General features: G+C 42.4%; 1 protein-coding gene across 1 annotated transcript; it reads left to right on the top strand.

Annotated features, from left to right (window-relative positions):
- The first annotated feature begins 30,397 nt into the window (after positions 1–30,397).
- Positions 30,398–65,566, top strand: vstm2b (V-set and transmembrane domain containing 2B). Its single transcript, XM_022205487.2, has 5 exons — positions 30,398–31,065; positions 31,490–31,677; positions 33,317–33,346; positions 33,963–34,401; positions 64,563–65,566. The coding sequence occupies exons 1-5, from the start codon at positions 30,993–30,995 to the stop codon at positions 64,649–64,651; spliced, it is 819 nt and encodes a 272-aa protein (XP_022061179.1). The 5' UTR covers positions 30,398–30,992; the 3' UTR covers positions 64,652–65,566.
- Positions 65,567–72,089: the final 6,523 nt, after the last annotated feature.

Here is a 72,089-nt window from a genome sequence, read left to right as displayed (position 1 = left end):
CTCCATTTGCAAGTGACCAGTAGAACAGGCTACTATGAAAACTTTTTCCATCTGTCTTAGGGAAAGGGAAATTTGACACAACCTTAAAAGGCCCTCGCTTCGCAAATTCAACCTGTTCAGCATCTGATAACTTTGCTGGCCAAAGAGCAGGATCAACTGGTTGTGCACTTGGAGTAGCACCTGTATGTGCAAAGATGCTGCTTGATGGCCCTGGTAATGTGCTGGGTGCTGCTGCATCTGCAGAGATGTTGCTGCTGCTTGATGGTCCTGGTGATGTGCTGGGTGCTGCTGCATCTGCAGAGATGTTGCTGCTGCTTGATGGCCCTGGTGATGTGCTGATAAATTTCAGCATTGACCCTGTTATGGTAAGAAATCAAGACAAATCCATACAAGCAGATTAAGACATGTTTTGGTCTTAATGATAATCTACATGATGAAATTAATGTAAATACTAGCCTCTAAAAGATTCAAAAACAATTAATGTGAATTATACAAAAACAACCACAACTACTACTACTACTACTACTAATAATAATAATAATCATGATATAAAAATCTGTGAATGGTTCGTTCATTCGTTTTTCTGTTTCAAAATAAAATGAGAAAAAACAAATAATCGTTTTTTTTTGTTTGTTTGTTTTAAAATGAAATTCGAAAAACGAAAAGCAGAGAAAGAAGAAAACGCTTCGTTTTTACAAATTTTAAGGTTCAAACGAACAAAAAAGCCTTTTCCCATTTAGAAGCTACCGGCAGAACTGGAAGTCAAAAGTGAGAATTCGTGGTGACTTGACTTCACTTCCCTGTCTCAAACTCCGCACCACGTAAGACATGTTTGTCTTATTTAGATCGAATAGACGCATCACTCTGAGAACGCATGATCTCAGTGAGAACAAAATTGCTTCAATGGTCCAAGTAAGTATTTTTAAGTATTAAAATGTAAAGAACTCTGGCAATTCCGACCGCTGTTCCAGTATAACTGACAATCACGTTAATTGGGGATAGTTTCCATCTACAGATGTTTCGTTGCAGGTTTGTCCCGACCAGACCTGGTTGTGTGCCAAATAAAGACACTAGACAAAGAAAACTTCCCCGAAAAATGTCGGCATCATTACTTAATAAAATCTATATCCATGTAAATATCACCTAAGACGGTAAAAAGAAATGTCTGTAATTTTTTTTCTGGATTCCATCGTTTCCCCTCACTGTTCATAAAAATACGCGTTTTTATTTCGCCAGGACATTTCCTTTTACTGTCTGTAGGTGATATTTACATGGATATTGACTTTATTCAGTAGTGTTGCCGATGTTTTTCAGTGAGCTCTTCTTTATCTAGTATCTTAATTTCACACACAGCCAGGTCAGGTCTGTTCAAATCCGCTACAAATCATCTGGAGACTGAAACTATCACCAGTTAACCTGGAACAGCAGCACCAATAGATGACAAAAAATTTTCGTCCATATGTCGGGCCTGTCTGTAAAACACACAAAAGTGAAACATAACATTCTACGGTTAATAAAGTATGGCACTGAAATTAACATATGTCGTTAATATAGAACAAATGACAGCTCTCTCAAAATCAGCAGCTGACACATGACTACGTCTTAAATCGTTCTCCATGCAGAACCTTCTGATAATATAATATAATCATATACCATATACCATCAACAACTGGTCTTTTCTTTTATCACTCTTTTTCAACAGAGGTGATGCATAGGGCGTTAACAAGGCATTCAGTTAATGTTAATTAGGGCCGCTGGAAGAAAAAAAAATTCTCCAGTCTAGACAGAGACTGATGTTTTATTTCAACAACATACCCACCTTGAAGAGAAGCACAAGTTTTCCTCGTGTTTTGCCTTCTTTTTTTCTCTTGGTTGCTCCGGATTCATAATTTCTTTTCGACATGTTGAAATCTCGCCCTCTGCTCTGCAGCAAGAACCTGCCTGCATGCGCACCCATCATCTGATAGGTCGCTTGCAAACACGTGACTTTAGCAGTGGCATTCACTTCTGGTTAATGAAGTGGTGGTCAGGCCAACCAAAATGACTGCCGCAGAGCAAGGAAAACGCGACTCTTTTTCGGAGTATTTTTGTGCTTTAGTTTCTAATTCTCAAACTCGATACATCGAAAAACTCAAATTTTGTGATGGCATAGAGCCGTATGCGTTATCCACGAAGGATTTGACCTACGAGTTGGAAAAATATCCACCAGTTCAGTTCCCTGATATCTCAAACTATCTGGTGCTACAAACAAGCTTTTGCACTGCTAAACAAATGAAGGCTTGGAAAAGCATGGATTCATACAATTTCTTTGTCTGTGGATGGGTTAGAGAAGTCTGAGTTAAGATCCTGAAAGACAAATCCTTCATCATAAAAAGCCGTGTAAGTAACGATTTATGTAAACTTGTACTTGCTAGGTGTGTTAGCTCGGTGGATGCTAAAACGTGTTTCTGCTGTTCTTTTCAGGTGAAACATTCGCAATGTTTATCAAAAACACCAACTCATACCTGGTTGTTGATAAAAGAAGATGGAGAAATAATAACCGCACACTGTGACTGCATGGCAGGGTAAATAATCCTTCAATGTGACAGTTTTGTGACAGTAAACAAGCTAAAAACAGCGAACGTTAGCTTGTTAAGTGGGTAGTTAGTGTTACCAATCTTTAAAGAATGGGTCTTAAAACCAACACAGAAAGGCTCTAAGCATGTATATCATAATAATTCACTAACCTTTAACGAAGTGATCGCCACAGACTCTGGCATTCTTTGACTCCGCTCCCTTCGAACTTAAGGAAATGTTAGCGAGCCATTTTTCTCTGCGTCTTTTCATAAAATCCTTAGTGCGAGGCCCTTTTTTAATCTCTTTACGAGGAACCCTGAAGTATCCTTTATCAATTTCGCGATTTGATCGATTAGAACAACCTAAAACAACACACGCAAAAGGCATTTTTGTCCGATGAGTGAACGTTAGCCACGCTCGCTGCAGTCAACAATCAGCTCAGCTGACCACCACTTCATGATATGCATAGGTAATGAGGCGGATGTGACGTCATTTGCAAGCCACCTATTGGTAATGTAATCATTGCGCGGTCAGATTACAGGTGGTGTCTTTTTCTCCTCCGCCTCACGATATAGCCCATATGCGCAATGGATGCGCATGGATGCGCGACCATGCGCAAATGCGTCCCCTTGCGCAAAACGGGGCCCCCCTTGGAAGATGAGGTCCTACGCACAGCGCATGTTCTGCGTGTAGGGAGGGGCGGCCCTGAGAATGATTCAAGAAATACCTAAAAGGTGTCCAAAAACCCTACTTCATGAAACCTAATGGGGGAAAGTCAAGTTTTTGCAGAAATGTTTTTGTTTGTTTGCTTGCTTATTTGTTTGTCTGTCTGTTTGTTGGTGGTAAGTTTCTTTTATTGATTTAGTTGGGCTGAAAATCCTCAACACATTCCTGGTTTGCACTTTTCATTCTGGGCAGTAGTCTTTCAAATTCAAATCATATTGCAAGAACCTGAAAGAAACAAGCAGAAATGAAGGAGCTGACTAGTTTTGTTAGTCATCTTGGACAACAATGTGAATAATCACAGGGTGTTTGCTGACAGAGATTAATTTTCCCCCTCGCATTTGCCACTCTTTTCTTGGTGCTGGCAGACAACAGCTCAGAGACCATATATTAGGTGATATCTCATGCCTATCTACCTTTAGACAGAATCTGCAGCGTATTCACGACCAGTCCAAACCCTCTACTCTGCCAAGAGTATCTTATGTTCAGTTCTCTCTGATAAGGTTTAGCACCCTCAAAAAGTAAAAATAGAAATAGTAAAAGCTGCTAAATAAATAACTTTTCTCTCAAAAAGAAGCAGTTCTTACAATTTCAGTTTTAAAAATTTATCAAAATACAAGTAATCATCTCTTTATTCTCCCTGCGACAGACTCGCGACCTGTCCAGGGTGTCCCCTGCCTTTGCCCGAGTCAGCTGAGATAGGCTCCAGCACCCCCCACGACCCTAGTGAGGATAAAGCGATGTATAGATAATGGATGGGTGGATGGATCTCTTTATTCTAGAACACATCTATTTATACACTCCCAGTAACAGAGAGACTCCCAGTAACAGAGAGCACACAGCAAAGCGCATCTAAAATAGAAAATAGCAACTGTCCAACTAACACTGCCCATTAATTCTTCTGAAAAAAAAACAGTTTTACATATATGTAATGCATACACACACACACACGATTGTTCAGAAGTTTAGGGTCACCCAGACAATTTCTTTTTTACTTTTATTTATGTGTTAACATAATTGCACAAATGTTTTCTCATCATCAGTTAGCCTTTCAACACCATTAGCTAACACAATGTACCATTAGAACACAGGAGTGATGGTTGCTGGAAATGGGCCCCTGTACCCCTATGTAGATATTCCACTAAAAATCAGCTGTTTCCAACTAGAATAGTTATTTGTCACATTAACAATGTTTAGACTATGTTTATGAGATATTTAATGTTATCTTCATTTCAAAAATAAGGACATTTCTACATGACCCCAAACTTTTGAAGGATGTTTTCCTGCTGCAGTTTGAACTTTTGACCATCTCATCAGTAGCCAAAGTCTCAGTTTCTTCACATTTCATACAGTGCGGTCATGTGAGCACTGATTTCAGATCAGTGTAAGCTGATTAAAGTGACAAATTGAGATTAGGTAAAAAAATGATGCAAGACTAATCGTTGAGCAGGAGTGGCATGGAGGCAACGAGCAGGAAAGTCAGTAGTAGCAGCTGGTGAACAGGTGATGAAACAAACTCAGAGGAGGGACGATAAGAGGGTGGAGCAGCTGTCACTATGACAGTCAGGTTCTGTACAGCATGATTTTTGGCTTCTGTGAGGACTAAAAAATCTGTGTGGGCTTTCCTGAAACTATTTTTCACAAGCTCTCTTTATTTTTACCCTAAAACATGATGAACAGATTCTCTGTTCTGTTACTCTCCGTCCCGAATCTGCCCAGCAGTACCTCTGTTCAGCTGCAGATATTACCAAGTGCACCAAGTGGACAGGGCCTCCACCCCTTCACAAATAAAGATTCTTTACCAAAGAAGACTGTAAACTTTTTCAACAGACACACAAGAACCCAGCAAAAACCACTGTCACAACACACTGGATCAATCATGAATCTTAATCGGGCAAATCACTATTTTAATTGCTTTCATAATTAAATTGTCATGAACTGGACACAAACCAAAGACCTGCTAAGTGAAATTTAGTTTGATTCAGTACCATTATTGAACTGAACACTGTTTCTTTAGTGCCACATGCTTCCTTGTGGTTTTTTTTTTTCATCAAGGTCATGACTGTTGTCTATTGGTCAGGTTTAAAGATCCAAACAAACTGAAATATTTGCTGTTTGCAAGACTCATCTACTGATGTGAACCATGCACAGCAAAAATGTGATCTCAGAAGACTTACCATGAAGAAATGTTGATTTACATTATAAAGGGAACTCAGTGTTATAGTTAAAGGCTTAATGGAATTATTGAAGGTGTTAATATCTTGATAAAATGGAAATGATGAGCAGGCTGCTCTCCAAATACCTGACTGTAGTTTAAAATTTGACAAAGAGCACCTCGAAACTCTAAAACACTGCCAGTAGAATGTTTTGAGGACTTAACCCCGGTTCTCTGATTAATATGATTGAGATGTCTCACTATGGGATGCACGCCCCTGCTGCAGACCTCAGAAGCATTAATCCCATTATGCCAATCCTGGTTGGCTGGTGAAACGTGTCCGTCTGCCACAGGTAGTCCCACCTACCTTAAATAGCGCATGGCACCATGAGCACGGCACCACATCATTCAAGATAAGCACCTCTTCTCACTCGCCCAAGCAAGAAGGGTTGTCTGGTGAGACATCTCACTCATATTACTCAGAGAACCGGGGTTATGTAAATAACCTAAAGTTCTCTTTCATAATATTCCATTCGATGTCTCACTATGGGATATGGTTGCTCCCGTATTGCCAGACAAGCTTATCCATCGTCCACCAACCCACAGGGGAAAAATTCTCTGTTCCAACGAGGACAGCAAAACTGCTCGTGCCACGCACGGAGCAGAGACGTCCAGTATATAGAAACGGACAAAAGTGAGAGGCGAGGACCAACTCGCTGCAGCACAGATGTCCTGAACAGAGACTCCCCTGAACAAGGCCCAGGATGCAGCCAAGCCCCGAGTCGAGTGTGCTCGCTAACCCACAGGTGGTTGCAAACTCTGATTCGTGTAAGCCAAAGCAATTGCCTCCACCACCTAGTGGGACAGACACTGCTTTGTAACAGGTTTCCCCTTATGAGGGTTAGCCCAGGAGACGAACAGCTGATCGCTCCTCCTAACACCCCTCGTCCTATCCATGTAAGTGCCCACCACACGGACTGGACATAACGCATGCGACCGCTGCTCACCTGGTGAGGCAGCAAAAGCCACAAGGTCAATAGGAGAATATGAGCGCACCACCTTGGGCACAAAGGCCGGGTTGGGCTTCAAAATCATTCTCACATCGCCCGGGAAGAGCTGAGTGCATGAAGGATGGACCGAAAGTGCATGAATGTCACTAACTCGTTTAGTCGAAGCCAGAGCCGGCAACAACACTGTCTTGAGTGACATGTGTTTCAAGGCTGCTCCCTCCAGTGGCTCAAAGGGAGGACCCTTAAGTCCCTCCAGAACCACAGCCAAATCCCATGGTGGTACCAGCGGTCTGGACACAGGGAGAAGTCTACGCGCTCCCTTCATAAACCGGCAAACCAACAGGTGCTGGCTCGCTGTTTGCTTCCCAAACCCCACGTGACAGGCGGCGATAGCTGCCAAGTAGACCTTCACCGTGAAGAAAGCTTTGTGTTTGTCAATCAGGTCTTGCAAGAATGACAATATCACTCCTACCGGACACTGAAAGGGAATGTGGCCATTTCTGTGACACCACCGCTCAAACACTCTCCACTTACAGTCATACAGAGACCTAATGGAGGAGGCCCGAGCACTTTCAGTAGTGGAAATCACCTGCTGTGAAAGACCCACAGCTGACAGATTTAACCACTCAGGGGCCAGGCCCACAGTGCCAGGCGTTCTGGTGTGTGGGTGGAACCCCCCCCGTGCAGTCTGCGTGAATGGGCACAATTTATTACTGGACCGTGGACCAGTAAACAGTAATTTTTTACTGGACCGAAAGTTTTTACTGGACCGAATATTTTATGCATACCATACCATAATCCATGAAATAACCTACCATACTCTCATAGCAACAGCCAAATCTAACTCAGCATCCACCCTCTCTCATTATACATCTGGTAAATTACCATCGACATGCACTGTCACCGTCACTACACCCTTCCACACCATTCTACCATACCACCATCCACTTTTACCATTGAATTACTCACCATACACGTCCAATTTGACCAGAAAAACAGCTCTCAGCTTCGTTTTGGTGCTACTTTCACACGCTCCTGCAGAAACTTGAATTTGTATTCAGGGATGGGAATTTTCCGAAGATCCGCGGATTTCATTTCAAGTTTGAACACTTTATTGTCGCTGATACTCCCACGAGATGGTAACGACGTTAACGATAGCTTGCTAACGACATTAACAAGCTGTCGTTCGATTGTAAACGGCCTAGCAATTGGAAGTCGCTGCGCCGCCGCACGCTGCGCCGCCGCCGCCACACACATTGCATTATCACTTGGTGATTCTCGGCGACTTTAGGGTGATTTACAGGAAAAAAATTACACCGGACATGAGACCGGTAATGTAGTAAGTTTTACCGGACTTTTGGTACACAAATTGGATTTGACCGATGGTCCGACGTCATTGGCGCACACTGCTTGTGACAACAGGTCCCTGCGCAGCGGGAGCTGCCAGGGCTGTGTGCACAACAGCTGATATATCTCCGCCAGCCACTGCATTGCAGGCCAATGTGGAGCTATCAAAATCAGTACGTGGCCGTGAGTCATCACCCTGGAGAGAGCATCCATGCTGCAAAGAGAGTAGAACAGCGTGCACTGCGCGTTGTCTCTCAACGCGAATAGATCCACCGCGGCCCGACTGAACCGGGCCCATATCTGCTCCACAACTTCCGGATGCAGAGCCCATTCCCCGTATACTGGCATGCCCCTGGACAGCAGGTCTGCACCCGCATTCAGGACTCCCAGGACGTGCGTCGTTCTCAAGGAGAGGAGATGACCGCAGCTCCACGGGATCAGTCTGCGTGCCAGCACATGTAACTGACGGGGGTGTAATCCCCCTTGACGGTTGATGTACGCCACCGTCGTCGTATTGTCCATCTTTACCAGGACGTGCGTAGTGACCACCTTCCTGGACAGGACGGGACCCATGGGCACCCCTTGGGTCAGAAAAGACGGGACTCTCCAGTGGCGCAGCGCCCTGACACACTCCGGTGTGATCAGCACTCTCCGTGCGCCATGACGCATGGGATCCAGCCCTCATGAGGCCACCCAAAGTTGGAACTCTCTCATGTGGAGCTGGCCCAGACGAACTACGAGAATGGCAGACGCCATCAGCTCGAGTAGCCGAAGACATAATCTGAACTGAACAGATTTGCCTGGCTGAAAAAGCGCAAGACATGCCCTGAAAGCTTTCACTCGCTCCGCCGAGAGGCGTGCTGTGAAGGCCACAGACTCTGGGAATAATCCCAGAAAAACTATGTCCTGCGTCGGGGACAGCATGCTCTTTTCCACATTTATCTTCAGATACTTTCTGTGAGGAGGATAAATTGGGATGTGGAAATACGCGTCTTTCAGATCGACAGAAGTGAACCAGTCGTTCTGTCTCACAAGGCGCAACAGGGATGCATGGGTCAGCATCCTGAACTTGTATTTCCGAAGATATTTGTTCAGAGCACATAAATCCAGGATAGGGCGAATAATACCTCCGATTTTTAGTGAAATCCGATTTTTTTTGCGAGTTCGTTCACATTTCCAATTCAATGCAACTTGTATGTGATCTCCTGTGTGAACCTCACACAACCCAAAAGTGTCCCGCATGCGCAGAAGAGGACACAACAACGACACACAGAGAGAGTGTTTCAGTTCACTCTCTCTGTGTTCAGAGATATGTTCAGTGTTCAGTGTTTACGGAAGTAAACATGGACGCTAACAGTAGAGCTTGTCTGGCCATTTTAAAGTTGTTATCCAGCCGGAGCCAGCATATTTATAACTTAATCGTTTTAAGGAGAAGGTCAAGAAGGAAGAGAGCCAGGATTTTGGCCCTGGCGTTTTGTGGGGCAGTGGCAGCAACGTCTGTCCAAAGAACTGTGTGGGTGTGGAGTCGCAGCCAGGAGTGGTGGGATAGTGATGTGAGAGGCTTCACAGATGCGGACTTCATTCAGAATTTCCGAATGACAAGGGCGACCTTTACGTACATATGTGAGCGCCTCTTTTTAATACTCTCATGGCAAGACACGTCTTCGGCAGCCCGAAGACATGTTTTGCCTGAACACAGAATAGCGACATTTGCCGTGTACCAATGACGTATAGGTTGGATAAATGCGACCTGGCCATTCAGACTGAAGTCGCATGGCAAAAGATCCAATATGTATCGGAATTAGGACCACATATCCAAGTGGCCTGGGTCGCATTTGAAAAAATTGGATCTGTGTCGTTCAGACTGTCATGAAAAGATCAGATACAGGTCGCATAGGGGCAAAAAAATTGGATTTGGGTCACTTGAGCCTGCAGTGTGAAAGTAGTGTAAGACATGCCACTGAATGACTACAAGTCCATAGCGCCAACCTCTCACATTATGGAGATCATGGAGAGACAGGTACTGGCACATCTCAGACCACTGATATGTCCATCATAGGACATGCTGCAGTTTGCATATCAGCCCCCTGTCGGTGTGGATGATGCCATCATCTGTCTACTGCAGAATGCATACTCCATACTAGACAGACTCAACACCACTGTAGAGGCTAAGCCAATGCATGAAGCCCCTGAGGTGCTTCACCAGGACTTAAGAAGTTGACACACTGACAAACTTTGCCGCATCTGATAAAGAGAGCCCGAGACAAATGCTTGCATTCCAGTAATCTGTGCTTTTATTACACCAAACAATTGTAGTTCAACAGTCTTTATTTTAAGCAAACAATTTATTATTACTGGCTTCTTTAGTGGCTTCTTCAGTGGTCAAGACTGTTTTATCTTCCGGGCTAAATACCTGCCCAGATAAAGACTAGTTTCTATTTCTAATGTAGTGTACTCATTGGCTCCTCCAACCACATGCCACGCCACATTCTTTGACTTCTCCAGCCCCTTCAATACCATCCAGCCCAGATAGCTTAAAGGCATTATGGAGGATGTTTTTTTTGTTGAATTTGTCTGATTCACATAAAATGAATATACTGACCTTTAGTGGACTTGTATGTATGGTCTCTAAAAGAATAAAAAATTTAAAAAAAAATAACTGTGGACATGGCAGGACCTGAAAAACATCAGCCAATCAATGCACTCGGACCGAGGCGTTTGGTTTGCTCCCTTTCCTGTCAATCAAAAATCTTCCGGCTCAGGCCTAGTTAAGTAGATTACATACGCCTTGGACTTGCGTGTTTTCTGTATGTGTTGCTTTGGTATAGCTTCGTAGTTAGCTGGCGACTTGTTTTGCTCATCTTTTTTTACATAATGGCAGATAAAGATCCAGGGGGACCCAGCCGCAAAAGACAACTTCACGAGTGCTACACAAGTTTCTGGAGGGGGGCGTTTCTTCATAAATGTTAAGAGGGGGGAGGTTAGAGGGGGGTGAGGGAGAGGTTGTATGTGCGCATGCTACGTTCAAAGTCGTAGGAAATTAAATCTCCTCTAATGTCTTTAAGGCCAAGCTGGAGGACATGCAGGTGGACACTCCCCTACTCGCATGGATTATGGACTCTCTAAAGGGCAGACTGCAGCTTGTGAAGTTGCAAAACTGTGTGTCTGAACATCTGACCTCCAATTCTGGGACCCCCCAGGAAACTGTGCTGTCCCCCTTCCTCTTCACCACCTACACTTTGAACTTCCAGTACAGCACTGAGTTCTGTTACCTGCAGAAATTCTCAGATGACACGGCCATAGTAGGCTGTGTGGAGAATGATAGGGAGGATAACTACAGGAACCTGGTGGGCCAGTTTGTGTGATGGTACAGCAAGAACCACCTGCAGCTGAATGTGATGAAAGCCAAGGCGATGGTGGTGGACTTCAGAAGGAACAAGTCTCCACTCTTTCCTGTATGCATCAACAGGACTGATGTGGAGATTGTTCAGACTTACAAGTACCTGGGAGTGAGTCCGGACAACAAGCTGGAGTGGTCCACAAACACGGTTCAGTTCGCTGGATAGCATAAAGATTTAGCCTATAACAAAGTGAAGGGTGCATCAGGGTAAGAAGAAAGGCAGATGAAGTGATGCACTCATCATGCCTAGTGCCTACAAGCCTGTGGGGGTTGGGGTTATGATCTAGGTTGGTCAGGTTCAGCAACATTATTTGCCCAAAGAATGTGGACAGCTGACCTGAATATGACTGACCAGGTCTTTCCATCAATGGAGTTTTTCTTCTGTGATGGCATGGGCATGTTCCAAGATGACGATGCCAGGATTCACGGGGCTCACACTGTGAATGAGTGGTTCAGGAAGCACAAGACATCATTTTCTCACATGGATTGTCCTCCACAGATACCAGACATCAGCCCCACTGAGAATGTTTGGGATGTGCTGGAGAAGACTTTGCGCAGCAGTCGAACTCTCCTATGATGAATATAAGATCTTGGTGAAAAATGAATGCAACTCTGAACAGAAATAAATGCTGTGACATTGCTGAAGGTATCGAAATGATGCCAAGGCGAATGTGTGCCGTTTTCAAAGCTAAAGGCACTCCAACAAAATATTAGAGTGTGTACGTTAGAAGCAGGATTTTAAATTATATCCTGGATTTTACTGTTATTGGTTCCTATCAGAACTCTAGTGCAGTCTAGTGGTAACAAATATGATGGCTTTTTATTTAAGATTTAAAGAGAAAGTTGCACATACTATAAGTGTGTAGTTGGCTAAAATGCCTGGATCAGTGTAAGACTTTTTAAGCAGAGAGTTAATTACAGTGACCTTAAAAGACTGCAGTATGTAGGCCAGTATCAAAGAGAGAACGATCAGCTTTTGTAAGGGGGTAAAACATTCTTGAACAGTTTAGGTGGGATGGGGCCTAACTGATATGCTGCTGGTTTAGATGGTTCGATGTCCACTCAGAGAGCTCTATAGGACAGAAGCAGTCCAAATCAAGGTCTTACAGATGCCTCCGAAATTAGGAAATCACTTCTTTGCATAAGCCAGGACAAATCCCTCTAGTGTTTCCTCATGTAGAAATAAGGACTTGGGTGTGTTAAGATTCATGATGGTTACTAACACAAATTTGATCTAATAGTTTCTGTTTTGCTTCTGGAGGGGAAACAACATCCAAGAGTTTTCTTACTTTATCGCAACTAGACAGGTTCAGTGAGACTAATGTTCAGTAAAGACAGAAATATTTGAATTGTTTGTGTGTCAGTAGCTCAGATAAAGTTATATTTTATGACCATACGAAAAATTCCAGTGAGTGCCTATTCTTTTTTGCCACAACTTACTGAACAATTGTTTTTCACAAATTGAACTAACCCTTACGTATCCGGTAAATCTGGATTGACAAATATTTCTACATAACAAAGAGCCATGGCTACTCTGTGACTCTTTGTTATGTTGAAGAGATGTTGATTTGTGTCAACGCATTGTGTGAAACTGGCACTCCAAATTCTTGTTTGAAGATGCTGTGCAAGTTAAGCGGAAACAACTTGTCTTTTATTCTTTATACTTTTTCAGATCCAAAAGAAATCTGCAACTGAAAGAAAGATTCTGTCAACATGCTGTGTTGTCCGAAGCAAATAAATTGTCTCTGCTGAAGATACAGCTGGAATACAAAATGAGAAAATGACACAGTGAGTGCAGCCAAGACTGACAGAGAAAGATGTGAGCAGAGGCGCAAATGACATTTCTATCAGTGACTACTGAGATAAATGTACAGAGCTTTTTGCTTTGTGTTTGATATGAAATGACTTTTCTTAACTAAAGAATGTGTGCTTTTCTGTCCATCCTCTTTGAATAGAGGTGATTAAGATGGAAGTGTGATTTGCCACAGGGAGGAGAGCTGGCAGTTTTCTCCTCACTGAGTAAATGTTCGGATGTCTGCCCTGACAGAGCAAGGTCACTCTGCAGTGGTTTAATAACATGATGGCATTGAAAGTGTCAGTCCGAATTATCTATTTTTGGGATCATTTTAAAGAAAACAGTCTTTGCCTGTCAATTTTATAACTTATATCTATGTTTAAGTAGTGCATTATATTCCAGTTCAGCTCATTGTTGAGCTCACTACAGACTTTATGGTTGGTAAAGCAGTGATTTCAGTGGTTTCAGCTTGTTACTTCTGGTTCTGGTGATTGCCACATTTGGCTTCATCCATTTTTTTTCTTTTTCCACACATCTGCCCACATGAATTTATAAAAAAGAAAAAAGAAAAAAAAACACAGCTGCAGTGGTGAGGTATTCATTAAATCTGAAAAAGAGCAACATTTCTTCCATCACATTACAAACAACTGCAGTAACTTTTGTGACAAAATCACTCACTCAAACCTTCTTAAAAATCATATATCTAGAAGAAATTAGCAAAAAAATAAGTCCATTTTTGGTAGCAAAATGTTCAATGATCATAATAAGCAATAACTGCATACTGTATAAATCAATTGAACTGTCTCCTGGTGTGATTTTGCCTCCTGCTGCCTCAGCCGACCAATCCTCCCAATATTTACAACTGATCCTATAGTATCCTTTCTCACACCAGGCAGAGTGAGCTATGTTGCATGTTGCTGCTTTAAAATCAAAACCTTCCAGCTGTTGTGAAGCAGGAGCAGGAGGTGTTTTGGTTGCATGTACTGAACTGTGTGAACTCAGCTCTCAGGAGTGTCACTACTGCTGTGTGAATGTGTGAAGGTGAGACTCACTGTACAATGCCCTGGAACCTTTGGAGCCGAAGGTTAAAAGAGGTGCTAAGTAACTGTGGATCGTTTACAAGTTCTCAGTGTGTGATTATAATTATGTTTTCATCAATATCATCAATGCTGCAGTGTCAACTTGCCAAAGCTGCGGAGGCGACTAATAAAGAAACCAGGGAATCAGAGAAGACTCAAATCCGAATTTTCCTTTTATTGTCATTTGTACAGCACAATGCCAGACAATACACCAGCATGTTCCTCAAATCAAATCAAAACCCTGAGGAACTTTTCTCCACTGACTTGAACACCCTGTGTAGCATGCCCGGCTGAATAGATGGTCTCTCAAACTGATGGTTCACAACCTTTATTTCAGCCTTGCATGTAAACACACCGTAAGAGCTACAATGAAAACAAACCAAACCATACAATTAATAAACAACAATATGTTTCCTTTATCCTTTTACCTTATCTATAAACCCATTACTGACTAAGCACGGTTGTTTAGCTAAATGCGCTAGCACCCTCGAGTGGCTAAAACGCAGCTGAGATACCATATTGCATAGAGTCAGAAAAATATAACTAAACACATTCACAAAACACCACCCTTAATACTAACCTTGTTCCCTGCGCAACCAGGTGCTAAGAACCGTCAGTAGCTTATGTTAAACTTTTCCTTGCTGTTACCGCAACGCACACCTTTCCTTTCACTGTTGGCGCTCTGTTTTTGCGTCTCTCTACTTTGCAGCAGTCGCTATGCAATGCGGCACCTTACCATCTTTCATCCTTCAAAATAAAAGCATAATTTCATAACTATAGTAAAACACGAACTAAATCAGTAATACACAAAACAAATAACAAGGTCATTTACACTCCCACCAAATCATTATAGCGTGGCTGGTGACTAAACGGAGCGTTAATGATTTCCTAATGAAGAAATGAAGTCTGTGAAACACACAGTTCATATGAAAGAACTGTAAACTGTAGGAGGTTAAAGAGTCTCTAGGAGCAGAACCAGTTTCTGCACAGGGCGTTCCACGATGGAAGGTTTTCCAGAACATTGTCCTTTCTTCGTCTTCCTTTCTCCAAAACAAATCTTTACCTTTCTTACAAGTCCATCTTTGTCAGTTACAGTGTCCATTACACGTGCTAATCTCCATTCATTGCGGGGCAAATCATCCATCTTCTCCATGACAACATCTCCAACCTTCAAGTTTCTCCTGGGAGTGTGCCATTTCTGTCTTGTTGTGATGTTGGATAGATACTCCCTTTTCCAACGGGACCATAACTGTTCTGACAAATACTGCACCTGCCGCCACCTTTTATGTGCAAAGACATCCTCTCTAATGAATTTACCTGGAGGGGGAGGGCTGCTTTGGACTTCATAGTAAGCAGGTGATTCGGGGTTAATGGCTCTGGCCTGTTTGGATCACTGAGATAGTCCACTGTAAGAGGCTTGCTGTTCACAATTGCCATTGCCTTATAAAAGAATGTCTTAGAGATGCGTCATCCATTCTGCCAGATGAAACAGAAGCTGTTGAGCGCAGAATGTTTCGGACTGTCCTGATCTGTCTTTCCCATACACCTCCTGTATGGCTGGAATGAGGAGTGTGCATTTTGAAATCACACTGTTTCTCAGCAAGAAATGTGATAATATGGTTAGAGTCTCTCTTTCAAGGCTTCTTGTAGTTCGTTTCTAGCTCCGACAAAGTTACTTCCTTGATCACACCTTATCTCACTGACTGCTCCTCTTAGAGCTATGAAAAAGCAGAGTGCGTTAATGAAGGCGTCGGTAGTCACATCGTCTAACATTTCTATGTGCACTGCTCTACAGCAAAGGCATGTAAAAAGAAGTCCATAATGCTTGTGCACTTTGCGGGCTTGTTTATTTAGAAAGGGACCGAAGCAGTCCATTCCACAAAATGTAAACGGTGGAGTAGGTTCTAACCGCTGTGTTGGGAGATCCGACATTTTCTGTTCCTCTGTGCCTCTTCGGAGTCTGCGACACCTTACACATTGGTGCACAAAAGTTGCTACTTCTTTGTTTATGCCTGGAATCCAGAATCCATTTGATCTGATCTCATTTATAGTCAGTCCTTTCCCTTGGTGTTACACTTTACTGTGGAAATGAGCGATTATAAGTTGCGTGGCATGGTGATTCCTTGGAATGATCACTGGATGTTTCAGCATGGAAAAACATGATGCTTATTTGAGCCTTCCTCCCACCTTAAGGAGTCCATCATTGTCAAGAAATGTGTCCATTTGAAACAGTTTGCTTTTGTGAGGAAGTGCCTTTCCATTTTTGAGCATCTTTATGTCCTCAGCATACTCACTTGCTTGTACATCGTTTAGAATGACACATTGTGCATTTTGTCTTTCTAGTACTGTTCTGTGGCCAGTTGTTTTATCTCTCTTGGCACGGCGAATGAGTTGAGCAATGGCTTGAGTGACTTTGTACCATGAGGAAAACCTTGTTAACTTGTCTGATAATCTTTTGTTTTCTGTCTTGAGTATGTTCAGTGCATGCACCCTTTTCACCTCTGGATCTCTGAGTGGTACATCGGTGTCAATGTCTGCAGCTGGAGGTATTTCTTTGTCCTATAGAAACTGTGGCCCTTTAAACCAGTCTGAGGTGATGAGCTCACTTACACTTGAAACTCTTGAGGCAATGCCTGCAGGGTTTTGCTCAGAGGGGACATATCTCCACTGCTGGGGAAAGCTGTTGAGCCTTATTTTTTGAACTCTGTTGGAGACAACTGTGTGAAAACGGCGTGCTTCGTTATTAATGTAGCCTAAAACTACTTTAGAGTCTGTCCAGAAATACTCATCAACCTGTGTCAATCCAAGCTCATCCTTTAGCATGTTACTCACAGTAATGGAGACAGCAGCAGCTGTCAGTTCAAGTCTTGGTATTGTGGTTACCTTAATAGGAGCAACTCTGGTCTTTGCTGTAAATAAAGCACAATGGACATTATCATCCTTGCTTACATGTCTCAGATATGAACACTGACCATAACCATATGAGCTTGCATCGGAAAAATAATGCAACTCTGTTTTCACTATTTGGCCAAAGTCTTTAGGAACATAACAGCGTGGAATTTGTATTTTCTCTAGGTTCTTCAAGTCGCCTTTCCATTTATCCCACACTGGCCTTAGTTCACCGGGAAGGGGATCATCCCAGCCTGTGCCTTGTTTGCATGTCTCTTGGAGCACTCTTTTGCCTGAGAGTACAAAGGGGGAGATGAATCCCAGTGGGTCATAAAGAGATGCAACCATGGACAGGACGCCACGCCTTGTAGCAGGTTGGTTGTTGGGGTGAAAGTGAAACCTGAGTGTGTCTGATTCAATGTGCCAATGTATGCCTAGTGCTCTTTCAAGTTTAAAGTCATTAAAGGATAGGTCACATGCTTGCTGTGGTTCGGCACGTTTAGAAGCTGGAATGCTTTCTAACACCGTTTTGTCGTTACTTACAAACTTGTGCAGTCTGAGGCCGCCTGATGCGCAGAGCGTCCGAGCCTCCTGTGCGAGCTGAATAGCTTCCTTGATGCTTGCCGTACTTGTCACACCATCGTCCACATAGAAATCTTTCATTATGAACTGTGCGCCAAGAGGAAACTGTGTCTCATTTTCTTTGGCAAGATGCTTTAAGCCATAATTGGCACAACCTGGCGAGGATGTGGCACCGAAGAGGTGTACCTTCATTCGGAACTCTTGAGGTTCAGTGTTCAGGTTGCTATTTTTCCACCTCAGAAATCTTAAATAGTCTCTGTCTGCTTCATACACATGAAATTGGTGGAACATTTTCTCAATGTCGCATAACAATGCAACTTGATGCCTTCTGAATCTGATGAGAACACCATTTAGATCAGTGGTCGGCAATTGGTGTGCCGATCACACCTTTCCTTTCATTTGTCTGCCTATCAGGCACATACCACATGAGGTAAACCCCCAAACACACCCACATAATTAGATAATAAATATTTACATAAAACCCATTACCGGCTACAAATATGCACTCAATAAGTATAACCAACCTAAACCCCATTAAATAAAACCCCCCTTAAACACTTTAAATAATTATTTACATAACTGGATACCCAAACCCCCCTCTACCTGCTTTCCACATGGCACCATTCTCCCAGAACTAATAAAAGGGATCCGAACCCCCAGGAAATGCTTCTGCCCGGACACCCTGTGAGAAGGAACAGGCAGAGGTAAGAAGAAGAAGAATGTCTTTATTGTCATTATACACAGTGTACAACGAAATTGCTATCACATACTGACGGGGCAAGCTGCCATGCAAGGTGTTAACCACAGCTCATCAGGAGCAGTTAGAGGTTCGGCGTCTTGCTCAGGGACGCCTCGACATGAGCTCTCCAGGCCAAGGAAAGAACCTGCGACCCTCGGGTTGCAAGACGGCTACTCTACTCATTGAGCCATGCCACCCCCATTGAGCCATGTTTCTGTGAGCCAGTACATCAATAAACAAACAATACATTTAGACAGTTTGCTTAACTAGTTCACCCTGCTTCTTTCCGCTACACTGTCTACTGCCATGAATCACTTGCTGCTTTTATTCACAGGTGAAGACCCAGATGGAACTGCCTTATATCACAGCTGCAAACCATGTGAGAAATAAACACATCACAACATATATCTCAATAAATGCTTTTTGAAATTAAAAGGTGTGTTGGTTTCATTTCAATTTACTGTCTAACTGACCTCTAGTAATGGCAGTCCGTTGTTACATGCAGTTTTCACGGATTTCTGAAATTCAACAAATTTGCCAGCAGTAGCTCTGCTGTATTGATTAAAGTCAACTCAAATGTCAGTGAGGGTCCCTTCAGATCCTCACCAATCATTATGGAATATGTCAGATCGTACGACAAGATGAAATTTTGTAATAATTTATCTTCATTTAGTGAGTACATTTGATTTGATGATTTTATGTTTTATGGCTATATGACTGTCCATGTTGCTGAAGGCTGCTCAGCCCTGTAGCTGTCATGGTTAACTCAGCTTCCTGGAAACTCACACTATTTCTGTGTGATGTGTGTGTTATGGTTGGACTTTGCTTGTGGGCCCAAAATTTAGTACTTGAGCCAGATCACTGTACAGTTCACATAAAAAGCAAATCAGAAGAATAAAGGGCACCAGAATCAAAAAGTTGCAATATCTACAGCAACAATTCTCAGCACGTTGGAAGGATTATAGTTTAACTTACCCTTACCAATAACCTTCAGAAAATGCTGATTGGACGTACCCTCTGGTGAACATTTGAACTTTTTTTTCCTGTTTGAAAATGTCCCCTTTTGAATCCAGCACCAACCAAGTGAAACCAGGCTGCTGCTCAGAGTAATAAAGCTACACAGTTGCAAAGCTCAAACCTAATGACTGAATTAGCTCCGCAGTTGTGAAGCCTGGCAGCTGTGAGGAAGCAGAGGAGTTTTTGCACTCACACACACATACACACACTGCTGCATGCATACTATATTAGCTGTATGCGCATGTGAGTGTGTGCGTAACCTATACACAAAAATGTGCCATCACCTGCAGAGGTATTCAGCATCACCTTGCCTGAAATGGATTTTTTTTCCAGTTCGACTTTAATCAAACACTATGGATCATGAAAATTTGAATTTGTCACTGAAGCTACAACAGATCAGATTGTTCTATTGATTAGTCTTCTTTCTTATCGGGAGAAAAGCAACAACAACAACAAAAAAATCACACTCATAAAATCTTTCATTTAGTCATAGAGATGAGTGACAAATTAGAGGAGTAACCCAAATAAATGAGCAGAGAAAAACAAGTGCAGGTGCTTCTGAACAGGGCAGAACTGCTGCCTGCATGCACTGAGAATTAAAATGATGTGAGTCATTTGCCATGTGCCGCCACGTTGCAGCCCAACCGAACATCTCTGTTAGACAGCACTCTCCACCCACATCGCACAACTAAATGTTTTCATTTGTGCTGTGTAGGAATGCAGCTTCCTCCTCCAGACGTAAACCCACTTGAAGCTGTTGTGGAGGCCTGTGGTGAAAAAACACAATTTATCTAAACTGCTGAGCTGTGCAAAGCTCAGATTTCACTATAAAGCAACAGCATCTGACGCGTGGAGACCCTGTATATAATCAAATTCACATTCATGTAATATTAAAAAAAACTTAAACATACAACACTATGAGCAACCAGTGAAGAAAAGATTAAGAAAGATAAAACTAGCTCACTACATCTTAATGGACGAGGATAAAGGGGAAAGTCTGCCCTCATTTTAAATATTAATTATTGCAGGTACAGTCGCTGGTGGACTCAGCTGATAGCAAGTCACTTTAAGAAATGAGATGTTGTAGTGTACAGCTTAGAGAGGTTCTCTCACCCATTGGACTTGGTGGTTTAGGGGGCGTGCCTGAGACCCCATAGTTTTGTTGCCGACATTGTTTTCGCGGCATTCTGTGTGTGGCTCAAGAAGAATAAAGTTGACTCACCAGCAACTAGCTCGTGTCTCCCTCTTCTTCGCCACATTGGTGACCCCGATTTGAGCATGACTGAACCGGCAGAAGGGAGTGTTTCGTCTTCGACTGCGGCCGCAGATTCGGCCTCCTCGTCTCTCCAGCTCCCACAGCCGGCTTCGTTCTCCGCTGCCCCGGCCGCCATTAAGCTTCCAGAGTTCTGGCACAGCGACCCGGCTTCGTGGTTCCAACACATCGAAGCGCTTTTCCATCTACGGGGTGTGGACGCAGATGTCTCCAGGTACTATCTGGTGGTCACGGCCCTGGACCAGCAGTCCACTCGCAGGGTTATGTCACTGCTCCGTAACCCCCTTCAGAGCGGGATGTACGCGGCTCTGAAGCAGCTCCTGCTGCGGAGATACTGTCTCTCCTCGGCCGAGAGAGCAGATAAAATCCTCGGCCTGCCTGGTTTGGGAGACGGTACAGCCGTGGACCTTATGGACGATATGCTGTCTCTCCTGGGTTCAGATGACGGCGGTTTCCTTTTCCCGCACATTTTCCTGCGACAGCTCCCGCCGCAAGTTCGAGCGGCTTTGGCTAACTCTCCTCGTCTGGCCGTCGGCGATTACCGCGGCCTGGCGGAAGAAGCTGACCGGATCCTGTTGGCTACCAGACGTTTCGCGGTGCAGAGTATGGCGGTGGAGGCCCAGCAGAGGACGGTGGAGGACCCGGCGGTGGTGTCTGCAGTCGGCGCGAGGACTCGTCGCCGTGAGAGCCCCCTGTGTTTCTACCACCGGAGGTTTGGATACAAAGCAAAGCGCTGTGTACCCCCATGTGTGTTTGAGGTGTCGGGAAACGCAGTGGCTACTGTGGGCGCTGATGAACGAGGTGAGCTGCTGTTTATTAAAGACTCTCTGTCGGGACAGCGTTTTCTGGTTGACTCTGGCTCTCAGAAGAGTTTGGTGCACTCCACCGGTCCAGGGAGTTCGGACCGTGGAGGCGGACTACTGCTAAGCGCAGCTAACGGCTCACCGATCGAGACTTTTGGCACGAAATGGACAACTGTTTGTTTCCACGGACGTGAGTTCGAGTGGGACTTTGTAGTTGCCTCTGTGACTGTTCCGATAATCGGTGCTGATTTTTTGTGTGCCCATGGTTTGTTAATTGATGTTGCTAACCGCAGGCTTATCGACGCTGTAACTTTTTCCACTGTTCCATGTGAGGCCGGGGGAGGGGGGCCGCGGATGCAGGCGAGTTTTTCGGCGTCTGGAGATATTTTTCAGTGTCTCCTAGCCGAATTTCCGTCTTTGACTACTCCTGCTTTTTCCTCCACGGTCGCTAAACATGGTGTGGAACATTTTATCCCCACTAGTGGTCTGCCGGTTTTTGCGCGCGCACGGCGTCTTGACGCGGGAAAACTAGCTTGCGCTGAGGAGGAGTTTGCTACCATGGAGAGGCTGGGGATTGTGAGACGCTCTAACAGCCCCTGGGCATCGCCCCTCCACATGGTGCCTAAAGTAGACGGCTCTTGGCGTCCGTGCGGTGACTTCCGCCGTCTGAACAATGTGACAACACCAGACCGTTACCCTATTCCTCACATACAGGATTTCTCTGTTCGGTTGTCCGGTGCCTCTGTTTTCTCTAAGGTGGACCTGGTGCGCGGTTATCATCAGGTCCCGGTATGCGCGGAGGATGTGCCAAAGACAGCGGTGATCACCCCGTTCGGGCTTTTCGAGTTCCTCTGTATGCCTTTTGGCCTTAAAGGTGCAGCGCAGACTTTTCAAAGGTTGATGGACTCGGTGTTGCGTGGCTTAGAGTTTGTGTTCGTCTATCTGGACGACATTTTGGTGGCCAGCTCATCCCTAGAGGAGCACCACACACACCTCAAAGAGGTTTTCCAACGCTTGGATGCCCACGGCCTGATTGTCAACCCAGCCAAATGCCAGTTTGGGTTGCCCGTGATCGATTTTTTGGGTCATCGCATTTCGGCAGGTGGCGCTGTTCCGTTGCCGGCTAAGGTTCAGGCTGTGGCGGATTTCCCCCGCCCCGTGGTGGTCAAGTCCCTACAGGAGTTTTTGGGCATGGTGAACTTCTACAATAGGTTCATTCCCCGTGCCGCCCATCTCCTGCAGCCACTTTATGATGCCTTGCATTCCAAGAAAGCTGCCGACGCTGTCATCTGGACTCCGGACCGGATTGTTGCTTTTGAGGGGGCTAAGTCTGCTTTAGCTAATGCAGCTCTCCTAGCTCATCCTGACCCTAATGCTCTAATCGCCCTCACGACTGATGCTTCTGATTTAGCGGTGGGGGCTGTTGTGGAGCAGCGGGTAGCAGGTGCGTGGCAGCCTCTCGCATTTTTTAGCCGCAAGTTACAGGACTGCGAACGTAAATACAGTGTTTTTGACCGTGAGTTGTTGGCCCTGTTTTTGGCTACTCGGCATTTTCGCTTTCTGCTGGAGGGTCGCTCTTTTACGGCTTATGTGGACCATAAGCCGCTGACATTTGCCATGGCTAAAGTGATGGAACCCTGGTCGGCACGTCAGCAGCGTCACCTAGCGGCCATTTCTGAGTTCACTACTGACATACGTCATGTCGCGGGGAAGTCCAATTCGGTTGCGGACTGTCTTTCACGCGTGCTTGTTTGCCCCGTGCTCCTCGGGACGGATTTTCAGCTATGGCCGCCGAACAGCCCAGGGATCCGGACATCCTTGCTCTTCGCTCCGTCGGTTCAGGCCTTAAGCTTGAGGAGGTTGTGATGCAGGAAGGGGGTCCTACACTTCTGTGTGATGTTTCCACAGGGCAGCCTCGACCTTTGGTTCCGGCAGGTTGGCGGCGGCGCGTTTTGACTCCATTCATTCGCTTTCGCATCCAGGTGTGCGCGCATCGGTTAAGCTGATCGGTTCTCGTTTCGTGTGGCCTGGGTTTCGTAAAGACGTTAAGGGGTGGGCGGCATCTTGTGCTGCGTGCCAGCGTGCCAAGGTGCACCGGCATACCAAAGCCCCTCTTGAACCTTTTCCGATTCCTGCCAGGCGTTTTGACCATGTGCACGTGGATCTAGTTGGGCCCCTGCCGCCTTCCAAGGGTTTTACTTACCTGCTCACAATGGTGGATCGTACCACCAGGTGGCCTGAGGTGGTTCCCTGTCATCCACTGCATCCACCGATGTGGTTGGTGCCTTCCTCTCTGCTTGGGTGGCCCGTTTTGGTGTGCCATCAGATGTTACTTCTGACAGGGGCCCTCAGTTTATTTCAGAGCTCTGGTCAGGGATGGCGCGTTCCTTGGGGGTGCAGGTACACCGTACTACGGCTTACCACCCTCAATCTAACGGGTTGTGTGAACGTTTCCATCGTTCGCTCAAGGCAGCCCTGCGCGCTACGCTCGTGGGTGACAGTTGGGTGGATCGCTTACCGTGGGTCCTGCTCGGGTTGCGCGCCGCTCCCAAGGAGGATCTTGGCGCGTCCTCTGCAGAATTGGTGTTCTGCCAGCCGGTCCGTGTCCCGGGTGAGTTTTTGCTGGAGTCAGCCGCACCGTGTCTCCGTTCTGCGGTGGATCCTTTTTTGTCCGGCGGTTCTTTGGCCCCAGGCCCTATGCACCACTGTTTCCCTCGGATCTTTGTGCCTACAGCTCTCATGTCTGCCCGTTTTGTTTTTGTACGCCGCGATGCCCACCGCTCGCCCCTCCAGCCTCCTTACGATGGTCCCTTCCGCGTGCTTGAGCACGGGGCCAAGGGTTTTGTTTTGGACGTGGGCGGGCGCAGTGAGCTAGTTTCTGTGGATCGACTTAAGCCAGCTTATGCTGTGGCAGGCGAGGCTGTGTTGCTGGGCCAGGTTCCTCGTCGTGGCCGTCCTCCTTCCGGCCTCCGGCTCTGTCTGATCGTACTGTTTGTGTTCCTCATCCTGTCATGGACAATGTTGTTCCTGCCCACTGTTCTGACAAGCGCCTTGTTTTGCAGGTTCCTCCCACTGACTCGACGGTGGTCCAGCGCAGCCGCTATGGGAGGCCTCTTAGGCCCCCGTTGGGACGTTAATTTGCCTGCCATGTTCCCTTCTGGGTGTTCGGGGGGGGCTGTGTAGTGTACAGCTTAGAGAGGTTCTCTCACCCATTGGACTTGGTGGTTTAGGGGGCGTGCCTGAGACCCCATAGTTTTGTTGCTGACATTGTTTTTCGCAGCATTCTGTGTGTGGCTCAAGAAGAATAAAGTTGACTCACCAGCAACTAGCTCGTGTCTCCCTCTTCTTCGCCACAATGTTCCCTTTTTAAATCCTGCTGCAGTTTATTCCACTGAGTGAAACATTTTAAAGCCTTTTACAGAAAAGCTCTTTTTGGACTTTAATGCAGAAGAGATAGAAGATATGCTGCCTTCCCTGAAACACCTTTACACACTGATCCTGAAGTCACCACCATCTAAGTAGCGGTGTCAAACTCATCTTAGCTTAAAGGCCACATACATCCCAATTTAATCTCAAGTGGGCCAGACCAGTAAAATCACAACACAATAACCTATAAATAGCAACAATATAAAAATGTTCCCTTTGTTATAGTGCAAAAAAGTACACTCCAAAAATGTTTACATTTAATGAGCTCTTTGCAGAAAACATTATGAAGAACCTGAAATTTCTAAAGAAAAATATGTGAAATTTCGACAACATATTAAGCCTCAGTATACAATTTGTGCATTGCAATTTACAGATCAGAGAGTATCTACAAAGGCACAAAACATTCAGTCACAGGTATCTGAAACTGAACAATGTAGTATTTTACTTTATTACCAAACTACATGTCAAGATCTAGAAATTATTTTAAATTTCCATTCATTTCCATCTGTGTTGTAGTACTGACCACCTGAACTGACACACTATTAAGGAAGAAGGTTGAGTTATCGCCCTCCCTTGGAAATGGGTAAAAATATTGTAGTAAGCAGAGCCTGTCACTATGACTGAATTGATATGCTGCAATGCACTATGGGAGTTCAGGGTTTTGGGGGTATAAATGCTGTCATTTTGTTAGTGTTATGGTGTTATTGATGTTTGTGTTTTATTGTGTTTATTTGGTGTAGTCACTCTAGTCAGTTGAGCTAAGTGTTATGTTGTCAGGTGTTGTTTGTTCAACGCTTTCCTGTTGCATTTCCAGTATTATATGTTAACTTCTTCTTCTTGTTCTTCTTTTTCTTTTCCTTTCAGCTTTTCCCTTCAGGGGTCGCCACAGCGAATCAATTGCCTCCATCTAACCCTGTCTGCTGCATCCTCTTCTCTCACACCAACGACCTTCATGTCCTCTTTAACCACATCCATAAACTTCCTCTTTGGTCTTCCTCTAGGCCTCCTGCCTGGCAGAGGGAAACTCAGCATCCTTCTACCAATATATTCACTCTCTCTCCTCTGAATATGTCTGAACCATCTCAGTCTGGCCGCTCTGACTTTATCTCCAAAACCTCTAACATGTGCTGTCCCTCTGATGTACTCATTCCTGATCCTATCCATCCTGGTCACTCCCAAAGAGAACCTCAGCATCTTCAGTTCTGCTACCTCCAGCTCTGCCTCCTGTCTTTTCCTCAGGGACACTGTCTCCAGACCAAACAGCATGGCTGGTCTCACCACAGTTTTGTAAACCTTTCCTTTCATTTTAGCTGAAACTCTTCTATCACACATCACACCTGACACTTTTCTCCAGTCGTTCCAGCCTGCCTGTACACGCTTCTTCACCTCTTTTCCACACTCTCCATTGCTCTGTACTGTTGACCATAAGTACTTAAAATCCTCCACCTTCTTGATCTCCTCTCCCTGTAACCTCACTCTTCCACTTGGGTCCCTCTCATTCACACACAGATACTGCGTCTTGCTGCGGCTAACCTTCATTCCTCTCCTTTCCAGGGCAAACCTCCACACCTCTAGCTTCTCCTCCACCTGTTCCCTGTTCTCACCAGATCACAATGTCATCTGCAAACATCATAGTCCATGGAGACTTCTGTCTAACCTCGTCTGTCATCCTGTCCATCACCATAGCAAACAAGAAGGGGCTCAGAGCTGATCCCTGATGTACTCCCACCACCACCTTGAACTCCTCTGTCACACCTACAGCACACCTCACCACTGTCTTACAGTCCTCATACATGTCCTGCACCACTCTAACATACTTCTCTGCCACTCCAGACTTCCTCATACAAAACCACAGTTCCTCTCTGGGCACCCTGTCATAAACTTTCTCCAGATCTACAAAGACACAATGCAGCTCCTTCTGACCTTCTCTGTACTTCTCTATCAACATCCTCAAAGCAAATATTGCATCTGTTGTATTCTTTCTTGGCATGAAACCATACTGCTGCTCACAGATGTTCACCTCTGCCCTTAGTCCAGCTTCAACTACTCTTTCCCATAGCTTCATCGTGTGGCTCATCAGCTTTATTCCTCTGTAGTTGCCACAACTCTGCACATCTCCCTTGTTCTTAGAGATGGGCACCAGCACACTTCTTCTCCATTCCTCGGGCATCTTCTCACTATCTAAGATCCTGTTGAACAACCCAGTCAGAAACCTTCCTGCTACCTCTCCTTCACACTTCCATACCTCCACAGGTATATCATCAGGACCAAGTGCCTTTCCACTCTTCATCCTCTTCAATGCCCTCCTCACTTCATCCTTACTAATCTTTGCTACTTCCTGGTCCACAACAGTCACCTCTTCTACTCTTCGTTCTCTCTCATTTTCCTCATTCATCAACTCTTCAAAGTACTCTTTCCATCTTCCCATCACACTATTGGCATCTGTAAACACACTTCCATCCTTATCCTTTATCACCCTAACCTGCTGCACGTCCTTCCCATCTCTGTCTCTCTGCCTTACCAACCTATACAGGTCAGTCTCTCCCTCCTTACTGTCCAACGTAGCATACAAGTCATCGTAAACCCCTTGTTTGGCCTTTGCCACCTCTACTTTCACCTTACGCTGCATCTCCCTGTACTCCTGTCTACTCTCTTCAGTTCTCTCAGTGTCCCACTTCTTCTTAGCTAACCTCTTTCTCTGGATCCACTCCTGCACCTCCTCATTCCACCACCAAGTCTCCTTATCTCCTGTCCTTCCAGATGACACACCAAGTACTCTCCGACCTGTCTCCCTGATCGCATTGCTGCAGTTGTCCAGTCATCTGGAAGCACCTCCTGACCATCCAAAGCCTGTCTCAACTCTTTCCTGAAAGTCATACAACACTCTTCCTTTTTCAGCTTCCACCATTTGGTCCTCTGCTCTGCCTTTGCCCTCTTCATCTTCTTCACCACCAGGGTCATCCTACACACCACCATCCTATGCTGTCTGGCTACACTCTCACCTACCACTACTTTGCAGTCACTGATCTCCTTCAGATTACACTGTCTGCACAAGATGTAGTCTACTTGTGTGCTCCTACCTCCACTCTTATAGGTCACCCTATGTTCCTGCCTCTTCTGGAAGAAAGTATTCACTACAGCCATTTCCATCCTTTTTGCAAAGTCAACCACCATCTGTCCTTCTGCGTTCCTCTCCTGGATACCAAACCTGCCCATGACCTCCTCATTATCTCTGTTCCTGCACCAACATGTCTATTGAAGTCTGTACCAATGACAACTCTCTCACTTCTAGGGATGCTCTGCATCACTTCATCAAGAGGAGTTGGAATTAGTAACCCATTTTAAATATCTTGGGGCCATATTAGATTCCAACCTCACATTCAAAAAACATGTGAAAAAGGTTGCAAATACCATCAGATTTAATTTACAAAACTTTAAACAAATCAGACCATTCATCACTACAGAGGCAGCTAAGTCTTACCTTCACTGTATGATATTTTCTCACATTGAATACTGTTTCACAGTCTGGTCCTTTGCTGGTGTTATTGCACTTAAACCAATAGAGCAGCTTTTTAAAAAAGCTATTTAGATACTTGATCAAAAACCCCAGTCATTTCACAAATGTGTTCTAATAGAGAAATACAAGTTTTTAACATTTGAAAGTTTTAAAATCTTTAAAAATAATTGTCTCATATATAGAGTTCTGAATGGCTTAGCCCCGCCACCACTTAATGGATTTATTAAACAAAAGTCCATCTTAAAGAACACTCGCTCCACAGTAAGGGGGGACTGTGAAGTGCAATATCGTGGTTGTGAATTCTCAAAAAATATACTATCCATTAAGGGCTGCTCTAGTTGGAACGATCTACCGATGACAGAGAAAGTACCACCTATGTCTCTTTTAAGAGGCAACTTAAAGAATGGCTGTTACAGCAACACTCTTGTGGCCATTAGAGAGTCACTCAGAAAATTACAAGAGCATGTCAGTTTTAAAATGATAGGATGATGTGTGTATGAGTGAGAGGGATAAGTGTAGGTTGTGGTTGAATGTTTAGTTTAGTTTTTCTATTGTATCTTTGTCCTGTCTTGGGTTTTTTTTTTGCTTAATTTTCTGTATGTTCTTGTTTTGGTGGTATGTCTTTTACCCCATGGGACAACAGATGGAAATTAGCCTTGAGCTAAATCTGGCATATTTACATCGTTGTATGTTCATTAATATGCACTGTCCCATTCAAATAAAATAATAAATAAACTGAAAATGAAATGAAGGTCCAACCAGAATTTCTGCTTCTCCTCCCGCTCACATCCTACCTGTGGACCATACCCACTAACAACATCGAACATCACACCTTCGATTTCTAGCTTCAGGCTCATCACTCGATCTGACACTCTTTTTACCTCCAGGACATTCCTCACAAACTCCTCCTTCAAGATGACTCCTACTCCATTTCTCTTCCTATCTACACCATGATAGAACAACTTGAACCCTGCTCCTAAACTTCTAGCTTTATAACCTTTCCACCTGGTCTCCTGGACACACAGTATGTCCACCTTTCTCCTCTGCATCATGTCAACCAGCTCTCTACCTTTTCTTGTCATAGTTCCAACATTCAAAGTCCCTACTCTCAGTCCTAGACTCTTGGGCTTGGGACCGACACAATAAGACACTGGCTTGTGTCCACTGTGTGTCAAAATAGAAGCATTTGCCAGTTGCAAAGTGCACAAAAGCCAATTATCTTTATTCCAGCGTTGTTATTCAATAGAGCTCACCAAAAATATATAAGAAAAATATACATAGAAGTTGTGGCAGTGCAGTGGACAAACTTAAGATGACAATTACTTTAATTTAAAATTTGTAGTTAATATTTTCTCTATAATTTTTACACTTTACAAAGTTGTCCCTCGGACAGATTCCACCCTCTGGCATTTCAGTTTTGCCCCTCGGGTCCTGTGTTTGACATCTCTGATGTAAAAGCTCTTGTGTTTTAATGAAACAATACTGCAGTGTCTGTGTGTTCACTATCTGTATCAACAGTTGAGCATTTCAATCAGTCCTCCTGCTTCTGGAACTTAACCTGAAGCTTTCAGCTCCTCCTAAACTCTTCATCAGTTTGGCTGTAAGTATTTGTCAGGATAGGGAACTGAAAATGTGTCTATCTTTTAATCTTTTTTCTTTGTATTCTACACATGCTGCCCTTTTTGCCCAGATTTTTCCCGAATGCTCAAATGAGCAGCCACTGCTCTGGGGAAACACATGATGAAAGTCTCTGCGCTCCTCCTCTTCATGCGAACCTAAATGGTTTTCACTGAGCAGCATTTGATTCAGATAGGGATTTAATCCGAAATAAGCCACAGGCAGAGGCGCAGTATAGATTATCTTGATGCCCATAATTTAAATGTACGAAAAGTGTGTGTTTGTCTGGCTGTGTCTGTGTGTGTATGTGTGTGTCTGTGTGTCTCTCTCTCTCTATGTGTGTGTGTGTAGGGTGTTTTTATAAATGACAGAATACAGTGTTTATTATTTAGAGGCCAGTCAGGAGACAAGACACTGCGCAGTGAACGGAGAGAGTGGGGGTGGGGGTGCAGTGGGGGCGGCAGAGAGAAAGTCGGAGGGGGGAGGGGAGAGAGTGTCCAGCCGCTCGCGATGCGCTCCCGACGCACAGCAGCGCGCAGGAGGGCTTTCAGGTCCGTGACAGCAGCCGGGGGAGAGACACGGACAAATATTTGATCGTCCCCACAATAACCTCTCTTCGTCGGCAGCCGGAGGAAGCTGTCCTCTTGGCTCTCTGCAGCTGCTGCAGCTCTCTGCCTCACGCACCGGCCCGGTTATGTGATGGATGTTGGAGTCCAGGAGAGCCTTCCTTCACCAGGGAACCGCGGTGATGATGAAGAGCAGGTCTCTGCCGCCGACCAACAAGTTCGCTTTCTCCGTGCAGACGACGCTCAGGAGGGAATAAAGGAGCCTCTTTGAGGGATTTAAATTACTTCTTGGCAAATTTCTTCCAGTTGTTGCTGTATGTACGATGAGATGCGGCTATAAGTATGCTTCAGCTCAGCTCCGGATTCTACATGTTGCCCGGCTGATGCAGCTGCTGGATTGGGCTCCTTTCCTTCTCATATTTGGAGTTATCTTAACATCACATCCAGGTCAAATGACCGTCTAATGTCCGTACTGAGTGTGACGAGCCTTACTGTGACATGGAAAAAACGGGACTCTTCAGCCTCCTTTATTACTTTATTCTCAATTCGCCCTTTACGATTTGTGCAAATGGTAAGTGAGGTGACAGCAAGCAGAAAGGAACAGAGATTAATATTTTGGAAATAGGCGGGCGTTTTTACAGCTGTGGTTTCAGGTGAATGCCACCTGTGTGCAGGATTACAGCTTGTTGAAACTACTTACTGTACAGTTTGTTCATTTGCAAGAATATATGAGCAGCTGAAGAACATGAAAGACTCAGAGAGACTGAGCAGTCCTCTCAACTCAGCTAAATGTAGCATTGGCAGATTTTTGGATATGATAATAAAACCCATGGTGCTTTAGCAAGGTGTCAAATAGAGGAAGATGGAAGGCCAGATGACAGAGAAACTTTACTATTTTAGGTTTATGGAAGGTGTTGAGCAGCAGTTTCACACTGCATACCCACTCATTGATTTGCTGTCTTGCCTCTCTCCCTGTTCGCCTTTCTACACCGAAGCTGCTTTTACTGAGGTCCCGAAAGATGTGAGTGTGGGGGAGGGAGATGATGTGGAGATGCCCTGCGCCTTCAAGGCTGTCAGCTCAACACCAATGTCTTTGGAGATCCAGTGGTGGTACCTGAAGGAGGATGTACCTAAAGAGCTGCCTCATGAGCTGCAGATCAGTGCTCCAACTAACAGAGCCAAGGTACCTTTAGCCCTGAGAGAGACAACCATCACCAGCTGATGACACACACAGAGGAAATGATCCGCATCTTTTAAGCTCATTCCATTTCCCAGCAGTTAAAATCTGATAATATGCATACATTTCTGTTGCACTTCTGTCATGCAGATCTGCCAGCAAACATTTGTTCATCCTGCATACATTTACGGTGGCCTGTATTTTTAAATCCACAGGATGCAAATATGCCCTATGTCTCTGACCCTCATGCAGACAGTATCTCTGATCTTCAGTAACATCACTTTTACTACATTTACAAAAATAATCACCAGTGTTTGAAGCTTTTGCTTGCGTAAGCTGCAAATCCATACATCATTCAGGTTATCAGCTTATCATAACGTCCTCATGTGTCTGAGCACGGGCACACAGTTTGTTTGGCTCACACAGCAGCAAAGGGAGCATGTGTGTTACTCAGGACCAGGGAGATGTCATTTCCACTGCAGAAAGGGCACTTGTTGGTTATTAACACCATTACATTCTTCTCAGGTCCACTGCTTAAAGCTGCAATGATAGAATATTGTGGCAGGACATGGTGGGAATTACTTTACTTTCCCTTCAGCATGACAAATCTTTTTTTTTCCAGTCGTCACAGAAGTCAGGGACAATCACATCTGCGGCATTTCCTCTGTGGTTTAAGCACATTAAAACATGCTGCAGGGGTAAGAGAGTGGTGAAAAAGGCGAGAGAGAGAGGGAGAGACAGAGAGAGAGAGATAGGGAGAGAGTTTATCAATGGCGTCTTTGAGAAATGTATACAACCAGCTCTGGTCATGCCATTTGCTCTCTCTACCAAAAGAAAGAAAAATCTTGTGTTGTTACCAAAATGTGCATCTTTTAGTGACATGCTGCTGATGTTTTCAATTCAGCTGAATATGGTTTGATATAAACTACCATTAAAAAGTTTGCGGTCACCCAGACAATTTAATGTTTTCCATGAAAATTCATACTTTTATTCATGTGCTAACATAGTTGTACAAGGGTTTTCTCATCATCAATTAACCTTTCAACACCATTAGCTAACACAGTGTACCATTAGAACAGAGGAGTGATGGTTGCTGGAAATGTTCCTCTGTAACCCTATGTAGATATTCCATTAGAAATCAGCTGTTTCCAGCTAGAATAGTCATTTGGCACATTAACAATGTCTAGACTGTATTTCTGATTCATTTAATATGATTTTCATTGAAAAAAGTTGTTTTCCTTTCAAAAATAATGGCATTTCTAAGTGACTCCAAACTTTTGAATGTTAGTGTATATAGCAATAATTTTGAACACAAATCATGCCAGGGACTTTACATTGTAAGGTCAAGACCTTACAGTATTACAGGAAGAAATCCAGCAGTCCTCCTGAGCAGCACCTGACCACAGTGGGGAGTAAAAACTCTTGTCTAACAACAGAACCAGACTCAGGGAGGGCGGCTGTCTGCCTCGACCAGATAGAGTGAGAGTAGATGAGAGAGAGAACAGATCAACCAATACAAACTGTGCAGGTTGAAGGGGTCATTACCTGCAGATGGAAAACATGCTGCTCCAGAGCCACAGATACCTATTTTGTTAACAAATGCAAATACCGATTACATGTGATTCATGATGTTTTCTCTTTTCAGGTGGGTTCGAGAGAAGCCACAAAAATTAGTGTAAGTGTCTGCTTTCCTTTAGTCCCTGAAAAAATCCCACAGAACGCTGACATTTGATTAAAAAAATAGTATTTATTTGACAGAAAATCCCATTGCATCCCAAGAAAAAGAATGTATCTAAATATCCAGTGTAAAACAAGCATATAATTACTTCTGGTGCACAAAAGGTTGATCAGTGTATCTGAAATGTAGGTTTAAGAGTTCTTCCTTTTGCATATGTAGACGCATTTTTTGTTTCAATTAACTGATTCAACCTTCTTCTATCCCACTGACTTCACACATAATTTATCTCATACTGTTTTCAGACCTTTAAGATGATGTCACAGTTAAACATTCTGTGGCAACAGGTTTGATAATACATTACATTTTAGCTGGTAAAGTGCACCCTCATTAAGGATAATTGAGGCCCTGTAAGAATTAATGTGTCGGTCTGCTGAGCAGCTAATACAGGGTCATGATTTTGTGCTTTTTTGATGCCGGCGCTTCCACCTCCAGTCATAAAATATGAAGCTACTCTTAATCAGCTAAAGATTAATGCATACCAAAGTCAGTCGTTATTGGAGCATTGCCGTTTGTCATGTTTCAATATTTCTTTCTCTGTGTGCCTCTAATCCAGACTGTGCGTGTTCAGGGCAATGCCATCTCTCACCGCCTCAGCCTGTCCAAGGTGAAGAAGGAAGATGAGGGGGTGTATGAGTGCCGCGTTTCTGATCTGTGGGCAGATGAGACTCAGGAATTTACGGTTCATGCCACACTGCGTGTCACACCTGGCGACGGCATGGTGGCGGAGGAGGCTGTGTCACATATTCAGAACCGCTGGCCACTGAGGAATACTAACACAGCCCTGGGAGGGGGCGCAGCAGGAAGGGCCACCTCTGAACCCGGCCAGGGGCTAACAGGAGGTCAGAGGTCGGGACACGGGAAGCACCGGGTCCCTCAGCAGGCCCAGCCCGGCCTCCTTCCATCCATCTCATCCACCACTGCCTCGGTGGCCAAGTCATCAGCCTCACCGCTGCCAGGGAACGCAGCCGTCCTCCGGCAGCAGAACAGGGCTGGTGAGTGGCTGTTGAAGGGGGGGGTGGGTGGAGGTGAAGCAGATCCATGGCGACACCTAGTGGTTGTACAAGGAGACCAGCTGAGATTTGAAAACACACACAGAGAGAGACAGGCAGCTCAGCAGACTGTCTGGCTGCTGTGCCGGTCTGTATCTGCCTCACATTTCATCTGTCTTAGTAAATCAAATCTAAGAAAATGTGGTACTGTTTCTCCTTGACAAGAGCCCTTTAGCTTTGTGTTGTTGTGAGAAATATTGCAGTCGGAGTTGCACCAAGGACTCTCTTTTTGCAATTGCTGCCCCGCTATAATTTTAATGTAAAATACTCTTTTCATGCAGGCTGCATAGTAGCTCAGTGGTTAGCCTCACAGCTAGAAGATCCGTGGTTTGCATCCCGGCCTGGACCAGGGATCTTTCTGAATGAAGTTTGCATGTTTCCCTGTGCATGCATGGGTTTTCTCTGGGTACTGCGGCTTCCTCCCACAGTTCAAAAACATGCTGAGGTTAACTGGTGATTCTAAATTGTCTGTAGGTGTGAATGTGAGTGTGATTGCTTGTCTCTATATGTAGCCCTGTGATAGACTGGTGACCTGTCCAGAGTGTCCCCTGCCTTCACCCTAAATCAGCTGGGATAGGTTCCAGTGAACAGTGAATGTGTAACACCTATTTATAAGTACCTCTGCCAGCAGCTTGGCAGATGGTAAGGGGAGGGATGGGGTGGGGAGTTGTAATCTACCTCCCCATAGCTCTTCTCTCTGCCCCAGTTCTGTTCGATGAAGCGTACTTGTGAATAATTAAAACTCATCGAAGTCTACAGAAGACTTGTCAGGCAGGGTGCTGATGCAGAAAGCAACCAGTCTGGACAGTGTGAAGGACTGAGACATGCACATACCACGTGTTGATATAAAGAGCCTGATGTCTATGTAGATGATTCTGAGCATTTAGTCCTCCATGTGCCTGCCTTGTGTAGCTAAATGTCAGGGGTTGAACAAAGAAATTGGAGGTATTAGAGCTGACATTCTGTCAGCTGTTCTCTATGTATGCTTTGGAAGAGTATCACTGCACTCACAACTTTGATCAGTCATTCAAAGGCTTCTTTCAGGGACAGGGGAGAGGGCTTTATTAGCTGTGATGCTGCTGCTCCTATAGGGATGTGTAGCCTTTCATTAGAAATGTCTGCCATGCTCTGTCAATAACATCAAAGGCTACATTTTTTCAGTAAAGCAAAATCAACCAACGACTTTAAAAAGGCATTAGTACTGCAAGAATATGTCCTCATATCAGGCCCTTGATCCTACTGTGACGCCAGTTTGGGTGACAAATTCATTACAAGTGCATTTGACCTATTTTGGTAAGATTTGTTTAAAAATACCATTTGCTAGACTGTTTTGAACAAATAAAAAGAACAGTTGATTTGGTTTGCATGTCTAAATATACTGTGATGACTGTAAGACCAGAATTTCCTTTTTAAGTATTTCTTAAGAAGATCACGGAGAGGAGACACTGCTGAAACCATCCAAGGATCCCCCTGCTAGAGAAGAAAATACTTTGACAGAAAATGTAAAATGTTCTCACTAAGCTAGTGAGATATTACCTCAACACAGTGAGCTGAAGTAATGTATGCTCATCTCCTTTAGTGACTGCCCACTTGGAAACACAGGAGTGCACAGTTTAATCAGAACAGGTAGCTATAATACAGTTTTTAGGTGTATCTGCTTCAACCATGGCAGTAATAATGAGGAAACCCCTCTGCTGGACTATGGAGCGGCCCAATGAAACGCACAGCATGGTCACAGAAATGATCAGGTTGTTTTAGGTCAGATGTCATGTAAGGCCACTCTTTTGATCTTTTCACAGAGAAGCATAGTGGTGACCAATCTAAAGTACAAGTCCAATAACACAACCAAAATGCTTGAAATAAACATCTGGGAGTATGAATGCAGATTGCATCCTCCTGTATCTATGTATACTACAGGAAGCCCCAGGCAAAAACAAACAGTGATTAACAAAGAAGTTGTGAGGCCACGTGTCCACTGTTCATTTATGTAACCTGCATCTGTTGTCTGTCTCCTGGATGATTACTGACACAGCACATAAAAGCTCACAGTCACAATCTCTGCTTCCATTACTAGGCTGTGCAGCCTGAGTGCTTAATGCTTATTGTTTTGGCCATTTTAACACAGTCACAGTCATGTCAACTGTGTTTAAACAAATTTGTTGATTTTAAAAAAAAATGACTATGATCTTTTTTTCCATCAATCACAAATGCATTTGTGCTAGTAACCATAAATTATGAAGCATTATTAAAAAGTGTATTTATTTCTGACTGATGGACATGTCTCTGGCAGAGACACAATCTGCAAAATAAGAACAAGAAACACAGCCATGGCCACAAATCAATTACTGCTTGCACAGCGGGTAAGGCTATGCTACTGGCTAGCAGACTACCCTGAAACAATGTCTGGATAAAAACTAGTCATGTTTGAAGATATAGGGGTCATTCCAATATTGAAGGACATTTGGGCTTCAAAATATTTGAAAAATATACCTTCTCTTTTACAATTTTCACCACAAATAGGTAATAAACTATCAAAGGCTTGATTGACTCAGTTTATATACATCAGTGGTATGATTTTTATTACATGTTTTATTTGATGTTTCTCTAATCACAGTAACAGGGTTGCTAATCCATGCTAATGTTAGCATTTTCTTAGGAAAATTCAAAATACTTTGTTTTACCCATATAATATGCTTAACAGGGTTGCATGAGGTAGAGTGAGACATTCAATCAAGGCTGACAATGTTATGAAAATATGAAAAATAGCAGACAGGACATAGCTTTGCACTACCCATTCTACCCAACAGTTTTGGAAAACTGTCTGATGACGTTAATTCCAGTGTACCATATGATTCACTGTTTCCTTCTTCTTCTATCGGGCTTTGCAAAAGTTCTGTTACACTCGGTTTCATGAGTGGCACACACAATTCCATGTATTAAAATTCTTATTTAAAATATTATGTTGATTAAAATGTTCTTCCCACAATTACAAGAGACATCAATGTAAAAAATAATACCAAAAAGAAAAAAAAAAAGGAGATTTAGGTTTAATTTTAAGTGTTTTATTTGAGATTCAATTTGGTCATAAGTAGGGATGGCTCGATACCACTTTTTCACATCCGATACCGATATCGATACTGCAGCCTTGAGGATCGGCCGATACCGATCCGATATGATTCTTTTTGTCATTCTAAAAGTTGTTAATAATACATGGATGTAATTTGCTTGATATTGACATCTAAAAACACCACGTTCATTGTACAACACCTGTTCTGGTTCCCTAAAGAAAGAAGGAAAACATGTGACAACAAGTTATGTGTAACTGCTGTGGCTTTTTTAAAACTTAAAGCTCACATCGCTTTTAACAGCGTTTGTAAACACAACAGACCCAGCTGCACCATTCAGATGTTTGAAATAAAACTGCAACTTGGTGCACATATTTAAATTAAACTAAATAATCCCAGTGTATAAACAGAAAAGTTACATTACACCTCAATGGCATTGCAGGGCTGCAATAAATAATTTTATGAATTAACATAAAATAATAGCATCTCCACTAGAACAATGTAGGTAGTACTCAGTAAGTTACACATGGCTTCTCAAGATACACAATCAAAACAATAAAAATCTAAGCTATACACCTGATTTGCTGCACCCAAACAAAAACAGAAAAACAAGGGTAAACAGTGATAGTGCAATCTAGTGTCTTTCTTCTTTTGCATGCAGCCGCTGATGTTGTACTGCATGTAAAACACTCATGAAACTAAATATTAGAATGAACACTATTCCAATACTCACATTATGTTCAGAGAAAACAATAAAACATGCTAGCTGCCTGACATTGAACTGAAAATACTTAAGCTGCCTTGTCTTGCAGCATGAGGGGCAGATTTTTCTTCAGAAAGATTAACATTTCAGCCTTCGCAGCAGTCAGTCCGCTCCTTTTTTCATCAGTAACGTTGAAGGCTGTGCTGAAGAGCCTCTCACTCTCCACAGTTGTTGAAGGTGTGCAAAGTAATTTAGCAGCCGTGACTGCCAAGGAGGGCAGTCTCCCAGGTGTGGGAAGAATAATTTCTATTCTTTTCTATTGTTAACTGGTCCAATAAAATAACAATAATAAATGATTTATGTACAAAGTGTTTAGTATAATTAAGTATAGTACTTATGTATAAAGCACTAGACATAGCTATATTGGTACCACGTCTTGCATTCTTGGGGGAGTCCATTTTTAAATAAGGAGATATAAAGTTTTCTCAGTGAACAATTATTTTATTGACACGTGTACAACACTGATGGAATATAAACAATATCTGGCGATTAAACCTTGTCCTAACGTTCTCATGCGAGTGAAGCTGAGAGCAGTGTAGGATCTCCCCTCGTGCCATTTAGACACTGGTGCGGATGAGAAGAGGAGAGACCTGTCACCTAATCATATTTAACATGAAAACATGTCCACAGTTCACTACTTAATCACATTTAACCCGAAAAACAGTAGAAAACAAAACAACAACAACAACAACAACAACAAAAAAACAGTAAACGTACAACAGAAAAGCCGTCAAGTGACCACGGAGTGAAACGTAAGGCGTACGCGTTCATGCGAAGGGGGAGTCTGATGTTTCCAGGGGATCGAAAAATACTACAACAGTCCACATTTTCCACCACACAAGGTGGTTGGTCATCCAGCAAAATTAACTTGACAAATTTCTCTGTTATATTTTGGCGTTAGAGCGAGTTTTGTACTCTTCTGTAGTGCTTCCTGCAGCAATGGTTGCCGCGGTTCACTTTTTTTTCCACTCGCCTGTGAAAAGTCTCCGTACTGCTTTCCATGATGCTTCTGCAGATGCTTTATTAAGTTCGTTGTGTTAAAATGTCCGGTTTTGCTGCCACCCCTTGAGACACTCATTTTGCAAACGTTTCACGCTGCTATTTTAGTTTTCTCCTCCGTTCGCATATAGTAATTCCACACAGCAGACATGACCACAGCTCTGCACTCTGCAGGCTTCTGTTCACTCTCTGCTCACGTGACGAAAACACGGGCACATGGCAACCATGGCAACAGCTCGTCTGTGTTACGGCATGTCGTGAAAAGTGAAGATGAGGATATATGAGATAGATTGGGCTCATGGATCGGATCGAACGAGTTCTAATTAAAAACTCCGATGCTCGATCCAGTCATTTTGGCCTGGATTGAACTCGATATCGATCCAGCGGATCGGATCGAACCATCCCTAGTCATAAGAGGGTGGAACAACAAAAAAATGTCATTTTAGGGGGGACTCCAGACTTATTTGGTATTTTAAGCAATATTTTTCAAACATTCCTTTCTACTATTTTTTTTTTTTGATTGGACTCAGGACAATTACATTTGCACAACAACTGCATTTTACCTTCATTGCTTGGCGCGTTGCACATCCATTTTGATGTCTATGTTGTGTTTTGTCATGAACCTGCCTGTAAGTCAGTGTTATATTATTATATTGTCTAGTGCAGAACCCATAGTGTTGTCAATGACTCAATGTTGTCTTATGTTTTTTCAGGACAGGCCTCTCTTGAGGATGTGTCTCAATGAGATTACATTGATAAATAAAGGTTAAATAAAATAAATAAAACTGTTTTAGCATTTTGTACATGGATCATTTGAAATTTGATGGGTGGGATGTAAAATGTCCTCCAATTCTGGAATGACCCATAGACCTTTTAGGGCAATAAAAGTGACAGAAAAGAACAGAAGATGGAGAATCGCTCTCACAGTAAATACTAAAGAGCATCGTCATTTCATGTGATGCTCAAATTGCCATAACCTACATCTATTGTACATATTCAGTTCAAAAATGTATGGTCAATCTCTAATTTAAACAACTTTCAACATGTCAAATCTCTTAAAGTATTTCAGTGTTACATTGTTATATTTGTCACATTTAGGGTGAAGATGATCTGTTTTGTTTTTACATCACCTGTCATGCAGAGACCACACGCTCTTTGTTCTGTCTGTAGCTATGAGCTCTTGAGCTCTATGGCTTAACTGTGGTCAGTGAGTTTGTATTTGTTGAGAATCTGTTTCTGCTTTCTATGTCTGACAGTAAAGATGTATTCTGCCAGTTTTTTTCAGAGTTTCGGACCAGACAGCAGTAAAATTTGTTTTGAGTTTTCCTCAGAGTGCTCCTGAGCAGCATCTTTAATGTGTGGATGACTCTGATCAGTGCGTGAAGAGCAGTTCTGGAATAAAATTTATCACAGTGGGGTGTCTCAGGACCAGCTGACAGAAGGGACTTTTTGGGGGGTTAAGGTCTTCAGCGTGTGTGTCTGAATTCTCAGTGTGTCTTGCGAACTGTGTGCACTGGTTTGCATTTTTCTTCAGATGTTTAACATGAACCTATAGATTTCCGCATGCAGGGCCTCTATGGGATGTTTGTCCTATCAGTCAGTATCAATATATTTGTAGAAGTGTCCAGCACTATTTGAGAGTCCAGTGGTGTCACAACACTATTTCCCATACAGTGATTTATTTCTGGCAGCCCGCAGCAAACTCAACACTGACCACCGTGTATTGATTTTCTATTTTTTTACTGTTTAAAATGGGTAATATCTTGTTTCTCTGTTCAGATGCACCTCATTCTCTCTCTGTCTGTCTCTCTCAAAAACACATTGGTGCCAGAACCACAATTTCAACTGCCAGTTCCTATGAGTGCTCAGTTGGTTAATTATTACAGGGTTACAGGTTAATAATTTACTGTGTTAAATTCTCAAGTAGGCAGACCAATTAATCAGCAAAGTGAAATGATAAAAAGTCTCCATACCACTCCCCAAAATAAAACTATCAACAATTTACTCTGCAACTCCTGCCAGTATACCTTAATAATTACTCCGCCAAGGAACACTCGGAGTTTTGTGATGTTTGGTGTTGGTTTGACTGTCCGTCTGTTTGTCTGTCCATCTGTTTGTATGTCTGTCTATTTGCAACATTTCTCAAAAACAGACTAATGGGATTTGGATGAAGTTTTCAGGGAAGGTCAGAAATAGCACAAGGAACAAGTGATTAGATTTTGGCAGTGATGCGGCTTATAGTCTGGATCCACGGATTTGTTTAAGATTTCTGTATCATTGTGAGATAGCGCCACGGTGTCACTGTAACTATGACTACAAGTGAACACTACGTCAGCTGCCTGCTGACAATCACATCTGCTGCGGACCATGAATTTTTAAAAAATTTCATCCGTCGGAAATCATACAACAACTGAGCAGCCTTGGTAGAGTACTGCACTCTTTGAGTGCTTTTCTTGTTACAGGTGTGGCCATTTAGAGCGGCAGGCAGATAGCATTATAGGACAGTGTGTAATCCAGAGACCTTTTCATTGGCCATCCTCAGTTCCACTCATGCTCTACCTTTCTGATCATTTTTGGAATAGCTTGGACTGCTGCTGGATAGTGATGACCACAGCGACAAAATTGAATTTTTATGCTGCTCCTCAGGAAACCTATAGGTGACTGTGACAGCCCAGTTTTGATGTGTTGTCTAAGGTTACATGTTTCTAATAGCTGCAAGAAATGTCAGCAACGCACACATTTACCCTCAGAACTTCATGTGACGGAACAAAACTACATATTTCACAAAAAAAAAACTGTAAAGAAGCTTGCAGATTTCACTTTTAAAAGTTCTACTTGGATACATCCAAATTTATTAGAGCAGAAAAAACCTCTAATACACTGTGAAAAACACTAACGCAGACAGAGATTAGACAAGTAAGCATACAGTGCTTTGAAAAAGTATTTGTCCCCTTCTCAAATTCTTATGTTTTTTGCACCAGGGGCGGAGCTAGACCATTTTCAGGGGTGCTTGAGCACCCCTTAATTTTTTTTTAAGCACCCCTAGTATTATTGGGCGTTATTTATTTATGTTTATAATAAATGCTGAAATAATTATTAACAGTGTTATTTATTTTACCGTTTCAAACCAAATGTAAAATCTGGCAAAGTTCTCCCTAATTTGCCCCCCCCCCTTTTGGATAATGGTTTGATCCATCAAGAGAGCGCAAGTTCCCCTCTACTCTGCCGCTGCGGTGAATGCTGCTCCCACCCCTGTGTGTGTGTGATGGATCGGGCAGAGAGATTGACAAGCTAGCCAACAGAGCCAGCAACTGCAGGTGACTGCTACATTTACTTGGTATTTATACCCTGAAGTGAACTCACAAGTTTGTCCATGAAATCTGCATTTATAAGCCTGAGTTGTCTAAACAAACAATCCAGCTAGCTAGCTTGCCTTCTAGCTAGCAAATTTTACTCGTTTAGCCTCGCAAATCACAAAATGAAGCAAGCAATGCTTATGGCATGCCAAACATGAAGGTGAAAAAAGGCTATTGTAATTTCACACTGGTGCCATATCATTGTTTTATCAATGTGTTGTTTGTAGGCCGACCGTCACAATGGACATTAGGGCATTTTTTTTCCAAGAAAACTCCAGCAAAAGCTTCAGGTAAGGTTTGGGGGGCAAAGTACAGGACACGAGCGACGTTACTGCATGTGTTCAAATGTTTATTTTGTGGCGTTAACTCAATTGCTAGCAGACATATTTTGAAAATCAAACTTCAAACGGTCAGCATTTTGAGAAGGACTATTTTGACTGTTTCTTGAACCAACGAATAGTATCTAAGAAAATGACTGAGCTCTGTTATGAATGCAGAAGAGCTGGGTGAGCCATCGCTTAACATTGGTCAGATGTGCGCCCAACCAGGTGCTAAGCACCCCTAGAGCTGAAAGTCTAAAACCGCCCCTGTTTTGCACCAAAAAGAAAAAAATATTCACAGCTACCTGGCTCTGTGTGAAAAAGTAATTGCCCCTCAAACCAAAAAACTGGTTGGGCCACCATCAGCAGCAACAACTGAAATCAAGCATTTTCTATAACTGGCATTAAGTCTTTCACATTTGTGAAGATATTTTTGGCCCACCCTTCTTTGCAGAATCCTGTGCAGTGTATTGGTGGTTAGCACTTTTGCCTTGCAGCTAGAACATTCCCAGTTCACATCCTGGCCTTCCCAGGATCTTTCTGCATGGAGTTTGCATGTTCTCCTTGTGCATACATGGGTTTTCTCTGGGTACTCCGGCTTCCTCCCACAGTCAAAGAACATCCTGAGGTTAACTGGTGACTCTAAATTGTCCACAGGTGTGAATGTGAGTGTGATTGTTTGTATTTGTAGCCCTGCGATAGGGTGAAGGGAGGGGACACCCTGGACAGGTCACCAGTCTTAGCTAGCTAGGGTAGACTCCAGCCCCTCCGCGTCTCTTATGAGGATTAAGCAGTGTATAGATAATGGATGGATGGGTGTTTTAATTCAGCAACACTGGAGGGTTTTCGAGCATGAACAGCCTTTCTCAGGGCATGCCACAACATTTCAGTTGGATTTAAGTCTTTGACTAGGCCACTCCAAAGCCTTCATTTTGTTTTTTGAGCCATTCAGAAGTCGACTTGCTGATGTGTTTTGGATTGTTGTTCTGCTGCCGAACCCAAGTGCACTTCAGCTTGAGTCACAAACTGATGGCCAAATATTCTCCTTCAAGATTTTCTGGTAGACAGCAGAATTTATGGCTCCATCTATCACAGCAATTGCCTAGGTTCTGAAGCAGCAGAGCAGCCCCAGACCATCACACTACTACCACCCTGTTTGACTGTTAGTATGATGTCCTTTTTCTGAAATGCTGTGTTACTATTATGCCAGATGTAACGAGACACACACATTCCAAAAAGTTCAACTTTTGTTTCGTCAGTCCATATAATATTCTCATTCAGATGGGGTTTTTTTTGTTGTTTTTTTTTTGCAAGTAAGACAAACCTTTATGTTCTTTTTGGTCAGCAGTGACTTTCTCCTTGGAACTCTGCTATGGATGCCGTTTTTGCCCAGTGTCTTCCTTAGTGTTGAGTCAGGAACACTGACCTTAACTGAGGCAAGGGAGACCTGCAGTTCTTTAGATGTTGTCCTGGGTTCCTTTATGATCTCCAGGATGAGTCATTGCTGTGCTCTTGGGGTAATGTTGGTAGGCTGGCCACTCCTGGGAAGGTTCAACACTGTTTCCATTTGTGAATAATGGCTCTCACCATGGTTCGCTGAAGTCCTAAAGCTATAGAAATGGCTTTGTACGCCATTCCAGACTGATAGATGTCAATTACTTTATTTGTCATCTTTTCTTGAATTTCTTTGGATCACTGCATTTTGTTGCAGCTTTTGAAAGTCTTTTGGTGGACTTCATTTTGTCAGACAGGTTCTATTTAACCCTTTAAGCTTCAGTCAATTCCAGCCGTTTTCAGTACAAAAAATCGCTAATATTCTATTTTTAAATTAAAAAAATGACGAAAAATACAGGGGATATTGGACGCACATCGCGAGGTGCATTTCCTTGAAAACGACCGATTCGTGGATTTTATACCGACTTCAGGACATGTTTTGGACAAAATAGTTTACTGGCTTGTGTCATCTGGATGTAAAAGGTTGGATTATGGCCGTTTTTTGTGGAATCTTTTTTTGTATGTAATAATAAACCCGGAAATGTGAGTCGCGCTGTGTGCGTTGAAGCCGTGTATAGAGAACGGATGGATGAATATTCGTTTTTGTCGGACAAATGTGTTTTTCTCACCCGCTGTGGTAATCACATCTGAAAGTGGTTTATACCGGCGGATTCATGAGAATCTAAGCTTTCCATCGGCGTATAGTGTTTGTATAATCGGGTTTGCAGCCATCGGACATTCTTGAAATTTCTATGCAAATTAGTAAGTGTACTGCCGGCGGTACACCTACGACGCACTGAAGCGTAAAGGGTTAAGTGATTTCTTGATTGAACACATCTAGAGGTAATCAGGCTTGGGTGTGGTCAGTGAAGTTGAACTCGCTTTCCAAAAAATGTGATTAACCACAGTTAATTCATAATTTAACAAGAGGGGCAATTACTGTTTTATATAGGGCCAGGTAGGTTTGGATAGCTTTTTCGCCTTAAAACATTAAATCATCGTTTGCTTTGGTTGTCTTTGTCTAATATTTAAATTTGTTTGATGGTCTTAAACATTTAAGTGAGGGAAATATTCAAAAAAATAAGAATTCGAAAAGGGGCAAATACTTTTTCACGGCACTGTACAAAGTCATGAACTACTCATTCCCTGAATATGTGCACATATGAGCCATAATCACTGACAGTGAAGTGAATAACACTGCTCATCCTATTACAATGTAGGGAAACCCAGGGCCCTAGAAGTTATATGAATGTTTGTTCCAACGTGCCTGAACAGTGCTGCAGATCATGTACCTCCATTTGGCAAAGGCACTTTCTTATGACAGCAGACTAACCCATCAGGATCTGTCACATGGTCATAACTGTTCAGGAGCATCTCAAAGAACATGACAAAAACCCCAAGACCACCAGGCTCCCCAGATAATCTGACGGACCACACAGGATACTTTGGAACAAACCCATCCCAGGACCCAAAGGGTCCGTATTCAACATCCCAGTACCAGATACCACAGAACACCCCCAGACGTCCATGTCTATGCTGTGATAGTTATTTTGGCGGAATATTATCCAGGTGGTTTTAATGTTGTGGCTGATCAATGTGTAGTACAATGATGAATCACCATATTGAGAACAAACTACTGAGGCTACGTGTTGGTCTTTTTAAAGGACTAAACAAGCAGCTCAAACTGTGTAGCTGCTTTGCTTCCTCTATGCTGTTACCGTATACCATCTAGTTGTTCACATCTGAAACCTTAATTTTTGCTCCATTGTTGGCACATGCTGTGTTCAGAGCCACTCGCTATGAATTTACTTCAATCCATTTCATGAAGCAGCTAACAAAGGATTATCCAATTTATAGGGACATCAGCATGTCACTCGGATTAGAGAGGATAATTGTAATCATAAAATATTTGACATGTTTTCTGTCCACCTCATTCAGCTGACTAGAGGACCAACAACACAGTGCTTAAACTCATAGATTTTCTTATCACCGGTGCATAAATGCAGAACTGCAAAGGTTAGATGTCAAAAGCTCTGTACTTTAGACTTGACTTGATCCTCAGATCATTTTATGTAGTGTCTACCTTTTGTTTTCTTCTCCTTATAAATGGTTGAATTATAAAGATTGGGCTTTCATATTCTGCATTCTGAATTAAACATCGTATAAACAAGGAAGGCGAGCATAATCTAACATCTCACAGTGTGTCTTATTTTTTCAGCTTTCTAAAAAACACAGCTCAGTCAAGTTGAATTGTTGTTTTGCAAATAATAGATATTCATGTTGACAGTTGAGCAAAGCCAGAGGGAGTTCACATGAAAGTCATGAACGCCACACTCCACACAGATTAGAGGAACATGGAAGAAATAATTAATTTTATCTCCAGCATCGTTTCTTCTCCTCTTTAGCAGTTTTGCATTTACAGTAGATTTTCAGTAGTGTTTGCGAAGTATTCATCTGGCTTTGTGTTACTTTCTTTAAAACTGAGATTCTTGTTCCAGTGATCATACATTTTCGGGGTGAACAATCTTTAGATTGTTCCACGTCAGTTTTCTTTTTCTCAATATTTAAGCAAAGATTATATCTGAAAATTTCCTGATTTGTCTGTTTTCCAGTTGAGCTCTGCATTTCCCCACTTTATTCTGAAAAGGCTATATTGATTTTGTGTAATGCCATCAGTGTCATGTGACCTGAATAGTGGTTTCCTTAAGCTGTGCATGTGACTCTGCAGTGCACTCAGCTGTATGGACCATACAGGGGAAAGCATCAACATGCAACCATGACTCTCTGATTTCAGCACGTGATGTGCATTAGCACAGTGTTAATCAGAGGGTAGAAAAGTATAAATGCAAAAAGAAAGTATAAAATGCAAAGTATAAATGCAATGCCGTCACTGCGCTGCAGGAATCAGTCTGCAGAAAACTGACCTGGTGCATGTTGGTGCAGTAATTTTACATCTGTCTGACACACAACGGCTGATTACAGAACAGTTCTTTTCTCTGATCTTAATCCAGATGATCCTGCGTTGTCCTCTTTGCTCAACGACATTTATCTTAGCTTATGAATCAGCTGTTTTTCTGAAAAGCTGCTAGAATTAAACAGCCCTTTCATGAAGTGCACCACTGATGCATTATACTGACAAAATGAAGTCCATATGTTTTATTCTTTAACTTCTTTCTCCATAATTTTCATGGTGTTCTCTCTTCTTTCTGTGTCCTTCAAAAGTTTCTGTCTTTATCAAAAAAATCCCGACAGCCAGTTAACCATGGCTTTTATATAGTTCTCAGCGGTACCAGTCACATATCAGGCAGAATTTGGGGGAAATATGCGAATGAAAACACAAAGCATCTCAGTTTATTTTGCACATATTTGCTTCATTATGATGGTTTATTCATAAAATCATTGATTTTAGATGTCTGTTCCTGCTGATGGTTCCAGTATTAAAATAACAACAAATAACAAATTCTGCTTAACCAACACATACATACATTATCATCTCAAGCACATCAACAACATGAAAAATCCCAGAATCAAGAGTCCGTGGTGGAGGAGGAAGCAACAACAAAAAGAGTTAGCATGAGTGTGATGATCAGTTTATAGGTTCCATGCTGTACACCCGAATCCATGATTGGATGTTACAAGCAACACAGCTGTGAATGAGCCAGTCATTGAAAAGCATACTGCAAACAGCTGGTGCCACTCAGCCAGTTCAAGCGTGACTTCAGTGCTGTGCCCCAATTAACACTTCATTAGATGGAATAGATTGGACTTGAGTAGCACATAAGCAGTGCAGATCTGAAGAGGAGAAAGCTGGTGATTAATATTGCTGTGGTATGTTGATATTTTCACATTTGTATCCCTGAGTGGACTGTCAGCCAGACAGGCTGCTTGTGTTTGCTGAGTCAAATTCAGCTTCAGTGATTGAGTGACACCTTTCTATTGACAGAAGAAACTAGAGGAATGTTGTGCTGTTTTTTTTTTCTTCTCCCCACAGTATTTCTACTCAGTTGATCTGCTGGAAGTATTTAACAACAGATGAAGGCTAAAACTAAAAGGTTACCTCTGCTGCCTTATCCTCAGTAATAACAGACAATGTAGTGAATGGCAAGAGGAGGGGGAGGAGGAGGGAGAGCTCAAAAACACAAGCATCTGCCACTTTTCAGCAATGTCGTCTGACTGAGTGGCAGAAACAATTAATATGGGTGGGGAGTGCAGAGTGAGGGGAGAGATAAGCTGTCAGGTGTCTCAAATTGCCTCTCATTTATATGTCTCATCTGAGTCTTTTTGGCCTCGACAGGGGGCAACATAACAACTGATAATGACATTATTGACATATTAAGTGCATGTCAGCTAACAGTGAGGAATCATTTGCAGTGGTGTTTGTGTTCATCTGATGAATCTCCATAAAGGCCAGAGTCATAGACTGTATATAAAAGCATCTGGCCTCAAAAATGAAGCCCACCCGGAAGTGTCAAAAACTTGCAATATCGCGCCGTCCGCTAGGGTTGGCTCCAAAAAGCTTTTGCTACATAGACCCCAATTAATTTTTGGAAAAAATAAAATTTGATAGACTGATTTTCTACAGCTCAGGATTTTTTTCCCGTTAGTTTTCATGGTCAAAATGAGAGATCAGGTGGCCGATCTTAAAATAAATCAATACTGAATTTTAAATAAATCGTTAAAGTTGGCGGAGCCAGGGGGCGTGGCTATACTTGATAGACAGTCTTGTCTGGAATGACTGACAGATCCTCTAGGGCGAGGCTTTCAGCTGTCTGGCTTCAGTCTGGCCCGCCCATAGACTGGTCCTTCCCCTAGTTGCTCTCCGGTCCAGCCTGTTTGATGACGCTTTTTACGTCACTGACTCCATAAAATCCAAAATGGTGACCAGGAAGTAGCAAAATCCGGGCTTCATATTCTCGGCGTTGAAACCAACGGGTGACGTCACGCCTGGCCAGAATTCCCTCTCTTTTAGAAACTCTCAGACGATTACTCGAGGCGACAAATCTAGCGACTTTTTCTGCCGTTTTGGAGACTCTGACAGGAAAACTCGGATCATTCTGCAGTTACTGTCCTCAACAAGCAGCAGGTGCTGCTGCGAGCTTCTCCCTCCCCCTCCCAAAGCACAGGCCGTCAGTCCAGTAACCCCGCAGCAGTCCCAGTGTGATCACTCTGCGGCTAGACGGCAGATGAATCGCGCATGCACAAAGTCACTACAGATCCCTTTCAGACTTATGGAGCGGGTTATAAATGAAAATGTTTTCTTCACTGTCATACTAAAATAAACCACAGCATTTAGCCTCTAGTTCAAAAACATATTTTGGGTGTTTTATACTCACGTTGTCTCTTCCACAACGTTATTCCTCTCTCCTACAACGTTGATTATAATTACATGCAAACTGGGAAACATGCACACGAACAACCAGCTCAGACCGACGAGCTTGTACCTAAAAGAGGGTGAACTTCTGTAATATGATGGTGGTTTGGATTTAAAAAGACTAACAAGGATCAGACTACCATACTTTGTAAGGTATGCCGCTGCTCGGTCCCATTCATTCATTGAATTTACCAAAAATATGCTATATCGTATCGGGATATAAAATAAGCTATATGGGGATATAAAATTTTGGTCATATCGCCCAGCCCTACTACCAGTCCAATGTTTGGACACATCTTCTCGTTCAATGGCTCTTCTTTAATTATTTCATACATTGTAGATTAATACTAAAGGCATCAAAACTATGACAGAATACATATGGAATTAACACACAGACGCACGCACTCACTCACGCACGCATGCACCACTCTTCTGCAGTGTTGCACAGACATGTTTGTACAGTAATCCAGAACAAACAAACAGTGACTCTAGAAAAGGCCTTTTCACATTTTACTTACACCATTAATGCTTCTAGTACACGCTTGGGAGGGGCGGTTGAGGCAAGGAGTTGATTATAATCTGTGACGTCACTGCTAGATGAAACTAAATCTTACACACTGAACCATTCAGGTACCAAGCTAAAAAAAATTAAAAAATCATCCGATGTATTTGAAAGTTTAACTTTGGAAACCAGGAGATCACTGAACAACCTGTGAACCACCTGCTGGAAGTGAATGATACCAAGAAGTGAAAGTTTAACAGAAATATAAATATATATGTTGTTACCAGAGTGTGTTATGTGGTGAAGGTAAAGGTCTTCACTTAAAATCCAACTAACTTTGAAATCTGACCCGGAATTCCCACGCATTACCAGATTTAGATAGAGTCTGACTGGGTCGCTCTGAGAGTATTTATGATTCTTTGGATCACCTCATCCTTTCTTACACACAGCAGTCAGAGCTGTTTTCTGATTCACTCTAGAAAACTGTAACTTCAGTGTGTTGCTGCAATGTGTGTTGGTCCATTGTGAGTACTTTTGTTTGAGAAACTGATAATGACATTATTGACATATTAAGTGCATGTCAGTACACCTCTATAAGACAGTACTCTACAGAAAACTGATAAATTAGTGTCTTATTTAAAAGATGTGGTGCTTTTCTCTATTTCCCATCTTAAACACAAAATGTCTAGAATTCTGGTGGCATTATTTTCTAGTTTTTCTTTTTAAGATTAAAGAGCCAATTTCAGTCTGTTTTAAAGGTTTAAACAAGGGGAGGCCCAGGGTTTAGCGCACAGCTAGCTCACTGACTCCATGGAAATATTATATGACAGGGGTGTCAAACATGTGGCCCACGGAACAAAAGCGAGCTGCCGGAGGGTCCAATCTGGCTGCCGGGATGATTTTGTAAAGCGTGAAAATTAAAGACAAGACATTAACTGCAGATTGTAAATTTGTATAACTCTAAATTTAAAATACATTCTAGACCATGCCAAATTGATGTGATCAATTCAATTTAGTTCAGTCAATCTTTTATTGTCATTGTCAATAAAACTATGAAATTTCATTCTGAGTATGTCATACACTGCATAACAATGATATAAAGTGCAAGGATGGTGCACGTCCCGTCTCTTAGTCCCATAAACACCCACTGTGTAAAATTAACACACCTTAACATACAATTTAATTATTTAGTGCAGACACAAATGCATAAATAGGAACAGTAACAGTGGTACTGCAGCACCCAGAACATACAGACAGTTATTTGAATGATGTTTCATTAATGTGACAATGTAAAGTCCACTTCATAGCTATTGTAACAGTGGGGTATGGTGAGTGTCTCTGGATGGGGCAGAGAGAGGGGGAGAAGCGGGGGGTCTCATTTTTGTGATTTTTTTGGTTTTGTTTTTTTGGTCTGACTTTTGCCGTTTGTCTCATGTTTTGTCATTTTGTTTCTTGTTTTTGTCATTTTGGGTTTTCTTTTTGTTTCACTTGTGTTTTGTCTTATTTGTCATTTCACGTTTTCCTTTATTCATTGTTCTGTGTATTGTTTTTATCATTTTGTAGGGTTCTTTGTCTCTTATTGTGCCTATTTTTTGTTGTTTCTCACTTTCATCATTTTTTGTCTTGTTTGTGTCATTCAAGAAATTTGTCTCGTTTTTGTCATTTGTCCATTTTTTGTCACTTTGTAACATTTTTGTCTAATTTTTGTAGGGTTAGGGATTAGATTTTTTGGGGGTTATGTCGTTTGTCGCATTTTTTTGTTCTTTTGTTTATCGCTTTTGTCATTTTGTGTCTCATTTTGTGTCTCATTTTTGTAATATTTTGTCTTGTTTTTGTTGCTTTGATCATAAAGTAAAATGCTATCATTCAGTTCCAGATACCTTGTGCCTTTGTAGATATACTCTGATCTGTAAGTTGTAATGTGTAAATGATGACCTGAGGCATACTATTGTTGAAATTGAATTTATTTTTCTTAAGAAATTTCAGGTTGTTCAGAATGCTTTGTAAAAAGATAACTCCTTAAATGTGAATTTTTTTTGCACTAAATTAATCCAAAAATTTGGAGTTGTAGTTATTTATAGGTTATTATGCTCTGAATTTACTGGTCCGGTCCACTCGAGATCAAACTGGGCTGAATGTGACCACTGAACTAAAGTGAATTTGACACCCCTGTTATATGACAACCTAAGTGGGAGGGCTGAACATTTAATCAATTTAAAATCCAAACTATAATTGGAACCAATGCAGTTAGAAAACTCCAAAAGTTATACAGGATGTGGCTGATGCTGAAATTCCATTTCATTGAATCTGAGTCGAGTAAAACTTTCAGGTGTTGTTTATGCTGTTCATTGATCCATGGTTCAGGCTGCACACTGTGGTTTGACTGACGTAAGCCCAGGATCATTTTTGTAGTTACACTTCATACGTTTTACAGCGCGTCTGCATCAGGATTTAAACTATCATGTTCATGGTTTTACAAATTCATGCCATCCTCCTTGTGTGACAGTCACACATTTGATAGTGTCTCATGAGGTAATGCTCCTTTGATAGTTTAAATCTGTTGCACTCTGACTTTGAACTGAGTCTAGAAAATGAAATCACAAATCCAATCACAATTTCTCTAAAAAAAAATCGCATTCAGATATTTTTCCCAGATGGTTCAATCCTACCGATGCATGTTGATAATGTCAGAAAAGAACTGGTAGTTTTAGGCTCAGTAAATGGATGGTGTGTTGCCTCACTTAATTAAGTGGCAGAGAGAAAATAATGGAAGCCAAGAGTGGCAGAAAGAAGGAAAAATAAATAAGAAGGAAGTGGTCACTCTTATTGAACTTCGGTTTCAGTCAACAATGAAAATAATAAAATGTAGCTACAAAACAGTAAATCCCAGAGAAAAACGGGTCAGGGCCATTCACAGTTTATTCAGTGTATAAGAATGAACATTCCAACAATATGGATAAGAATACAATAAGAGTGCGAAACTCTCATATGAAAGACCTCATGTTTGGTGGATGTTTCTTTGTTAAATATTACAGTATCTAAACATGCAGTTGCAAGTAAAATACTGTCTTACACATTAATGTCAGTAATGTAGCATGAATGCTGCTTGGGATTCTGGAAAAAGGACAGATGTAGCACACGGAGATGGAATCAGACTGACACCAGCCTCTGCTCAGACTCTCTGCACAATCTGACTTGACAGCTGCTCCAATCCCTTATCTGCACAGACTCTGTGTGTGTCTGTGTGTTTTCCATTTAAATGTTGCCGGTTACACCGGATCCATCTGTTTAAGTTGGTTTGTGCTCATTGACACACTTTATCTGGAGTGTAATAAGAACTGCTAAGTAACCAAAACGTGAGATGTGATGGACTTATGAGAGAGGGCATATGGCAGATGACGTTGCTATCAGTGCAGCAGTGATTTCTGACATCTGTGTTGGCAAAGTAAACAGATTCACTAAGCTCCAACTCGCTTTCTCTTTGTCATTAGCAGTGATGAAAACATTCAGGTAGCAGTTTCTCATGTTTAGTGCATGCTGACTGTCATTTTGACCTGTTAGAGTTTAATGTCATACCAGCTGTCATTAATTCTGTAAGGAGTGACATTAAATTTGTATAATGCTTGTGTGTGTCTGCCATATATCAGTGCAATCACACAATGGACCAAATGTTTCTGTAGTTCAATAGCATGACAAATCAGTGTCTTCAGGATGATCAGTTTCAGATGACTAACTTCATGGCTGAAAAAGGAAGTGTGTTGGATTTAGTAACTACAGCTATTATCTCATTATGTCAGATGCACATGTAATTAGCACCTGGCTAGATCAAGACATCCACAACTGTCAGGGTCTACTTAATGTTGACTGAAATCATCTATGAAAATATTATAGATCATGAAAAAATGCTAAAAGACATGTATTGCAATTTGTAATACATACTATACTTGAACAGTTACATCTTATTAATAATGTTATTTTTAGTTTCATAACGTTTTTATCTGATTCAGACTATTGCTCCACTTTAGGACACTTTCAGTTATTTATTCAATGAAAGTCAAAAAGCTTAATTTAGAGTTTGAATATTATTGTACATTTACCATGAAAGTTAAGTCATAGCTTAACAAATAACTGTGTCTATTTTGTGCATCTGTGCACCAAACAAACATTTTTGCCTTGAGGCGGTGCTAATTAGGCACCAAATAGACTTTACTGGAACCACTGTCAGTCTGAGTAGAAGTGACGGTGACAGTTGCAGTCACTGTGTGGAGGTGTAGAGTGAAGGGTGGGTGGTGGGTCACTGTGTCACTATAGGCAGAGATATGAAAATGAATGATGGTTTGAAGAATGCTGGAGACTGAGATGATGTTGCTGCTTTGTTACAGGAATGTACAATGTAAACATTTTTGAAGGGTACGCCATCAAAAGTGTTGCAATATCCTGGGAGCATTAATGACACAGTGGTATTCACAATTACCTGTTCTGATTCAACTTTGTGTGTTTTGCAAGTTTGAAATAATTTATACTATCAAGAGGAGTCAGGAGAGGAGAATGGTGGCACAAGTCAACCATAGGACTTTCATCCAGGACCAGTACTCCTGAAATTAAGTTTCATTTTCACTTGTTTACTTTGGGCTTTGACTTACAATTTGGTTAGATTATGACACAAATGTGTGGTTAGGTTTAGGAAAGTATTGTAGTTTGGATTCAAATACAACCCTTTCACAACATATTTGAAGTTTCTCCTTCATTTTAATCCTCCTTTTATTCTCAAATATTACTTACACATTTTACCTAATGGGGTCAATCTGACCCCAGGGATATTTGCCTCCAGAAAATGATTTACATAAAATTGTTGACCAAGTTTTTGTTTATTTGTTGAATTCATAAATAATCCCTTGATAATGAAACCCATCTGTGAGTTGACCTGTACTGTAGTGCTACCATCAGGCCAAATTTTTAAATTAAAATTAATGTATCTTGAAAAGCTTTCATAGAAGTCTTTTGAAATTTACTGACAACATTAATGACCACAAGAGTATGAACCTTATTGATTTTAGTGATGATATGATCTTTCCTGTAGTGCCACCACCAGGTCAAACTTTTAGTTTTAGAGTTAGTGTATCTTGAATGACAGGAGAAATATTCCCCTTTCAGACTCAGCGGCTTGCTGTTTCTTCAACTTTTGATTTGTAAACTCCTGCCAAAATGAGCCAAGTCAATGTAAGCTCCCAAGTCAGCTACATCCAAGTTTGTCCAGCCGCCCCCATACTCATGCTTCCCCTCTAAATTTGTCATCCCAAGTGCAATACTTTGTAGTGTATTGAAGAGCTCTAATGATGACTTGATGTCTTCAACATGGCTGATTGCATATTTTGTGGGGTCTGGAGTCATTTCGATAGCATTAGTAGCGCTAAGTCTACCCTGATGTTGAAGTGGGGAAGGGACCATATTATCTTTCCATTTTTGGAAGGGATTGTGTGTGCTGGTATTGAGGGTGCTTTCACACCTGTTAGTCTGTTAGAGTGATTCGCTTGGACCCAAAAGTTGTTACAATGTTGCTAATTTCAACTGGTTCGGTTCGCATTCACACCAGTGTTTTCGCAGTTGAACCAACTACGATGAATGTTATATCTCCCCCCAGTCGTTTAGCGGCGCTGTTCAGAAAAATAAGGTGTTTTAGATGACGTAGGTGAACGCTGATTGGCGCAGCATGTGAAGAGGGAAAAATCCCGGAAGAAACCGAACTGGAGTTCACATAGAAGCGGACCGAGACCACCTCTCGAAGGTGGTCTCGGTCCGGTTCTTTAGTCTGCACCAAAAACATCTGGTCTGCTTTCACACCAGTCCAAACGAACCATACTTGCTGGTGTTGCGGACTCCAGTCCGCTTTAAGCGGACCAAAAGGCGTATGTATGAAAGCACCCTCAGACAACATGAGGATCAGCAGTCTCAGGGTGCTTTCACACCTGTTAGTCTGTTAGAGTGGTTCGCTTGGACCCAAAAGTTGTTACAATGTTGCTAATTTCAACTGGTTCGGTTCACATTCACACCAGTATTTTCGCAGTTGAACCAACTACGATGAATGTTATATCTCCCCCTAGTCGTTTGGCGGCGCTGTTCACAAAAATAATGACGTAAGTGAACGCTGATTGGCGCAGCATGTGAAGAGGGAAAAATCCCAGAAGAAAACAACAGGCTGGTTTATTCGTAAACAATGAACTATGTTCTCCTGTTCCTTCTTGTTGCCATATATTCGTATCATTGCTTTATGCAGCAAGCACAAATACTGCTGTTGTTCCAGCATGAAGCTCGCATTCGGTACGAGAACATTACACAGTCGTTTTTGGCACGGAGAAGATGCATTGCAAGACGTTATCGTTATCCCAAAATTCCCCCTGCCTGCAGGTTGCTACGGCAGCTCCCGTACACCAAAAAGTCTGCTGCGCCATCAAGCCGGTCCGAATGGAGACAGGTTTGTGTTCTCACCAGGAGCGAACCGAACTGGAGTTCACATAGAAGCGGACCGAGACCACCTCTCGAAGGTGGTCTCGGTCAAACTTTAGTTTAGTCCGCACCAAAAACATCTGGTCTGCTTTCACACCAGCCCAAACGAACCGTACTTGCTGGTGTTGTGGACTCCAGTCCGCTTTAAGCGGACCAAAAGGCGTATGTGTGAAAGCACCCTCATTCTCATCAGATGAGAATGTCTTAAAAAATCAGGGTCTTCCTGAACAAAATCTTCTGTCTCAGAAACATTCTCCTCTATGTCACTTTCACTGTCAAATAGCTGTTCCAAAACATCATTTACAGTAAACCCTTTGCCAGAGGACATTTTCAAGTGAGAGAGCATGCAGATTGCAGTATGCACAGAGCACAACGAGGAATGATTTGGATAGAGGGCTGCAAACTTTAATATGTCTGCTCCTCCCTTATTTTGCATGAACTACCAATGTCCTTGTGGGAATACCTCACCTCAGCATGGGAATTATCAGTTCTACTTCAGCAGGTGTGAGTACAGTAAGGCACACATACACCTTCATGCCCATGGTGTGAGAAAGTTCTCATGAGAATATTGTTTCTTCCTCTCTCATGTCACGTTAGCACCAAAATGGAAAAATATGGTCCCTCTACTCACTTCAACAAGAAGGTAGACATGCCGCAAAGATTGTGTCTCAGACACAGTCGGCCATGGTGAAGACGTAAAGACATTATTTGAGCTCTAGATGTAACCATCAATTTAAAATACTGTACTTGCGATAATAATTTTAGAGGGGAGGCATTTGTAGTTGGAAAGACTTAGATGTGATCAACTCACAAGCTTGCATTGGCTACCTCAATTTGTCAGGAGGTCACGTCATGTTGTTTCCCACATGCCCACACCACGAGAAGTATCAAAGTTCTCATGGGAAAAGTTGTTTTATCCACTACCCTGTTATTTATCAACTCTGTGCCGGCAGATGTGGAATGCTAGGTCACACACAGAGAGACAAGTTTTATATAGCTAAAGCAGTTTGGGGTTAAACTGATCCCAAAGGAACACTAATGCGTGCAATGTGTGTTCAGTACACTGAAAAAATATTATCACGATAATTTTATGCTTTATCAATTGTCCCCATCAAATTAGGAAAAGTAATGAAATATGAAGCAAAAAAACTAAAGCCAGCTATTATTTTTTGAATGATAAACATTGAATGGGGTCAAACTGACCCCAAGGATAAGAGGAGGGTTAAGGGATATTGAGGTGACAAATCCTGCTCACTAGAATGTATAATTGGTTGACTAAAAAGGACTGTGGACTGAACTGTCTTGGTCATAGTCTATCCCCCTCTAATCCCATACATCCCGATGTGTCTGACAGTCCTGCTGTCTCAGGCGTTTGCAGAGCATTGCTACATCTCGGACATCTCTCAGTGTCTAAAGTATCACTCTCTGGTGATGAATTTGGCCTGTGAGCCAAAGTGAACAAAGTGGGAACTGTGGACATGATTATTTACAATTACAGAAGTATAAAATCCAATAGGCTTCACTCTTCTAGTTAATGAAGGCCTGTTGTTGCTTAATGGCAGAATAACTGTGTCTTCAAACATGCGATGAAGTGAACCAGAAATCCAAGAAGGCCACAAAAAAGGAGAAATGTTTCAGTTTTACTGGGAAGACAGAATATTGTCTTTAGCCTTTTATAAATATCACCAACATGAGTATTTAATATTATTATTTGGTATAGTATTTTATCATTAAAGGTACAAAAGTGTTTTTGATTGGAGACAGCGACAGGCAGTGGTTATGAAAGATAATCTTGTCTAGGCCTTGGACTTCATCAAGCCACCATAACTCTGCTGATCCACAATGTGGTTCTCAGCTGACATCAGACACTGAACACATTGAAGTGAGCACCCTTGATACTATGTTGAATAGGTGAACCTATGCACAAATCTTTTTTGTTTCAACAGTTTTACTTTAAGCACTTGTCTCACAATAATCTGGCCTCACTGTGGCTGACCTTTATTACCTATTCTAAATGTGCCATGTCATTCCAACCAAAGTTTGATTGTGATCAGCAGATTATTACGTGAAATGTATGTTTGAAAAGTAACGCTGCACTATATGGTTGACTTGAGGATCTGTGGCAATACTTGCTAACATCGGGATTTAAAATCACTGACAATGCTTTGGTGCCTTTTACATTCAGAGAAGGTTACAAAATCTAAGCGGAAGACAAAGCCTTCTCTGTGGCTGCCCCTATGTTGTGGAACAAATTGCCTTTGCACCTTAGACAGGCCTCTTCCCTGTCCATTTTTAAGACCCATCTTAAAACACACTTTTATTCTCTGGCTTTCCATCCAGAATGAGACACTGATTTTATGTGTTTTTTAGTGCTTTAATTTGTTATTTCTGATTTTATTAGTGTATAGTGCCTATTATTTAGTGATTTTATTTATTTTTAGTGCCTTTTATTTTGTGATTTTATTTGTTTTGTGTGCTTTTATTGTGTATTCCTGATTTTATTTGCCTTGTTCTGGATGTACAGCACTTTGGTTTAATCGGTGGTTGTTAAAAGTGCTATATAAATAAAGCTGGATTTGACTGGATTGGAAACATCCATCCATCCATCCATCCATCCATCCATCCATCCATCCATCCATCCATCCATCCATTATCATCTATACACCGCTTAATCCTCATTGCAGTGGAATCTATCCCAGCGGACTTAGGGTGAAGACAGGGGACATACTGGACAGGTCATCAGTCTGTCACAGGACTACATACACAGGCAAACAATCACACTCACATTCACACCGATACACAATTTATGATAAGATAAGGAAAGATCAACTTTATTGATCACACAGTGGGAAAAGTTCACCATTGCAGCAGCTCTAAAGGAGAAAAAAGTATACAGGCAGTACAAGAATAAGATTTAGAGTTACCAATTACCCTCAGCATGTTTTTGAACTGTGGGTGGAAGACAGAGTACTCAGAGAAAACCCATCCATGCACAGGGAAAACATGCAAACTCCATGCAGAAAGATCCCGAGATGGCTAGAACATGAACCGGGAACCTTCTAGCTGCAAGGCGAAAGTGCTAGCCACGAAGTTACTGTGCAGCCCTGGTTGCAAGTAAAACATTAAAATTTAAAATCATCACTAGGCAACCACTTACTTTAAAATATCATTCATTTTATTGTCTATGTTGTGTTTTTATGACCCTGTCTGTCTGGAACCTAGTGTTTTATTGTATTGTTATATTGTCTAGTGTAGGTCCCTTGATGCTGTTTGTCAGTAACTCAATATTGTCTTGTTGTGTTATTTAAGGACAGGTCTCTCTTGAGAATGAGACTTAGTGTCTCAATGAGACTACCTGTTTAAATAAAGGCAAAATAAAATAAAAAATCAGTGCAACAAGAACTGAGTTAACTTGTTCCAGAGTCAGTCCTGATTTCCTCGAGGCTCTAGGTAAAATGCTACCAATGGACCCTGCCTGACCCATGAGTCATTGCTACACAGTCACAGCTGACTCACCCGTGCTCCCATTAAAACCCTCCTTCCTTTATAACAGTTTGCTCCATCTGTCAGTCTCAGAACAAGTTGACCTTTAATGTTAGTCCATTCACGTGCATTGTGGGTATCTTTTCTAGGTTGCAGCTGAAAATGCTGTTGCCAGTTGGCGCATGTGAAATGTAATAATTAGACAGATTTCAGTCTCACTTTTGTCTGGCACAAAGTCACAGAACAGCCCAGGAAATGGCTGCAGCCAATCAAGACACAGACACATCAACTTAACCTTACTGTCATATTCTGACGTCAAATTTTGAGAGGTGAGGAAACAAGTTTACCTGGCTGCTGTGTCCACATTCACTCTCGTAGTATTTTTTTCTCTTTTTGTGACCAGAAGGATAGTTCTACTGCATCCTCTCATTAACGTTGGAAACATCTGCTTTGATATGACTGAGACATTAGTGCCCTTGTGTAATTGGCAGGACTCTAATAAACTTGTGTACTTTCCAAATTGAAGGACAGCAGGAGAGAAGCGTAAAATCTAGGGGATTTCTGGGAGGGTCAACATGGATATATGAAATGGAGAGATGTGTTGGGTAGCTGATTTAAATAAAGAGAGAGAGAGGAGGGGTAGAGAGAGATCTGGACAGAAAAACTCTTCTGGGGGAGAGGGAGAGAGGTTTTTTCAGGTGAGCAGCTGAATGTCTCTTAACTTCTGGCCTTATACCCTGAGCCATTCATTAAAGTACAAATCCTACTAATCCAACAATTACATTTGATTTACACTGAACAAAAATATAAATGCAATACTTTCGCTTTTGCTCCCATTTTTCATAAACTGAACTCAAAGATGTAAGAATTTTTCTATGTCCACAAAATGTCTGTTTCTGTCAAATATTGTTCACAAATTTAGGTGTGCCATATCAAGATGCTGATTAGACACCATGATTAGTGTAGAGGTGTGCCTTAGACTGGCCACAATAAAAGGTCACTCTAAAATGTGCAGTTTTACTGCATTGCAGGGGAGAGATCAGAAAACCAGTCAGTATCTGGTGTGACCAACATTTGCCTCACGCAGTGCAAAACATCTCCTTCACATAGAGTTGATCAGGTTGTCGATTGTGGCCTGTGGAATGTTGGTCCACTCCTCTTCAATGGCTGTGCGAAGTTGCTGGATATTGGCGGAAACTGGTACACGCTGTCGTATACGCCAATCCAGAGCATCCCAAACATGCTCAATGGGTGACATGTCCGGTGAGTATGCTGGCCATGCAAGAACTGGGACGTTTTCAGCTCCCAAGAATTGTGTACAGATCCTTGCAACATGGGGCCGTGCATTATACTGTTGCAACATGAGGTGATGTTCTTGGATGTATGGCACAACAATGGGCCTCAGGATTTCATCACGTTATCACTGTGCATTCAAAATGCCATCAGTAAAATGCCCCTGGGTTCGTCGTCCATAGCATATGCCTGCCCATATCACAACCTCATCACCACCATGGGCCACTCGATTCACAACGTTGACATCAGCAAACTGCTAACCCATATGATGACATATGATGCTGTCTGCTACTTGCCTTGTACAGTGAAAACTGGGATTCATCTATGAAGAGACCACCTCTCCACAGTGCCAAATACCATCGAATGTGAGCATTTGCCCACTCAAGTCTGTTATGACGACGAACTACAGTCAGGCCAAGACCCTGATAAGACCAAGGAGCATGCAGATGAGCTTCCCTGAGGCGGTTTCTGTAAATTTGTTCAAAAATTGTTTGGTTATGCAAACTGGTTGTTGCAGCAGCTGTCCGGCTGGCTGGCCTCAGACAATCTTGGAAATGAAGATGCTGGATGTGGAGGTCCTGGGGTGATGTGGTTACACGTGGTCTGCGGTTGTGAGGCTGGTAGGATGTACTGCCAAATTCTCTGAAACGCCTTTGGAGACGGCTTATGGTAGAGAAATGAACATTCAATACATGAGCTACAGCTCTGGTTGACATTCCCGCTGTCAGCATGCCAATTGCACGCTCCCTCAAATCTTGCCACATCTGTGGCATTGTGTTGTGTGATAAAACTGCACCTTTCAGAGTGCCTTTTTATTGTGGCCAGCCTAAGGCACACATATGCAATATTCATGGTGTCTAATCAGCATCTTGATATGCCACACCTGTGAGGTGAATGGATTGTCTTGGTAAAGGTAGTGTCTACAGATACGGACCCGTACCCGTAGCCTGTGGGCTACGAATACGGCACTTTCCATTTGCCAGACAGATACTGACCCATACACGAGTCTCGCAAGTCAAGAAGCTGCTAACCACTGCAAACTGTTGAAAGGTAAGCAGAGGTTAAAGTTAGGGTTAGTTTTAGGGTCAGGTTTAGGGTCCGTACCTGTAGTACCGATGCTACGGGTCCGTACCGCTAGCGTCTACCGGGAGTCACGTGACCCAGCCCGATCTCACGGGGATTCGTGAAACTGTCACGTAAGTTTTAGTTTCGGTTTCGTGTGCACCAACACGATTTCGTCATGTTTTTCGTGCCGCTCACCACGAAATGCGCACCAATGTATTTTAAACGGCGGACTTTTCGTGCCACTCAGAACGTATTTCAAAAGAATGTGTATATTATATTTTTAATGTAAAACCGTGGCGAATCCAACGCTATATTTTGCATGACATCGTCCCTAAACATAACCCTAACCATAACCCTAACCATAACCTAACCATAACCTAACCATAAGCCGGTGGTACACTTACCAATTTGCATAGGAATTTCAAGAATGTCCGGTGGCCGGCGGCTGCAAACGCGATCACACAAGCAGTATACGCCGATGGACAGCTTAGATCGTCATGAATCCGCCGGTATAAACCACTTTCAGATGTGATTACCACAGCGAAAAACATTTCGTGGTGAGCGGCACGAAAAACATGACGAAATCGTGTTGGTGCGCACGAAACCGAAACTAAAACTTACGTGACAGTTTCACGAATCCCCGTGAGACCGGGTTGCGTGACCAGATCTCGCGTATCTGATTGGCAAATGGCAAGTCCGTACCTCTAGCAACAACCCTTGGTAAAGGAGAAGTGCTCACTATCACAGATTTAGACAAATTTGTGAAGAATATTTGAGAGAAACAGACCTTTTCTTTCCATAGAAAAGACTTAGATCTTTGAATTCAGCTCATGAAAAATCGGAGCAAAAATAAAACATTTTGTAATTATATTTTTCTACAGTGTATTTACACCACCATTCAAAAGTTTGGGTTCACTTAAAAATGTCCCTATTTTTTGAAAGAAAAGCATTTGTTTTCAATAAATAGAACATTAAATGGATCAAAAATCCAGTCTAGACATTGTTAATGTGGTAAATGACTATTCTAGCTGGAAATGGATTCTACACAGGGGTACGGAGGTCCATTTCCAGCAACCATTTCTCCTGTGTTCTAATGCTATTGTGTTAGCTAATGGTGTTGAAAGGTTAACTGATGATTAGAAAACCCTTGTGCAATTATGGTAGCACATGAATAAAATTGTGAGTTTTCATGGAAAACATGAAATTGCGTGGGTGACCCAAAACTTTTGATTGGTCGTGTACATGCTCCACTCATGATGAAATCTACTGACTGGAGATTCCCTGTATTCATCTCTACTGTCACAGTGTAGATGTTGTTTGTAGTTTTTAAGGAAATGTGTAAACAACAGCTAGATGGACTATAAGTACTCCACCCTATATGCATCAATGGTACTAAATTATACTAAGAATTTACATAGTACATTAAAATTCATGACATAATACAACCACCGTTTTTACACTTCTTATATTTCACACAGCCAACAGAGGCCAGTATGGCAGGAAGGGGACTAATTTCTAGAATGTTTTATTCTTATAAACATGGTGAAAATATTTTTTTTCATGGCTGTAGACAGTATTATGTGATTCATAGAGCAATTCAAAGATATACACAAAATTCCCTTCTGTAAAAGCAGTTGATTCTAATACATCAAAAAAAGAGAGAATGAAGCAAGAATTTTAAAGCTGACTTCATCCAGTATTTCTATTTTTGTTCTGAAAGTTTATGTTTTCACTTGCATATTTTAACTTCATTTGCATATTTTAACATAAAAGAAAACTAATTATTGTTTTGGTGTAATTATACATCATGAAGCAGAAGTGTGAACTGTTCTATACAGTATTGTTCTAAGCATCTGTCTTCATCTTTTTCCTGTCTCCTTTTCATCCAGACTGCAGCATGATGAGCACCATGGACCCCCTCCTCTGCATCACGCTACTGTTCCTGCATAAGCTGCTCTCCTTCCTGTTGGCCCACTGAAGAGACTTCAACCAAATTTATGTTGACCTGCAACTTCTCACTTTCTATACCAAACAGAAACCAAGTGGCAGTCAGTGCCCACCAGGGAGAGAGGGTCACATTTAATTGATGTTGCAACACATCACCGCAGGGAATGAAAGCAATGCAATGCAGGAGCTGGACAGGACTGGAAAAAAATGAAGGAGAAAGAAGCTCTTCGGACATGAAATGGAGATGAAGCTATGTGACTGACAGAAAAGTGTGGACAAGAGAAACTAGCTTTTGGGTGAATGATGGGAGCATCAATACTGATCCACAAACAGCCTGTGAAGCGTGACCACATGCAGGGCTGCTTCTGCGCTGCTTCATGCACAGCCCTCCTGAAACACTCCAGTCACATTTCTTTGTAGCATTTCCACTGTGTGTTCTGTCCATATAACCATACACATCACTTCACTGTGAGTCCACTGTTCATCTGAACATAGTCAGTGTCATTTGTTATATAGAAGACATGTGACCTCATGTGTTTTTTTTTCTTTGGAGGGAATGATTTGATGAGCATGACCTGTCCAACGTACAGTATGTGACATATTTTTCTGCAGTCATGTCAGGCCTCTTCATAATACAGAGCTAATGTTCGAAAAGTATTAGTCTAATGTGTCATGTCCACCACCTCCTACATACACATACTTTTGTTCTCATAGCTGTGTTCCATAATGTAATCAGCAGATGATAAGCTGAGATATTTTGAGTAAGATAAGGCCCACCTTGTCATTGTTGTTGTTAATCACCTCCAATAATGTTTATTTTTATTAAATTTACAGTGATCAAAGTGACACATTTCATTTCTATGAGAGAAAATGATTTATTAGTAACTTGCAACAGAAGTTAAGGTGAAAGTTTATTGTTTTTGTAATAAAAGGTAGATTACAAAGATGTTGTGTGTTAATGGCTTTCTCTGACCACAGGATAACAAAGATTATAACCGACAGCAGTCATTATTATTATTCTGGCTTCGTGCTCTGCTACAGGTCTAAAGTGTGATGTAATCTACCCATATTCTAGCATTTCTGTCATCTCAACAGTTCACCAGGATTGACACTTTCATTTAGGAAATGTTTTTTTTTTCTAATATTAATGACTTTGTGATAGGATTTTTAATTTTTTTGTGAACATGTACCAGGTGACCATTGAAGAGGACTCAAAAGCAGCACAGAGAGCCCAGATAGGAAAGGAAAATAGCAGCTTGCTTAACCAAGTGGCAAAATAAAGTTATCAAGCAGTAATGACAAATCAAACTCTGAAGTGAGCAGCAACATGTCAGGCAGCATGCAACCAAACTGATGCTGCAAACACTATGGTGAGTCCTAAAGAAGATGATAAGGTGCAAGTGATTATTGATGGGGTGATGGGACAATGGCAGGGAAGACTGAAGGCAGCATCAGGTCAGGTAAAGAATGACAAGAGTTTGATCTCATTTCACTATTTTAAGCCTCCTTGTCTCTTCTATCCTCTGACCTCCTGTATGTGACCTGGAAATCCATCATAAAGGTTGTCTCAGTTCCTTAATGCATCTTGAGGAGAGATGAGCAAGCAGAAGTTTCTTTATACTAGATGTCGTGTGTGTGTGTGTGTGTGTGTGTGTGTGTGTGTGTGTGTGTGTGTGTGTGTGTGTGTGTGTGTGTGTGAACTAGAAAAAAATCAAATATATGGCATCTGTATATTCCTGTCACATTACACCACATTGTGCATTGAATAATGAGTAAATATATACTTTTACTGTCATTAACGCTATTCTGTCAATCTGACAGAAACCATAAAACACCCTTTCATTCAGGTCTGCACTCCCTTCCGCTCACTACGCTCAGCCAACAAAAGACACCTGATCCAATCACCACAACAGGGCCAGTTGATAGAGTCTTCTCTTCTGTGGAATGATCCACCAAACTCTGTTCGATCTGCAGAGTCTCTCTCAGTCCTTAAGAAAAGACTAAAAACCCAACTCTTCACTGAACACCTTGAACTTGTTTTATGGCACTTATCCAGATTGTTTTCTCCTGACCAGATCCTTGCTTGTGTTGTATCTACTCACAGATGAAAGTCACTTTGGATAAAAGTGTCGACTAAATCAAGTTGCAGGAAGCTGTAGCAACCAGTGAACAGATGATGCAGCTGGGCCACACGAAATTTAATTGATGCTGTTTTAAAACAGCTCAAAAACAAAGACATCTCATTTTGTTAAATTACCTTGACTCCTTTCTCCTGGTGTCTCTGTTGGCATTTCTGGTGAGAGGGACACAAGAAGAGGAGTCAAGGAAAGGAATTCAGGAAATACAAACTGAGAAATGCAAAGAAAGCAATTTTCTGGAAGTAGAGAAATGTAGTAAATATATAATGCTACAATGCTGCAAACACATTGACTTTTCCTGTCAGGGCCTCCTCCTCCCCCCTGTCCTACCTGGCATCCAAATCCCCTTTTCCTATCTTTCTCACTCTCTCTCGCTCCCTCTCTCTGCCTTTCCCTCCTTCTCTATTATAATTATTAAATAAAGAAATATTTATTAATGTGTTCTAAATACTAAAAATATATATGTCACAGTGAAGATATGATAACATGTCATACACATAAATGGTTGTATTTATATAGCGCTTTTATCCAAAGTGCTTTACATGATACGTGACATTCACGGCGGAAGCTGCCATGCAAGACGCTAACCACAACCCACCAGGAGCAATTAGGGGTTCGTTGTCTTGCTCAGGGACACCTCGACATGAACTCGACGGGCCGAGGATCGAACAGCAACCTTCCAGCTAGACGACCTTCCAGACGGCCACTCTACCCACTGAGCCATGCCACCCCCTACACACATGGTAATGAATAACACAATTTTCATCTTTCACATTCCTAATAGAAAGAATAAAAAGAGAATTTAAATTGAACATTCAAAAATCAATAAATCCACTTCTATAAGACATAGAAGTGCCAATTTTGGATATGTTATAGATGAAGTCCTTTTTGTCACTTTGGTAAACCTGTAAACACAAAATAAATCTCAGAAATATGAATTTTGAAGATGTTCTTGTTCCTTAAAGAAAGTGCGTCTCTCTGTGTCATTCTCCAGCAGGTCGTAAAATTTTACGACCTGTTATCTGATCCGGTGGAAGGCAGAGATGTCTCCTGAGGGGGAAGGGGTTTGAGAGCAAGAATAGGATGATTAAAACAAAACATTTAAGTATAAAGTGGTAGGTATTGTCTTTCATAAAGGCTCTTCCAGGTGTTTAATGTTCAGCAGGGACTCCATCTCTCTGCAGAAGGCCTCTATGTCTTTTTCCTGTGAATGAAAGCACACAAAGAACCATATGTCCCCACTTTCCTCCAGAAATGGGGGTTGGTCAGTGCTGGAGAGGAGAGAGTTCTGTCCACATCTGAGTTTGTCATCTGGAATTCCAAAGTTCTATGCTGGGTTCCTACACAAACAATCAGCGAGTTGTGACTTACCCTCTGACCATCACACCTCTTTGATGCTGTTAGCCTGCAGTAGTTCTTTAATGCTGCTTATTCATAATCTGAGTCTCTTCTCTGTGACCTGTTTTGTAGACTTAAGAGCGTCAAACAGGGAATGATTGTCGGTAACACAGATAAGGGGAAGAGTGTTGAGACCAGCTTCACCACTGGTGAGCTCAGAGTAGAGCGTAGCCAAGAACATAGCGTTGTCAATACCATCTGACATGGCAAGGGTTTCTCCTGCCAGTGTACTTCTTACCACACATCTAATTCTTTTAGACTGCCAAAACAAAGGGGAGAATTTTCCTGTTTTTCCCATGAGAGCAATCAAAGCCCCTCCTTGTGTGCCTCCATCTGGAAGATTGCCCAGTGAAGCATCACTGAAGACAACTAAATTCAAGTCATCACTGTTGCCCAAGTGTTGAAACTTAAGTGTGACCTTCTCTGACTTAAGTTTACGGATCACTTCGTTCAGTTCATGTATGGACTGAACAGTAGCATTTTTAATGTTGGATGCCAGGCTACATGCATCAAACATAACATCTGGTCTTGTTTGTTTAGCAACCCAAAAAATCTGTTCTATTTTGGACCTGAGTTGTTCTCTCTCTGGCTCGTTCAACAGAGCATCTCTCTGTACAGCACGTGCTGTCTGTAAACGAACTGGCTGTAGGTTGTCGATGTAACTGTGCTGATGTACCTGCACTTCACCATCAACAGTAGCAATGTCCATTCCCACATATGAAAAACTCTCATGTTCTTCACGACCCACATGAAAAGCAGACTTAAGCACGGAGATGACATTGGTTACAAAGTACTCTGATCCTGCCCAAAGAAAATCATCAACATGGAATGCCAGTACTCCTGTGACTTCAGACTGCTCATCCTGCCAATAGAACACTACAGGATCAAGTCAAGGGCATAGGTTTGGGCTCAACATTGGTAGGGACGTGGTAGGGGTGTCAACTCATCAGCGTTTGATTGGACCGGCACATTCAGCAAGGGAAAAGGGGTAGATGTAAGTCTGAACCTGGTCTGAACATAATGAAAATAATTCACTTAATAATGGTAGGGTCAGTTCTATCCTTACAACATATGGGAAGATAATCAAAATTACCTATATAACTGAACTCATTATATAATTCAAATAAGGTTGCTTAAAAGTTGGTGGGGACAATTTGACCCTCTTGAAAAGTTGGTAGTGTTATGTCCCTACCGTCCCTATGCAAAAAGAAAGCCCTTGGCTCAACTTGTGACACTTTACTACCAGTGTTTAGCATGAATTCTTTAACCTTGTTGTACCAGTAGGGGGAAGCGTCCGCAGGTCCATACACACATTTCTTTAGTTTCCACAGAACATTGTCCACGCCTGCTTCAAGTGGGGGACGAATGTAAATGCCTCTTGACAGTTCCATGCCCTGCAAAAAGGCATACTTAATGTCCATAGAATTTACTTTCTATTTGTTTTGACAGATCACAGCTAACAACAGCCTGAGTGACTCTGATGCACATGTGGGGGAATCTTTCTGTAACTCATGAATATTGACTTCTTCAAAACCTCTTGCCACAAGTTTCTTTCAGTGTACAGACCCATCTAGTTGAAACACATTTTTGACCTTTATCCGTAACTTCTTTGTAAACATTGTTATTTTTCCAGTTTTCAATCTCTTGCTGTTTCGCAGCATCAAAAGAGATGTCTTTGGTAATGAGTACATCAGCATCAGTGTTTTCACATTCAGTGTGAAGGTTTTCAACATGTGACATGTCTAATGCTTGTTTTTGTCCCACACTACCATCAGGTTCAAGATACTGCACATTGTACCAATTTTTGTATTGCCCTTTGGCTTTTCCTGCTCTGCCTAAAACTCTGGCAGTGTGCTGAACACCATCATCTCTGTTTGTAAATGTGACTGTCTGACCTGTTCCCAGTTTGACATTAGTAGAACCCACTGTATTAGCTGTATCACTCTCTGTTTCAGTGCACGTCTCATTAGTTTGTCCCACGTTTTCTCCCTCATCTGTTTCTGTGTTATCAGGGATTTGCTTTTCTCCATTAACACTCTCTTCATTATCTGAACTCTCTGACACATCAGTGTGTACCATGCTTTCATGTTCTGTACCATTTTCAGGAATACTGGGCAGTACAGGTTTAACCTCATCCTGTGTATCTACTTTGCTCAGCCTGGACTGGTGTACTCTGACAAGAAACCCACCATGTCTTATGAACACTACAACACCGTCCTGAACAATAACTACACCAGGACCTTTCCATTCTGTATTGTCTGCTCGCTTGTAGTACACTCTGTCTCCTGTCTCATACTTTCCATCTGTAGGCCTGAGCTGCTTGCGTAGTGCCCTCCTTATTCTTTCTGAGCATTCCATCTCCGTGAAAGCTCTCCTGGAAGCATGTAATACTGCTAAATGGTGCCCTACTCTGGTACTCATACTTGTGCCCTCTAGAGCACGTAGTTTATCAATCAAAACAGAAGGGAGATTAGGACTTTGACCAAACACAAGCTGGTGTGGGCTATAACCCTGTACATTGATCACACTGTTTTTAGCCATAAGAGCCCAGTCTAGAGCAATTGGCCAACCACAGCTGTTTTTCTTTTTCACCTTCAGGAGGATTTCAGTCAGTGTCAAGTTGTGTCTCTCCAGCAGCCCATTGTTCCAAGGACTGTATCCCGCTGTAGTCTTTACCTCAATGTTGAATTTCTCTGCCATGTCTCTAATCTCCTCATTGTTGAACTCTCCACCGCTGTCCATGTAGATCCGTTTGGTGGCACCATGGACACTAATCCACAAGTGAATGAAGGAGTTGACGATCTCTGAGGGTTTCTTGGTCCTCACAATGTTTCCAGCGCTGAAGCGTGTGAAGCGGTCGATGATGTGGAGGTACCATACGCCGGGTTCCAGTTCATGCAGATCCATTGCCACAGTTTCATTGTACTCTGAGGCTAAGGGCAGACCAACTGCAGGTTTGGGCTTGGTTCTGCTGTACCTCTGACATATCTCGAATGATTTCCTGCAGAATGACTGAACAGTCTTTGTCAGTATTTCCAGAGCTTTGGATGAGCTTCTGCAGCCGGTCTGCAGAGGCGTGGCCAAACTGCTTGTGAAGTTTGAGGAGAATGTTATGCTTCTCTTTTGTTGACATCTCTGCTGTGACTATGAGAACTTCACTTTCATTACAGCTCACTTCTGCATTTGCATCTCAAATGTCCACACAATAGTGTCCCGAACTAGTGAGCTCATGAGGCACTGGTTGCTTGAACATGACAACACTGTCATTCTCCATGTCTAAAACAGTTCCTGCTCTCTTCAGAGACAGTTTGCTCAGCAATAAGGGAATATCAGCAGGAACAACTTCAGTTTCGATGTGGTACTTTGTTTGCCCAATCTTGGCAGGAAGCTTCACTCTTCTGCTAGAGTGAATCACTTGACCATCTCCAAATCTAAAATGTCTGCAGCTTGGAGATTCTGTTTGCAGTAGTTTGTTAATTTGGCTTTGGCTCAGGTCCTTTATGTAACTATCCAGCCACTTTTCACCACAAACTGTACGCGTGCATGCAGTGTCAATGATAGCTGATCCCAGTGATTCAGCTAGGAAGACCTCGGAGTCTGTAATTCCTGCTTTGGTAAACATTGTAATATTACACTCCTCTACATTTTTGTCTTCTGTCAATTTAACGTCATTCATCCAATGAGGACAGTCTTTAGCCTAATGGTACATGCTCTGGCAAATAACGCATTTTGTTCGCTTACCATATTTGTCGAGTGGATTAGTACCTTTCAGTGGCTGCCGCTGTCCACTTTGTGGTAGGCTCTACCTGAATTTGCCCAGTGGTCTTTGCTCTGTGAAAAAGGCCGCATCTTGAGTCTAACTGCCTTTGCTTACTCCAGCAGTTTTTCCTCCGAAAATCGGCATCAAAGCTGACTTTATAGTGGCGAATGTTA

Source organism: Acanthochromis polyacanthus, chromosome 2, assembly GCF_021347895.1.
Source record: "Acanthochromis polyacanthus isolate Apoly-LR-REF ecotype Palm Island chromosome 2, KAUST_Apoly_ChrSc, whole genome shotgun sequence".
NCBI lineage: Eukaryota > Metazoa > Chordata > Actinopteri > Pomacentridae > Acanthochromis > Acanthochromis polyacanthus.
The sequence above is the reverse complement of the archived record's forward strand: the minus strand, read 5'-3'. Positions and strand labels throughout refer to the sequence as shown.

Excerpts from the sequence above, each read along its gene's own strand:
- vstm2b (XM_022205487.2), top strand. The coding sequence starts at position 30,993 with ATGGAAAAAACGGGACTCTTCAGCCTCCTTTATTACTTTATTCTCAAT. Across the intron at positions 31,678-33,316 it reads CTCCAACTAACAGAGCCAAG|GTGGGTTCGAGAGAAGCCAC; the intron begins GTACCTTTAGCC and ends TTCTCTTTTCAG. Across the intron at positions 33,347-33,962 it reads GAGAAGCCACAAAAATTAGT|ACTGTGCGTGTTCAGGGCAA; the intron begins GTAAGTGTCTGC and ends CCTCTAATCCAG.